This window comes from Salvelinus alpinus, chromosome 6 (assembly GCF_045679555.1).
Source record: "Salvelinus alpinus chromosome 6, SLU_Salpinus.1, whole genome shotgun sequence".
Lineage (NCBI taxonomy): Eukaryota > Metazoa > Chordata > Actinopteri > Salmoniformes > Salmonidae > Salvelinus > Salvelinus alpinus.
The window spans coordinates 83,294,561-83,366,649 of record NC_092091.1 but is presented as its reverse complement, the minus strand read 5'-3'; the positions used below and the strand labels follow the sequence as shown (position 1 = coordinate 83,366,649).

General features: G+C 44.1%; 1 protein-coding gene across 4 annotated transcripts; it reads left to right on the top strand.

Annotated features, from left to right (window-relative positions):
• The first annotated feature begins 32,097 nt into the window (after positions 1-32,097).
• LOC139579508 (N-alpha-acetyltransferase 15, NatA auxiliary subunit-like) lies at positions 32,098-55,294 on the top strand. 4 transcript variants are annotated; one of them, XM_071408223.1, is made up of 6 exons: positions 32,098-32,361; positions 42,160-42,294; positions 46,190-46,343; positions 46,519-46,627; positions 52,035-52,139; positions 53,015-53,038. In XM_071408223.1, the coding sequence occupies exons 1-5, from the start codon at positions 32,308-32,310 to the stop codon at positions 52,078-52,080; spliced, it is 498 nt and encodes a 165-aa protein (XP_071264324.1). In that variant the 5' UTR covers positions 32,098-32,307; the 3' UTR covers positions 52,081-52,139; positions 53,015-53,038. The 4 variants fall into 4 exon arrangements, with proteins under 4 accessions (XP_071264324.1, XP_071264323.1, XP_071264326.1 ...); XM_071408222.1 differs by lacking the exon at positions 53,015-53,038 and adding an exon at positions 54,702-55,294 and having other exon boundaries at positions 32,102-32,361; positions 52,035-52,144; XM_071408225.1 differs by having other exon boundaries at positions 32,107-32,361; positions 52,031-52,139.
• Positions 55,295-72,089: the final 16,795 nt, after the last annotated feature.

The window sequence follows — 72,089 nt, the reverse complement described above, 5'->3', positions numbered from 1 at the left end:
CACCTTCCTCTTCCTCTCTATACAGTATATTCACCTTCCTCTTCCTCTCTATACAGTATATTCACCTTCCTCTTCCTCTCTATACAGTATATTAACCTTCCTCTTCTTCTCTATACAGTATATTCACCTTCCTCTTCCCCTCTATACAGTATATTCACCTTCCTCTTCCTCTCTATACAGTATATTCACCTTCCTCTTCCTCTCTATACAGTATATTCACCTTCCTCTTCCTCTCTATACAGTATATTCACCTTCCTCTTCCTCTCTATACAGTATATTCACCTTCCTCTTCCTCTCTATACAGTATATTCACCTTCCTCTTCCCCTCTATACAGTATATTCACCTTCCTCTTCCTCTCTATAGAGTATATTCACCTTCCTCTCCCTCTCTATACAGTATATTAACCTTCCTCTTCCTCTCTATACAGTATATTCACCTTCCTCTTCCTCTCTATACAGTATATTCACCTTCCTCTTCCTCTCTATACAGTATATTCACCTTCCTCTTCCTCTCTACAGTATATTCCTCTTCCTCTTCCTCTCTATACAGTATATTCACCTTCCTCTTCCTCTCTATACAGTATATTCGCCTTCCTCTTCCTCTCTATACAGTATATTCACCTTCCTCTTCCTTTCTATACGGTATATTCACCTTCCTCTTCCTCTCTATACAGTATATTCACCTTCCTCTTCCTCTCTATACAGTTTATTCACCTTCCTCTTCCTCTCTATACAGTATATTCACCTTCCTCTTCCTCTCTACAGTATATTCACCTTCCTCTACCTCTCTACAGTATATTCACCTTCCTCTTCCTCTCTCTACAGTATATTCACCTTCCTCTTTCTCTCTATACAGTATATTCACCTTCCTCTTCCTCTCTCTACAGTATATTCACCTTCCTCTTCCTCTCTATACTGTATATTCACCTTCCTCTTCCTCTCTCTACAGTATATTCACCTTCCTCTTCCTCTCTACAGTATATTCACCTTCCTCTTCCTCTCGATACAGTATATTCACCTTCCTCTTCCTCTCTCTACAGTATATTCACCTTCCTCTTCCACTCTATACAGTATATTCACCTTCCTCTCCCTCTCTATACAGTATATTCACCTTCCTCTTCCTCTCTATACAGTATATTAACCTTCCTCTCCCTCTCTATACAGTATATTCACCTTCCTCTTCCTCTACAGTATATTCACCTTCCTCTTCCTCTCTTTACAGTATATTCACCTTCCTCTTCCTCTCTATACAGTATATTCACCTTCCTCTTCCTCTCTATACAGTATATCCACCTTCCTCTTCCTCTCTATACAGTATATTCACTGTCCCTTCCTCTTCCTCTCTATACAGTATATTCACCTTCCTCTCCCTCTCTATACAGTATATTCACCTTCGTCTTCCTCTCTATACAGTATATTCACCTTCCTCTTCCTCTCTATACAGTATATTCACCTTCCTCTTCCTCTATACAGTATATTCACTGTCCCTTCCTCTTCCTCTCTATAGAGTATATTCACCTTCCTCTTCCTCTCTTTACAGTATATTCACCTTCCTCTTCCTCTCTATACAGTATATTCACCTTCCTCTTCCTCTCTATACAGTATATCCACCTTCCTCTTCCTCTCTATACAGTATATTCACCTTCCTCTTCCTCTCTATACAGTATATTCACCTTCCTCTTCCTCTCTTTACAGTATATTCACCTTCCTCTTCCCCTCTATACAGTATATTCACCTTCCTCTTCCTCTCTATACAGTATATTCACCTTCCTCTTCCTCTCTATACAGTATATTCACCTTCCTCTTCCCATCTCTACAGTATATTCACCTTCCTCTTCCTCTCTATACAGTATATTAACCTTCCTCTTCCTCTCTATACAGTATATTCACCCTCCTCTTCCTCTCTATACAGTATATTCAGCTTCCTCTTCCTCTCTATACAGTATATTCACCTTCCTCTTCCTCTCTATACAGTATATTCACCTTCCTCTTCCTCTCTATACAGTATATTCACCTTCCTCTTCCTCTCTATACAGTATATTCACCTTCCTCTTCCTCTCTCAACAGTATATTCACCTTCCTCTTCCTCTCTATACAGTATATTCACCTTCCTCTTCCTCTCTATACAGTATATTCACCTTCCTCTTCCTCTATACAGTATATTCACTGTCCCTTCCTCTTCCTCTCTATACAGTATATTCACCTTCCTCTTCCTCTCTATACAGTATATTCACCTTCCTCTTCCTCTCTCTACAGTATATTCACCTTCCTCTTCCTCTCTATAGAGTATACTCACCTTCCTCTTCCTCTCTTTACAGTATATTCACCTTCCTCTTCCTCTCTATACAGTATATTCACTGTCCCTTCCTCTTCCTCTCTATACAGTATATTCACCTTCCTCTCCCTCTCTATACAGTATATTCACCTTCGTCTTCCTCTCTATACAGTATATTCACCTTCCTCTTCCTCTCTATACAGTATATTCACCTTCCTCTTCCTCTCTATACAGTATATTCACCTTCCTCTTCCTCTCTATACAGTATATTAACCTTCCTCTTCTTCTCTATACAGTATATTCACCTTCCTCTTCCCCTCTATACAGTATATTCACCTTCCTCTTCCTCTCTATACAGTATATTCACCTTCCTCTTCCTCTCTATACAGTATATTCACCTTCCTCTTCCTCTCTATACAGTATATTCACCTTCCTCTTCCTCTCTATACAGTATATTCACCTTCCTCTTCCCCTCTATACAGTATATTCACCTTCCTCTTCCTCTCTATAGAGTATATTCACCTTCCTCTCCCTCTCTATACAGTATATTAACCTTCCTCTTCCTCTCTATACAGTATATTCACCTTCCTCTTCCTCTCTATACAGTATATTCACCTTCCTCTTCCTCTCTATACAGTATATTCACCTTCCTCTTCCTCTCTACAGTATATTCCTCTTCCTCTTCCTCTCTATACAGTATATTCACCTTCCTCTTCCTCTCTATACAGTATATTCGCCTTCCTCTTCCTCTCTATACAGTATATTCACCTTCCTCTTCCTTTCTATACGGTATATTCACCTTCCTCTTCCTCTCTATACAGTATATTCACCTTCCTCTTCCTCTCTATACAGTTTATTCACCTTCCTCTTCCTCTCTATACAGTATATTCACCTTCCTCTTCCTCTCTACAGTATATTCACCTTCCTCTACCTCTCTACAGTATATTCACCTTCCTCTTCCTCTCTCTACAGTATATTCACCTTCCTCTTTCTCTCTATACAGTATATTCACCTTCCTCTTCCTCTCTCTACAGTATATTCACCTTCCTCTTCCTCTCTATACTGTATATTCACCTTCCTCTTCCTCTCTCTACAGTATATTCACCTTCCTCTTCCTCTCTACAGTATATTCACCTTCCTCTTCCTCTCGATACAGTATATTCACCTTCCTCTTCCTCTCTCTACAGTATATTCACCTTCCTCTTCCACTCTATACAGTATATTCACCTTCCTCTCCCTCTCTATACAGTATATTCACCTTCCTCTTCCTCTCTATACAGTATATTAACCTTCCTCTCCCTCTCTATACAGTATATTCACCTTCCTCTTCCTCTACAGTATATTCACCTTCCTCTTCCTCTCTTTACAGTATATTCACCTTCCTCTTCCTCTCTATACAGTATATTCACCTTCCTCTTCCTCTCTATACAGTATATCCACCTTCCTCTTCCTCTCTATACAGTATATTCACCTTCCTCTTCCTCTCTATACAGTATATTCACCTTCTTCTTCCTCTCTTTACAGTATATTCACCTTCCTCTTCCCCTCTATACAGTATATTCACCTTCCTCTTCCTCTCTATACAGTATATTCACCTTCCTCTTCCTCTCTATACAGTATATTCACCTTCCTCTTCCTCTCTATACAGTATATTCACCTTCCTCTTCCTCTCTATACAGTATATTCACCTTCCTCTTCCTCTCTCAACAGTATATTCACCTTCCTCTTCCTCTCTATACAGTATATTCACCTTCCTCTTCCTCTCTATACAGTATATTCACCTTCCTCTTCCTCTATACAGTATATTCACTGTCCCTTCCTCTTCCTCTCTATACAGTATATTCACCTTCCTCTTCCTCTCTATACAGTATATTCACCTTCCTCTTCCTCTCTCTACAGTATATTCACCTTCCTCTTCCTCTCTATAGAGTATATTCACCTTCCTCTTCCTCTCTTTACAGTATATTCACCTTCCTCTTCCTCTCTATACAGTATATTCACTGTCCCTTCCTCTTCCTCTCTATACAGTATATTCACCTTCCTCTCCCTCTCTATACAGTATATTCACCTTCGTCTTCCTCTCTATACAGTATATTCACCTTCCTCTTCCTCTCTATACAGTATATTCACCTTCCTCTTCCTCTCTATACAGTATATTCACCTTCCTCTTCCTCTCTATACAGTATATTAACCTTCCTCTTCTTCTCTATACAGTATATTCACCTTCCTCTTCCCCTCTATACAGTATATTCACCTTCCTCTTCCTATCTATACAGTATATTAACCTTCCTCTTCCTCTCTATACAGTATATTCACCTTCCTCTTCCTCTCTATACAGTATATTCACCTTCCTCTTCCTCTCTATACAGTATATTCACCTTCCTCTTCCTCTCTATACAGTATATTCATCTTCCTCTTCCTCTCTATACAGTATATTCACCTTCCTCTTCCTCTCTCTACAGTATATTCACTGTCCCTTCCTCTTCCTCTCTATACAGTATATTCACCTTCCTCTCCCTCTCTATACAGTATATTCACCTTCGTCTTCCTCTCTATACAGTATATTCACCTTCCTCTTCCTCTCTATACAGTATATTCACCTTCCTCTTCCTCTCTATACAGTATATTCACCTTCCTCTTCCTCTCTATACAGTATATTAACCTTCCTCTTCTTCTCTATACAGTATATTCACCTTCCTCTTCCCCTCTATACAGTATATTCACCTTCCTCTTCCTCTCTATACAGTATATTCACCTTCCTCTTCCTCTCTATACAGTATATTCACCTTCCTCTTCCTCTCTATACAGTATATTCACCTTCCTCTTCCTCTCTATACAGTATATTCACCTTCCTCTTCCCCTCTATACAGTATATTCACCTTCCTCTTCCTCTCTATAGAGTATATTCACCTTCCTCTCCCTCTCTATACAGTATATTAACCTTCCTCTTCCTCTCTATACAGTATATTCACCTTCCTCTTCCTCTCTATACAGTATATTCACCTTCCTCTTCCTCTCTATACAGTATATTCACCTTCCTCTTCCTCTCTACAGTATATTCCTCTTCCTCTTCCTCTCTATACAGTATATTCACCTTCCTCTTCCTCTCTATACAGTATATTCGCCTTCCTCTTCCTCTCTATACAGTATATTCACCTTCCTCTTCCTTTCTATACAGTATATTCACCTTCCTCTTCCTCTCTATACAGTATATTCACCTTCCTCTTCCTCTCTATACAGTTTATTCACCTTCCTCTTCCTCTCTATACAGTATATTCACCTTCCTCTTCCTCTCTACAGTATATTCACCTTCCTCTACCTCTCTACAGTATATTCACCTTCCTCTTCCTCTCTCTACAGTATATTCACCTTCCTCTTTCTCTCTATACAGTATATTCACCTTCCTCTTCCTCTCTCTACAGTATATTCACCTTCCTCTTCCTCTCTATACTGTATATTCACCTTCCTCTTCCTCTCTCTACAGTATATTCACCTTCCTCTTCCTCTCTACAGTATATTCACCTTCCTCTTCCTCTCGATACAGTATATTCACCTTCCTCTTCCTCTCTCTACAGTATATTCACCTTCCTCTTCCACTCTATACAGTATATTCACCTTCCTCTCCCTCTCTATACAGTATATTCACCTTCCTCTTCCTCTCTATACAGTATATTAACCTTCCTCTCCCTCTCTATACAGTATATTCACCTTCCTCTTCCTCTACAGTATATTCACCTTCCTCTTCCTCTCTTTACAGTATATTCACCTTCCTCTTCCTCTCTATACAGTATATTCACCTTCCTCTTCCTCTCTATACAGTATATCCACCTTCCTCTTCCTCTCTATACAGTATATTCACCTTCCTCTTCCTCTCTATACAGTATATTCACCTTCTTCTTCCTCTCTTTACAGTATATTCACCTTCCTCTTCCCCTCTATACAGTATATTCACCTTCCTCTTCCTCTCTATACAGTATATTCACCTTCCTCTTCCTCTCTATACAGTATATTCACCTTCCTCTTCCTCTCTATACAGTATATTCACCTTCCTCTTCCTCTCTATACAGTATATTCACCTTCCTCTTCCTCTCTCAACAGTATATTCACCTTCCTCTTCCTCTCTATACAGTATATTCACCTTCCTCTTCCTCTCTATACAGTATATTCACCTTCCTCTTCCTCTATACAGTATATTCACTGTCCCTTCCTCTTCCTCTCTATACAGTATATTCACCTTCCTCTTCCTCTCTATACAGTATATTCACCTTCCTCTTCCTCTCTCTACAGTATATTCACCTTCCTCTTCCTCTCTATAGAGTATATTCACCTTCCTCTTCCTCTCTTTACAGTATATTCACCTTCCTCTTCCTCTCTATACAGTATATTCACTGTCCCTTCCTCTTCCTCTCTATACAGTATATTCACCTTCCTCTTCCTCTCTATACAGTATATTCACCTTCCTCTTCCTCTCTATACAGTATATTCACCTTCCTCTTCCTCTCTATACAGTATATTAACCTTCCTCTTCTTCTCTATACAGTATATTCACCTTCCTCTTCCCCTCTATACAGTATATTCACCTTCCTCTTCCTATCTATACAGTATATTAACCTTCCTCTTCCTCTCTATACAGTATATTCACCTTCCTCTTCCTCTCTATACAGTATATTCACCTTCCTCTTCCTCTCTATACAGTATATTCACCTTCCTCTTCCTCTCTATACAGTATATTCATCTTCCTCTTCCTCTCTATACAGTATATTCACCTTCCTCTTCCTCTCTCTACAGTATATTCACCTTCCTCTTCCTCTCTCAACAGTATATTCACCTTCCTCTTCCTCTCTCTACAGTATATTCACCTTCCTCTTCCTCTATACAGTATATTCACTGGCCCTTCCTCTTCCTCTCTATACAGTATATTCACCTTCTTCTTCCTCTCTATACAGTATATTCACCTTCCTCTTACTCTGTATACAGTATATTCACCTTCCTCTTCCTCTCTCTACAGTATATTCACCTTCCTCTTCCTCTCTCTACAGTATATTCACCTTCCTCTTCCTCTCTATACAGTATATTCACTGTCCCTTCCTCTTCCTCTCTATACAGTATATTCATATTCCACTTCCTCTCTATACAGTATATTCACCTTCCTCTTCCTCTCTCTACAGTATATTCAACTTCCTCTTCCTCTCTGTACAGTATATTCACCTTCCTCTTCCTTTCTATACAGTATATTCACCTTCCTCTTCCTCTCTCTACAGTATATTCACCTTCCTCTTCCTCTCCATACAGTATATTCACCTTCCTCTTCCTCTCCATACAGTATATTCACCTTCCTCTTCCTCTCTATACAGTATATTCACCTTCCTCTTCCTCTCTCTACAGTATATTAACCTTCCTCTTTTTCTCTATACAGTATATTCACCTTCCTCTTCCTCTCTTTACAGTATATTCACCTTCCTCTTCCTCTCTATACAGTATATTCACCTTCCTTTTCCTCTCTTTACAGTATATTCACCTTCCTCTTCCTCTCTATACAGTATATTAACCTTCCTCTTCCTCTCTATACAGTATATTCACCTTCCTCTTCCTCTCTATACAGTATATTCACCTTCCTCTCCCTCTCTATACAGTATATTCACCTTCCTCTTCCTCTCTATACAGTATATTAACCTTCCTCTTCCTCTCTATACAGTATATTCACTGTCCCTTCCTCTTCCTCTCTATACAGTATATTCACCTTCCTCTTCCTCTCTATACAGTATATTCACCTTCCTCTTCCTCTCTATACAGTATATTCACCTTCCTCTTCCTCTCTCTACAGTATATTCACCTTCCTCTTCCTCTCTCAACAGTATATTCACCTTCCTCTTCCTCTCTACAGTATATTAACCTTCCTCTTCCTCTCTCTCCAGTATATCCACCTTCCTCTTCCTCTCAACAGTATATTCACCTTCCTCTTCCTCTCTACAGTATATTCACCTTCCTCTTCCTCTCTATACAGTATATTCACCTTCCTCTTCCTCTCTCTACAGTATATTCACCTTCCTCTTCCTCTCTATACAGTATATTCACCTTCCTCTTCCTCTCTATACAGTATATTCACCTTCCTCTTCCTCTCTATACAGTATATTCACCTTCCTCTTCCTCTCTACAGTATATTCCTCTTCCTCTTCCTCTCTATACAGTATATTCACCTTCCTCTTCCTCTCTATACGGTATATTCACCTTCCTCTTCCTCTCTATACAGTATATTCACCTTCCTCTTCCTTTCTATACAGTATATTCACCTTCCTCTTCCTCTCTATACAGTATATTCACCTTCCTCTTCCTCTCTATACAGTTTATTCACCTTCCTCTTCCTCTCTATACAGTATATTCACCTTCCTCTTCCTCTCTACAGTATATTCACCTTCCTCTACCTCTCTACAGTATATTCACCTTCCTCTTCCTCTCTCTACAGTATATTCACCTTCCTCTTTCTCTCTATACAGTATATTCACCTTCCTCTTCCTCTCTCTACAGTATATTCACCTTCCTCTTCCTCTCTATACTGTATATTCACCTTCCTCTTCCTCTCTCTACAGTATATTCACCTTCCTCTTCCTCTCTACAGTATATTCACCTTCCTCTTCCTCTCGATACAGTATATTCACCTTCCTCTTCCTCTCTCTACAGTATATTCACCTTCCTCTTCCACTCTATACAGTATATTCACCTTCCTCTCCCTCTCTATACAGTATATTCACCTTCCTCTTCCTCTCTATACAGTATATTAACCTTCCTCTCCCTCTCTATACAGTATATTCACCTTCCTCTTCCTCTACAGTATATTCACCTTCCTCTTCCTCTCTTTACAGTATATTCATCTTCCTCTTCCTCTCTATACAGTATATTCACCTTCCTCTTCCTCTCTATACAGTATATCCACCTTCCTCTTCCTCTCTATACAGTATATTCACCTTCCTTTTCCTCTCTATACAGTATATTCACCTTCTTCTTCCTCTCTTTACAGTATATTCACCTTCCTCTTCCCCTCTATACAGTATATTCACCTTCCTCTTCCTCTCTATACAGTATATTCACCTTCCTCTTCCTCTCTATACAGTATATTCACCTTCCTCTTCCTCTCTATACAGTATATTCACCTTCCTCTTCCTCTCTATACAGTATATTCACCTTCCTCTTCCTCTCTCAACAGTATATTCACCTTCCTCTTCCTCTCTATACAGTATATTCACCTTCCTCTTCCTCTCTATACAGTATATTCACCTTCCTCTTCCTCTATACAGTATATTCACTGTCCCTTCCTCTTCCTCTCTATACAGTATATTCACCTTCCTCTTCCTCTCTATACAGTATATTCACCTTCCTCTTCCTCTCTATACAGTATATTCACCTTCCTCTTCCTCTCTCTACAGTATATTCACCTTCCTCTTCCTCTCTCAACAGTATATTCACCTTCCTCTTCCTCTCTCTACAGTATATTCACCTTCCTCTTCCTCTATACAGTATATTCACTGGCCCTTCCTCTTCCTCTCTATACAGTATATTCACCTTCTTCTTCCTCTCTATACAGTATATTCACCTTCCTCTTACTCTGTATACAGTATATTCACCTTCCTCTTCCTCTCTCTACAGTATATTCACCTTCCTCTTCCTCTCTCTACAGTATATTCACCTTCCTCTTCCTCTCTATACAGTATATTCACTGTCCCTTCCTCTTCCTCTCTATACAGTATATTCATATTCCACTTCCTCTCTATACAGTATATTCACCTTCCTCTTCCTCTCTCTACAGTATATTCAACTTCCTCTTCCTCTCTGTACAGTATATTCACCTTCCTCTTCCTTTCTATACAGTATATTCACCTTCCTCTTCCTCTCTCTACAGTATATTCACCTTCCTCTTCCTCTCCATACAGTATATTCACCTTCCTCTTCCTCTCCATACAGTATATTCACCTTCCTCTTCCTCTCTATACAGTATATTCACCTTCCTCTTCCTCTCTCTACAGTATATTAACCTTCCTCTTTTTCTCTATACAGTATATTCACCTTCCTCTTCCTCTCTTTACAGTATATTCACCTTCCTCTTCCTCTCTATACAGTATATTCACCTTCCTTTTCCTCTCTTTACAGTATATTCACCTTCCTCTTCCTCTCTATACAGTATATTAACCTTCCTCTTCCTCTCTATACAGTATATTCACCTTCCTCTTCCTCTCTATACAGTATATTCACCTTCCTCTCCCTCTCTATACAGTATATTCACCTTCCTCTTCCTCTCTATACAGTATATTAACCTTCCTCTTCCTCTCTATACAGTATATTCACTGTCCCTTCCTCTTCCTCTCTATACAGTATATTCACCTTCCTCTTCCTCTCTATACAGTATATTCACCTTCCTCTTCCTCTCTATACAGTATATTCACCTTCCTCTTCCTCTCTCTACAGTATATTCACCTTCCTCTTCCTCTCTCAACAGTATATTCACCTTCCTCTTCCTCTCTACAGTATATTAACCTTCCTCTTCCTCTCTCTCCAGTATATCCACCTTCCTCTTCCTCTCAACAGTATATTCACCTTCCTCTTCCTCTCTACAGTATATTCACCTTCCTCTTCCTCTCTATACAGTATATTCACCTTCCTCTTCCTCTCTCTACAGTATATTCACCTTCCTCTTCCTCTCTATACAGTATATTCACCTTCCTCTTCCTCTCTATACAGTATATTCACCTTCCTCTTCCTCTCTATACAGTATATTCACCTTCCTCTTCCTCTCTACAGTATATTCCTCTTCCTCTTCCTCTCTATACAGTATATTCACCTTCCTCTTCCTCTCTATACAGTATATTCACCTTCCTCTTCCTCTCTATACAGTATATTCACCTTCCTCTTCCTTTCTATACAGTATATTCACCTTCCTCTTCCTCTCTATACAGTATATTCACCTTCCTCTTCCTCTCTATACAGTATATCCACCTTCCTCTTCCTCTCTATACAGTATATTCACCTTCCTTTTCCTCTCTATACAGTATATTCACCTTCCTCTTCCTCTCTCTACAGTATATTAACCTTCCTCTTTTTCTCTATACAGTATATTCACCTTCCTCTTCCTCTCTTTACAGTATATTCACCTTCCTCTTCCTCTCTATACAGTATATTCACCTTCCTTTTCCTCTCTTTACAGTATATTCACCTTCCTCTTCCTCTCTATACAGTATATTAACCTTCCTCTTCCTCTCTATACAGTATATTCACCTTCCTCTTCCTCTCTATACAGTATATTCACCTTCCTCTCCCTCTCTATACAGTATATTCACCTTCCTCTTCCTCTCTATACAGTATATTAACCTTCCTCTTCCTCTCTATACAGTATATTCACTGTCCCTTCCTCTTCCTCTCTATACAGTATATTCACCTTCCTCTTCCTCTCTATACAGTATATTCACCTTCCTCTTCCTCTCTATACAGTATATTCACCTTCCTCTTCCTCTCTCTACAGTATATTCACCTTCCTCTTCCTCTCTCAACAGTATATTCACCTTCCTCTTCCTCTCTACAGTATATTAACCTTCCTCTTCCTCTCTCTCCAGTATATCCACCTTCCTCTTCCTCTCAACAGTATATTCACCTTCCTCTTCCTCTCTACAGTATATTCACCTTCCTCTTCCTCTCTATACAGTATATTCACCTTCCTCTTCCTCTCTCTACAGTATATTCACCTTCCTCTTCCTCTCTATACAGTATATTCACCTTCCTCTTCCTCTCTATACAGTATATTCACCTTCCTCTTCCTCTCTATACAGTATATTCACCTTCCTCTTCCTCTCTACAGTATATTCCTCTTCCTCTTCCTCTCTATACAGTATATTCACCTTCCTCTTCCTCTCTATACAGTATATTCACCTTCCTCTTCCTCTCTATACAGTATATTCACCTTCCTCTTCCTTTCTATACAGTATATTCACCTTCCTCTTCCTCTCTATACAGTATATTCACCTTCCTCTTCCTCTCTATACAGTTTATTCACCTTCCTCTTCCTCTCTATACAGTATATTCACCTTCCTCTTCCTCTCTACAGTATATTCACCTTCCTCTACCTCTCTACAGTATATTCACCTTCCTCTTCCTCTCTCTACAGTATATTCACCTTCCTCTTTCTCTCTATACAGTATATTCACCTTCCTCTTCCTCTCTCTACAGTATATTCACCTTCCTCTTCCTCTCTATACTGTATATTCACCTTCCTCTTCCTCTCTCTACAGTATATTCACCTTCCTCTTCCTCTCTACAGTATATTCACCTTCCTCTTCCTCTCGATACAGTATATTCACCTTCCTCTTCCTCTCTCTACAGTATATTCACCTTCCTCTTCCACTCTATACAGTATATTCACCTTCCTCTCCCTCTCTATACAGTATATTCACCTTCCTCTTCCTCTCTATACAGTATATTAACCTTCCTCTCCCTCTCTATACAGTATATTCACCTTCCTCTTCCTCTACAGTATATTCACCTTCCTCTTCCTCTCTTTACAGTATATTCATCTTCCTCTTCCTCTCTATACAGTATATTCACCTTCCTCTTCCTCTCTATACAGTATATCCACCTTCCTCTTCCTCTCTATACAGTATATTCACCTTCCTTTTCCTCTCTATACAGTATATTCACCTTCTTCTTCCTCTCTTTACAGTATATTCACCTTCCTCTTCCCCTCTATACAGTATATTCACCTTCCTCTTCCTCTCTATACAGTATATTCACCTTCCTCTTCCTCTCTATACAGTATATTCACCTTCCTCTTCCTCTCTATACAGTATATTCACCTTCCTCTTCCTCTCTATACAGTATATTCACCTTCCTCTTCCTCTCTCAACAGTATATTCACCTTCCTCTTCCTCTCTATACAGTATATTCACCTTCCTCTTCCTCTCTATACAGTATATTCACCTTCCTCTTCCTCTATACAGTATATTCACTGTCCCTTCCTCTTCCTCTCTATACAGTATATTCACCTTCCTCTTCCTCTCTATACAGTATATTCACCTTCCTCTTCCTCTCTCTACAGTATATTCACCTTCCTCTTCCTCTCTATAGAGTATATTCACCTTCCTCTTCCTCTCTTTACAGTATATTCACCTTCCTCTTCCTCTCTATACAGTATATTCACTGTCCCTTCCTCTTCCTCTCTATACAGTATATTCACCTTCCTCTCCCTCTCTATACAGTATATTCACCTTCGTCTTCCTCTCTATACAGTATATTCACCTTCCTCTTCCTCTCTATACAGTATATTCACCTTCCTCTTCCTCTCTATACAGTATATTCACCTTCCTCTTCCTCTCTATACAGTATATTAACCTTCCTCTTCTTCTCTATACAGTATATTCACCTTCCTCTTCCTCTCTATACAGTATATTAACCTTCCTCTTCCTCTCTATACAGTATATTCACTGTCCCTTCCTCTTCCTCTCTATACAGTATATTCACCTTCCTCTTCCTCTCTATACAGTATATTCACCTTCCTCTTCCTCTCTATACAGTATATTCACCTTCCTCTTCCTCTCTCTACAGTATATTCACCTTCCTCTTCCTCTCTCAACAGTATATTCACCTTCCTCTTCCTCTCTACAGTATATTAACCTTCCTCTTCCTCTCTCTCCAGTATATCCACCTTCCTCTTCCTCTCAACAGTATATTCACCTTCCTCTTCCTCTCTACAGTATATTCACCTTCCTCTTCCTCTCTATACAGTATATTCACCTTCCTCTTCCTCTCTCTACAGTATATTCACCTTCCTCTTCCTCTCTATACAGTATATTCACCTTCCTCTTCCTCTCTATACAGTATATTCACCTTCCTCTTCCTCTCTATACAGTATATTCACCTTCCTCTTCCTCTCTACAGTATATTCCTCTTCCTCTTCCTCTCTATACAGTATATTCACCTTCCTCTTCCTCTCTATACAGTATATTCACCTTCCTCTTCCTCTCTATACAGTATATTCACCTTCCTCTTCCTTTCTATACAGTATATTCACCTTCCTCTTCCTCTCTATACAGTATATTCACCTTCCTCTTCCTCTCTATACAGTTTATTCACCTTCCTCTTCCTCTCTATACAGTATATTCACCTTCCTCTTCCTCTCTACAGTATATTCACCTTCCTCTACCTCTCTACAGTATATTCACCTTCCTCTTCCTCTCTCTACAGTATATTCACCTTCCTCTTTCTCTCTATACAGTATATTCACCTTCCTCTTCCTCTCTCTACAGTATATTCACCTTCCTCTTCCTCTCTATACTGTATATTCACCTTCCTCTTCCTCTCTCTACAGTATATTCACCTTCCTCTTCCTCTCTACAGTATATTCACCTTCCTCTTCCTCTCGATACAGTATATTCACCTTCCTCTTCCTCTCTCTACAGTATATTCACCTTCCTCTTCCACTCTATACAGTATATTCACCTTCCTCTCCCTCTCTATACAGTATATTCACCTTCCTCTTCCTCTCTATACAGTATATTAACCTTCCTCTCCCTCTCTATACAGTATATTCACCTTCCTCTTCCTCTACAGTATATTCACCTTCCTCTTCCTCTCTTTACAGTATATTCATCTTCCTCTTCCTCTCTATACAGTATATTCACCTTCCTCTTCCTCTCTATACAGTATATCCACCTTCCTCTTCCTCTCTATACAGTATATTCACCTTCCTTTTCCTCTCTATACAGTATATTCACCTTCTTCTTCCTCTCTTTACAGTATATTCACCTTCCTCTTCCCCTCTATACAGTATATTCACCTTCCTCTTCCTCTCTATACAGTATATTCACCTTCCTCTTCCTCTCTATACAGTATATTCACCTTCCTCTTCCTCTCTATACAGTATATTCACCTTCCTCTTCCTCTCTATACAGTATATTCACCTTCCTCTTCCTCTCTCAACAGTATATTCACCTTCCTCTTCCTCTCTATACAGTATATTCACCTTCCTCTTCCTCTCTATACAGTATATTCACCTTCCTCTTCCTCTATACAGTATATTCACTGTCCCTTCCTCTTCCTCTCTATACAGTATATTCACCTTCCTCTTCCTCTCTATACAGTATATTCACCTTCCTCTTCCTCTCTCTACAGTATATTCACCTTCCTCTTCCTCTCTATAGAGTATATTCACCTTCCTCTTCCTCTCTTTACAGTATATTCACCTTCCTCTTCCTCTCTATACAGTATATTCACTGTCCCTTCCTCTTCCTCTCTATACAGTATATTCACCTTCCTCTCCCTCTCTATACAGTATATTCACCTTCGTCTTCCTCTCTATACAGTATATTCACCTTCCTCTTCCTCTCTATACAGTATATTCACCTTCCTCTTCCTCTCTATACAGTATATTCACCTTCCTCTTCCTCTCTATACAGTATATTAACCTTCCTCTTCTTCTCTATACAGTATATTCACCTTCCTCTTCCCCTCTATACAGTATATTCACCTTCCTCTTCCTCTCTATACAGTATATTAACCTTCCTCTTCCTCTCTATACAGTATATTCACCTTCCTCTTCCTCTCTATACAGTATATTCACCTTCCTCTTCCTCTCTATACAGTATATTCACCTTCCTCTTCCTCTCTATACAGTATATTCATCTTCCTCTTCCTCTCTATACAGTATATTCACCTTCCTCTTCCTCTCTCTACAGTATATTAACCTTCCTCTTCCTCTCTCAACAGTATATTCACCTTCCTCTTCCTCTCTCTACAGTATATTCACCTTCCTCTTCCTCTATACAGTATATTCACTGGCCCTTCCTCTTCCTCTCTATACAGTATATTCACCTTCTTCTTCCTCTCTATACAGTATATTCACCTTCCTCTTACTCTGTATACAGTATATTCACCTTCCTCTTCCTCTCTCTACAGTATATTCACCTTCCTCTTCCTCTCTCTACAGTATATTCTCCTTCCTCTTCCTCTCTATACAGTATATTCACTGTCCCTTCCTCTTCCCCTCTATACAGTATATTCATATTCCACTTCCTCTCTATACAGTATATTCACCTTCCTCTTCCTCTCTCTACAGTATATTCACCTTCCTCTTCCTCTCTTTACAGTATAGTCACCTTCCTCTTCCTCTCTATACAGTATATTCACCTTCCTTTTCCTCTCTTTACAGTATATTCACCTTCCTCTTCCTCTCTATACAGTATATTAACCTTCCTCTTCCTCTCTATACAGTATATTCACCTTCCTCTTCCTCTCTATACAGTATATTCACCTTCCTCTCCCTCTCTATACAGTATATTCACCTTCCTCTTCCTCTCTATACAGTATATTAACCTTCCTCTTCCTCTCTATACAGTATATTCACTGTCCCTTCCTCTTCCTCTCTATACAGTATATTCACCTTCCTCTTCCTCTCTATACAGTATATTCACCTTCCTCTTCCTCTCTATACAGTATATTCACCTTCCTCTTCCTCTCTCTACAGTATATTCACCTTCCTCTTCCTCTCTCAACAGTATATTCACCTTCCTCTTCCTCTCTACAGTATATTAACCTTCCTCTTCCTCTCTCTACAGTATATCCACCTTCCTCTTCCTCTCAACAGTATATTCACCTTCCTCTTCCTCTCTACAGTATATTCACCTTCCTCTTCCTCTCTACAGTATATTCACCTTCCTCTTCTTCTCTATACAGTATATTCACCTTCCTCTTCCTCTCTCTACAGTATATTCACCTTCCTCTTCCTCTCTATACAGTATATTCACCTTCCTCTTCCTCTCTTTACAGTATATTCTCCTTCCTCTTCCTCTCTACAGTATATTAACCTTCCTCTTCCTCTCTCTACAGTATATTCACCTTCCTCTTACTCTCTATACAGTATATTCACCGTCCTCTTCCTCTCTATACAGTATATTCACCTTCCTCTTCATCTCTATACAGTATATTCACCTTCCTCTTCCTCTCTACAGTATATTCACTGTCCCTTCCTCTTCCTCTCTATACAGTATATTCACCTTCCTCTTCCTCTCTATACAGTATATTCACCTTCCTCTTCCTCTCTATACAGTATATTCACCTTCCTCTTCCTCTCTCTACAGTATATTAACCTTCCTCTTTTTCTCTATACAGTATATTCACCTTCCTCTTCCTCTCTTTACAGTATATTCACCTTCCTCTTCCTCTCTATACAGTATATTCACCTTCCTCTTCCTCTCTTTACAGTATATTCACCTTCCTCTTCCTCTCTATACAGTATATTAACCTTCCTCTTCCTCTCTATACAGTATATTCACCTTCCTCTTCCTCTCTATACAGTATATTCACCTTCCTCTCCCTCTCTATACAGTATATTCACCTTCCTCTTCCTCTCTATACAGTATATTCACCTTCCTCTTCCTCTCTATACAGTATATTCACTGTCCCTTCCTCTTCCTCTCTATACAGTATATTCACCTTCCTCTTCCTCTCTATACAGTATATTCACCTTCCTCTTCCTCTCTATACAGTATATCCACCTTCCTCTTCCTCTCTCTACAGTATATTCACCTTCCTCTTCCTCTCTCAACAGTATATTCACCTTCTTCCTCTTCCTCTCTCAACAGTATATTCACCTTCCTCTTCCTCTCTACAGTATATTAACCTTCCTCTTCCTCTCTCTACAGTATATCCACCTTCCTCTTCCTCTCAACAGTATATTCACCTTCCTCTTCCTCTCTACAGTATATTCACCTTCCTCTTCCTCTCTATACAGTATATTCACCTTCCTCTTCCTCTCTCTACAGTATATTCACCTTCCTCTTCCTCTCTATACAGTATATTCACCTTCCTCTTCCTCTCTTTACAGTATATTCTCCTTCCTCTTCCTCTCTACAGTATATTAACCTTCCTCTTCCTCTCTATACAGTATATTCACCTTCCTCTTCCTCTCTATACAGTATATTCACCTTCCTCTTCATCTCTATACAGTATATTCACCTTCCTCTTCCTCTCTACAGTATATTCACTGTCCCTTCCACTTCCTCTCTATACAGTATTTTCACCTTCCTCTCTCTCTCTTTACAGTATACCCCCCCTCTCTCTCTCTCTCTCTTTACAGTATACCCACTCTCTCCCTCTCTTTACAGTATACCCCCCTCTCTCTCTCTTTACAGTATACCCCCTCTCTCTCCCTCTCTTTACAGTATACCCCCTCTCTCTCCCTCTCTTTACAGTATACCCCTCTCTCTCCCTCTCTTTACAGTATACCCCTCTCTCCCTCTCTTTACAGTATACCCCCCTATCTCTCTCTTTACAGTATACCCCCTCTCTCTCTCTCTTTACAGTATACCCCCTCTCTCCCTCTCTTTCCAGTATACCCCCCTCTCTCTCTCTTTACAGTATACCCACTCTCTCCCTCTCTTTACAGTATACCCCCTCTCTCCCTCTCTTTACAGTATACCCCTCTCTCTCTCTCTTTACAGTATACCCCCTCTCTCTCCCTCTCTTTACAGTATACCCCCTCTCTCTCTCTCTTTACAGTATACCCCCCTCTCTCCCTCTCTTTACAGTATACCCCCCTCTCTCTCTCTTTACAGTATACCCCCTCTCTCCCTCTCTTTACAGTATACCCCCTCTCTCTCTCTCCCTCTCTTTACAGTATACCCCCTCTCTCTCTCTCCCTCTCTTTACAGTATACCCCCTCTCTCTCTCTCTCTACAGTATACCCCCTCTCTCTCTCTTTACAGTATACCCCCTCTCTCCCTCTCTTTACAGTATACCCCCCCTCTCTCTCTTTACAGTATACCCACTCTCTCCCTCTCTTTACAGTATACCCCCCCTCTCTCCCTCTCTTTACAGTATACCCCCTCTCTCTCCCTCTCTTTACAGTATACCCCTCTCTCTCTCTCTTTACAGTATACCCCCTCTCTCCCTCTCTTTACATTATACCCCCACTCTCTCTCTCTCTCTTTACAGTATACCCCCCCTCTCTCTCTCTCTCTCTCTCTCTCTTTACAGTATACCCCCCCTCTCTCTCTTTACAGTATACCCCCTCTCTCTCCCTCTCTTTACAGTATACCCCTCTCTATCTCTCTCTCTTTACAGTATACCCCTCTCTCTCTCTCTCTTTACAGTATACCCACTCTCTCCCTCTCTCTTTACAGTATACCCCCCCTCTCTCCCTCTCTTTACAGTATACCCCCTCTCTCTCCTCTCTCTTTACAGTATACCCCCTCTCTCTCTCTCTGTACAGTATACCCCCTCTCTCTCCCTCTCTTTACAGTATACCCTCCCTCTCTCTCTCTTTAGAGTATACCCCTCTCTCCCTCTCTTTACAGTATACCCCCCTCTCTCTCTTTACAGTATACCCACTCTCTCCCTCTCTTTACAGTATACCCCCCCTCTCTCTCTCTTTACAGTATACCCCTCTCTCCCTCTCTTTACAGTATACCCACTCTCTCCCTCTCTATACAGTATATTCACCTTCCTCTTCCTCTCTATACAGTATATTCACCTTCCTCTTCCTCTCTATACAGAATATTCACCTTCCTCTTCCTCTCTATACAGTATATTCACCTTCCTCTTCCTCTCTATACAGTATATTCACCTTCCTCTTCCTCTCTCTACAGTATATTCACCTTCCTCTTCCTCTCTCAACAGTATATTCACCTTCCTCTTCCTCTCTCTACAGTATATTCACCTTCCTCTTCCTCTCTCTACAGTATATTCACCTCCCTCTTCCTCTCTCTACAGTATATTCACCTTCCTCTTCCTCTCTATACAGTATATTCACTGTCCCTTCCTCTTCCTCTCTATACAGTATATTCAACTTCCTCTTCCTCTCTATACAGTATATTCACCTTCCTCTTCCTCTCTCTACAGTATATTCAACTTCCTCTTCCTCTCTATACAGTATATACACCTTCCTCTTCCTCTCTATACAGTATATTCACCTTCCTCTTCCTCTCTCTACAGTATATTCACCTTCCTCTTCCTCTCCATACAGTATATTCACCTTCCTCTTCCTCTCTATACAGTATATTCCTCTTCCTCTCTCTACAGTATATTAACCTTCCTCTTCCTCTCTATACAGTATATTCACCTTCCTCTTCCTCTCTTTACAGTATATTCACCTTCCTCTTCCTCTCTATACAGTATATTCACCTTCCTCTTCCTCTCTATACAGTATATTCACTGTCCCTTCCTCTTCCTCTCTATACAGTATATTCACCTTCCTCTTCCTCTCTATACAGTATATTCACCTTCCTCTTCCTCTCTATTCAGTATATTCACCTTCCTCTTCCTCTCTATACAGTATACCCCCTCCCTCTCTCCCTCTCTTTACAGTATACCCCCTCTCTCTCCCTCTCTTTACAGTATACCCCCTCTCTCTCTCTCTGTGCAGTATACCCCCTCTCTCCCTCTCTTTACAGTATACCCCCTCTCTCTCCCTCTCTTTACAGTATACCCCCCCTCTCTCCCTCTCTTTACAGTATACCCCCTCTCTCTCCCTCTCTTTACAGTATACCCCTCTCTCTCTCTCTCTCTCTTTACAGTATACCCCTCTCTCTCTCTCTCTTTACAGTATACCCTCTCTCTCTCTCTCTTTACAGTATACCCACTCTCTCCCTCTCTCTTTACAGTATACCCCCCCTCTCTCCCTCTCTTTACAGTATACCCCCTCTCTCTCCCTCTCTTTACAGTATACCCCCTCTCTCTCCCTCTCTTTACAGTATACCCCCTCTCTCTCCCTCTCTTTACAGTATACCCCTCTCTCTCTCTCTCTCTTTACAGTATACCCCTCTCTCTCTCTCTCTCTTTACAGTATACCCACTCTCTCCCTCTCTCTTTACAGTATACCCCCCCTCTCTACCTCTCTTTACAGTATACCCCCTCTCTCTCCCTCTCTTTACAGTATACCCCCTCTCTCTCTCTCTGTACAGTATACCCCCTCTCTCTCCCTCTCTTTACAGTATACCCCCCCTCTCTCTCTTTACAGTATACCCCCCCTCTCTCTCTCTTTACAGTATACCCCTCTCTCCCTCTCTTTACAGTATACCCACTCTCTCCCTCTCTATACAGTATATTCACCTTCCTCATCCTCTCTATACAGTATATTCACCTTCCTCTTCCTCTCTATACAGTATATTCACCTTCCTCTTCCTCTCTATACAGAATATTCACCTTCCTCTTCCTCTCTATACAGTATATTCACCTTCCTCTTCCTCTCTATACAGTATATTCACCTTCCTCTTCCTCTCTCTACAGTATATTCACTTTCCTCTTCCTCTCTCAACAGTATATTCACCTTCCTCTTCCTCTCTCTACAGTATATTCACCTTCCTCTTCCTCTCTCTACAGTATATTCACCTTCCTCTTCCTCTCTCTACAGTATATTCACCTTCCTCTTCCTCTATACAGTATATTCACTGTCCCTTCCCTTCCTCTTCCTCTCTATACAGTATATTCACCTTCCTCTTCCTCTCTATACAGTATATCCACCTTCCTCTCCCTCTCTATACAGTATATTCACCTTCCTCTTCCTCTCTATACAGTATATTCCTCTTCCTCTCTCTACAGTATATTCACCTTCCTCTTCCTCTCTATACAGTATAGTCACTGTCCCTTCCTCTTCCTCTCTCTACAGTATATTCACCTTCCTCTTCCTCTCTATACAGTGTATTCACCTTCCTCTTCCTCTCTCTACAGTATATTCACCTTCCTCTTCCTCTCTATACAGTATATTCACCTTCCTCTTCCTCTCTCTACAGTATATTCACCTTCCTCTTCCTCTCTATACAGTATATTCACCTTCCTCTTCCTCTCTTTACAGTATATTCACCTTCCTCTTCCTCTCTATAGAGTATATTCACCTTCCTCTCCCTCTCTATACAGTATATTCACCTTCCTCTTCCTCTCTATACAGTATATTCACCTTCCTCTTCCTCTCTATATAGTATATTCACCTTCCTCTTCCTCTCTATACAGTATATTCACCTTCCTCTTCCTCTCTCTACAGTATATTTACCTTCCTCTTCCTCTCTATACGGTATATTAACCTTCCTCTTCCTCTCTCTACAGTATATTCACCTTCCTCTTCCTCTCTCAACAGTATTTTCACCTTCCTCTTCCTCTCTCTACAGTATATTCACCTTCCTCTTCCTCTCTCTACAGTATATTCACCTTCCTCTTCCTCTCTATACAGTATATTCACCTTCCTCTTCCTCTATACAGTATATTCACTGGCCCTTCCTCTTCCTCTCTATACAGTATATTCACCTTCCTCTTCCTCTCTATACAGTATATTCACCTTCTTCTTCCTCTCTATACAGTATATTCACCTTCCTCTTACTCTCTATACAGTATATTCACCTTCCTCTTCCTCTCTCTACAGTATATTTACCTTCCTCTTCCTCTCTCTACAGTATAATCACCTTCCTCTTCCTCTCTATACAGTATATTCACTGTCCCTTCCTCTTCCTCTCTATACAGTATATTCAACTTCCTCTTCCTCTCTATACAGTATATTCACCTTCCTCTTCCTCTCTATACAGTATATTCACCTTCCTCTTCCTCTCTCTACAGTATATTCACCTTCCTCTTCCTCTCCATACAGTATATTCACCTTCCTCTTCCTCTCTATACAGTATATTCACCTTCCTCTTCCTCTCTCTACAGTATATTAACCTTCCTCTTCCTCTCTATACAGTATATTCACCTTCCTCTTCCTCTCTTTACAGTATATTCACCTTCCTCTTCCTCTCTATACAGTATATTCACCTTCCTCTTCCTCTCTATACAGTATATTCTCTGTCCCTTCCTCTTCCTCTCTATACAGTATATTCACCTTCCTCTTCCTCTCTATACAGTATATTCACCTTCCTCTTCCTCTCTATACAGTATATTCACCTTCCTCTCCCTCTCTATACAGTATATTCACCTTCCTCTTCCTCTCTATACAGTATACCCCCCCTCTCTCCCTCTCTTTACAGTATACCCCCTCTCTCTCCCTCTCTTTACAGTATACCCCCTCTCTCTCTCTCTGTACAGTATACCCCCTCTCTCCCTCTCTTTACAGTATAACCCCTCTCTCTCCCTCTCTTTACAGTATACCCCTCTCTCTCTCTTTACAGTATACCCCTCTCTCTCTCTCTCTTTACAGTATACCCTCTCTCTCTCTCTATTTACAGTATACCCACTCTCTCCCTCTCTCTTTACAGTATACCCCCCCTCTCTCCCTCTCTTTACAGTATACCCCCCCTCTCTCCCTCTCTTTACAGTATACCCCCTCTCTCTCTCTCTGTACAGTATACCCCCTCTCTCCCTCTCTTTACAGTATACCCCCTCTCTCTCCCTCTCTTTACAGTATACCCCCTCCCTCTCTCTCTCTTTACAGTATACCCCCCCTCTCTCTCTCTTTACAGTATACCCCTCTCTCCCTCTCTTTACAGTATACCCACTCTCTCCCTCTCTCTTTACAGTATACCCCCCCTCTCTCTCTCTCTTTACAGTATACCCCCTCTCTCTCTCTCTCTTACAGTATACCCCCTCTCTCCCTCTCTTTACAGTATACCCACTCTCTCCCTCTCTCTTTACAGTATACCCCCTCTCTCTCTCTCTTTACAGTATACCCCCTCTCTCTCTCTCTCTTTACAGTATACCCCCTCTCTCTCTCTCTTTACAGTATACCCCCTCTCTCCCTCTCTTTACAGTATACCCACTCTCTCCCTCTCTCTTTACAGTATACCCCTCTCTCCCTCTCTTTACAGTATACCCACTCTCTCCCTCTCTCTTTACAGTATACCCCCCCTCTCTCTCTCTCTTTACAGTATACCCCCTCTCTCTCTCTCTTTACAGTATACCCCCTCTCTCCCTCTCTTTACAGTATACCCACTCTCTCCCTCTCTCTTTACAGCATACCCCCTCTCTCTCTCTCTTTACAGTATACCCCCTCTCTCTCTCTCTTTACAGTATACCCCCCCTCTCTCTCTCTCTTTACAGTATACCCACTCTCTCCCTCTCTCTTTACAGTATACCCCTCTCTCCCTCTCTTTACAGTATACCCACTCTCTCCCTCTCTCTTTACAGTATACCCCCCCTCTCTCTCTCTCTTTACAGTATACCCCCTCTCTCTCTCTCTTTACAGTATACCCCCTCTCTCCCTCTCTTTACAGTATACCCACTCTCTCCCTCTCTCTTTACAGTATACCCCCTCTCTCTCTCTCTTTACAGTATACCCCCTCTCTCTCTCTCTTTACAGTATACCCCCCCTCTCTCTCTCTCTTTACAGTATACCCACTCTCTCCCTCTCTCTTTACAGTATACCCCCCCTCTCTCTCTCTCTTTACAGTATACCCCCTCTCTCTCTCTCTTTACAGTATACCCCCTCTCTCCCTCTCTTTACAGTATACCCCCTCTCTCTCTCTCTTTACAGTATACCCCCCCTCTCTCTCTTTACAGTATACCCCCTCTCTCTCTCTCTTTACAGTATACCCCCCCTCTCCCTCTCTCTTTACAGTATACCCCCTCTCTCCCTCTCTTTACAGTATACCCCCTCTCTCTCTCTCTTTACAGTATACCCCCTCTCTCCCTCTCTTTACAGTATACCCCCTCTCTCTCTCTCTTTACAGTATACCCCTCTCTCCCTCTCTTTACAGTATACCCACTCTCTCCCTCTCTCTTTACAGTATACCCCCCCTCTCTCTCTCTCTTTACAGTATACCCCCTCTCTCCCTCTCTTTACAGTATACCCACTCTCTCCCTCTCTTTACAGTATACCCACTCTCTCCCTCTCTTTACAGTATACCCCTCTCTCCCTCTCTTTACAGTATACCCACTCTCTCCCTCTCTCTTTACAGTATACCCCCCCTCTCTCTCTCTCTTTACAGTATACCCCCTCTCTCTCTCTCTTTACAGTATACCCCCTCTCTCCCTCTCTTTACAGTATACCCACTCTCTCCCTCTCTCTTCACAGTATACCCCCTCTCTCTCTCTCTTTACAGTATACCCCCTCTCTCTCTCTCTTTACAGTATACCCCCCCTCTCTCTCTCTCTTTACAGTATACCCACTCTCTCCCTCTCTCTTTACAGTATACCCCTCTCTCCCTCTCTTTACAGTATACCCACTCTCTCCCTCTCTCTTTACAGTATACCCCCCCTCTCTCTCTCTCTTTACAGTATACCCCCTCTCTCTCTCTCTTTACAGTATACCCCCTCTCTCCCTCTCTTTACAGTATACCCACTCTCTCCCTCTCTCTTTACAGTATACCCCCTCTCTCTCTCTCTTTACAGTATACCCCCTCTCTCTCTCTCTTTACAGTATACCCCCCCTCTCTCTCTCTCTTTACAGTATACCCACTCTCTCCCTCTCTCTTTACAGTATACCCCCCCTCTCTCTCTCTCTTTACAGTATACCCCCTCTCTCTCTCTCTTTACAGTATACCCCCTCTCTCCCTCTCTTTACAGTATACCCCCTCTCTCTCTCTCTTTACAGTATACCCCCCCTCTCTCTCTTTACAGTATACCCCCTCTCTCTCTCTCTTTACAGTATACCCCCCCTCTCCCTCTCTCTTTACAGTATACCCCCTCTCTCCCTCTCTTTACAGTATACCCCCTCTCTCTCTCTCTTTACAGTATACCCCCCCTCTCTCTCTCTCTTTACAGTATACCCCCTCTCTCTCTCTCTTTACAGTATACCCCCTCTCTCCGTCTCTTTACAGTATACCCCCTCTCTCTCTCTCTTTACAGTATACCCCTCTCTCCCTCTCTTTACAGTATACCCACTCTCTCCCTCTCTCTTTACAGTATACCCCCCCTCTCTCTCTCTCTTTACAGTATACCCCCTCTCTCCCTCTCTTTACAGTATACCCCTCTCTCCCTCTCTTTACAGTATACCCACTCTCTCCCTCTCTCTTTACAGTATACCCCTCTCTCCCTCTCTTTACAGTATACCCACTCTCTCCCTCTCTCTTTACAGTATACCCCCCCTCTCTCTCTCTCTTTACAGTATACCCCCTCTCTCCCTCTCTTTACAGTATACCCCTCTCTCCCTCTCTTTACAGTATACCCACTCTCTCCCTCTCTCTTTACAGTATACCCCCCCTCTCTCTCTCTCTTTACAGTATACCCCCTCTCTCTCTCTCTTTACAGTATACCCCCTCTCTCTCTCTCTTTACAGTATACCCCCTCTCTCTCTCTCTTTACAGTATACCCCCTCTCTCTCTCTCTTTACAGTATACCCCCTCTCTCTCTCTCTTTACAGTATACCCCCTCTCTCCCTCTCTTTACAGTATACCCCTCTCTCCCTCTCTTTACAGTATACCCCCTCTCTCTCTCTCTTTACAGTATACCCCCTCTCTCTCTCTCTTTACAGTATACCCCCTCTCTCTCTCTTTACAGTATACCCCCTCTCTCTCTCTCTTTACAGTATACCCCCTCTCTCTCTCTCTTTACAGTATACCCCCTCTCTCTCTCTCTTTACAGTATACCCCCTCTCTCTCTCTCTTTACAGTATACCCCCTCTCTCTCTCTTTACAGTATACCCCCTCTCTCTCTCTCTTTACAGTATACCCCCTCTCTCTCTCTCTTTACAGTATACCCCTCTCTCCCTCTCTTTACAGTATACCCACTCTCTCCCTCTCTCTTTACAGTATACCCCCCCCTCTCTCTCTCTTTACAGTATACCCCCTCTCTCCCTCTCTTTACAGTATACCCCCTCTCTCCCTCTCTTTACAGTATACCCCCCTCTCTCTCTCTTTACAGTATACCCCCCTCTCTCTCTCTTTACAGTATACCCCTCTCTCCCTCTCTTGACAGTATACCCCCTCTCTGTACAGTATACCCCCTCTCTGCCTCTCTTTACAGTATACCCCCCTCTCTCTCTCTTTACAGTATACCCCCCTCTCTCTCTCTTTACAGTATACCCCCTCTCTGCCTCTCTTTACAGTATACCCCCTCCCTCTCCCTCTCTTTACAGTATACCCCCTCTCTCCGTCTCTTTACAGTATACCCCCTCTCTCTCTCTCTTTACAGTATACCCCTCTCTCCCTCTCTTTACAGTATACCCACTCTCTCCCTCTCTCTTTACAGTATACCCCCCCTCTCTCTCTCTCTTTACAGTATACCCCCTCTCTCCCTCTCTTTACAGTATACCCCTCTCTCCCTCTCTTTACAGTATACCCACTCTCTCCCTCTCTCTTTACAGTATACCCCTCTCTCCCTCTCTTTACAGTATACCCACTCTCTCCCTCTCTCTTTACAGTATACCCCCCTCTCTCTCTCTCTTTACAGTATACCCCCTCTCTCCCTCTCTTTACAGTATACCCCTCTCTCCCTCTCTTTACAGTATACCCACTCTCTCCCTCTCTCTTTACAGTATACCCCCCCTCTCTCTCTCTCTTTACAGTATACCCCCTCTCTCTCTCTCTTTACAGTATACCCCCTCTCTCTCTCTCTTTACAGTATACCCCCTCTCTCTCTCTCTTTACAGTATACCCCCTCTCTCTCTCTCTTTACAGTATACCCCCTCTCTCTCTCTCTTTACAGTATACCCCCTCTCTCCCTCTCTTTACAGTATACCCCTCTCTCCCTCTCTTTACAGTATACCCCCTCTCTCTCTCTCTTTACAGTATACCCCCTCTCTCTCTCTCTTTACAGTATACCCCCTCTCTCTCTCTTTACAGTATACCCCCTCTCTCTCTCTCTTTACAGTATACCCCCTCTCTCTCTCTCTTTACAGTATACCCCCTCTCTCTCTCTCTTTACAGTATACCCCCTCTCTCTCTCTCTTTACAGTATACCCCCTCTCTCTCTCTCTTTACAGTATACCCCCTCTCTCTCTCTCTTTACAGTATACCCCCTCTCTCCCTCTCTTTACAGTATACCCCTCTCTCTCTCCCTCTCTTTACAGTATACCCCCTCTCTCCCTCTCTCTTTACAGTATACCCCCCTCTCTCTCTCTCTTTACAGTATACCCCCTCTCTCTCTCTCTTTACAGTATACCCACTCTCTCCCTCTCTTTACAGTATACCCCCCCTCTCTCTCTCTCTTTACAGTATACCCCCTCTCTCCCTCTCTTTACAGTATACCCCTCTCTCCCTCTCTTTACAGTATACCCACTCTCTCCCTCTCTCTTTACAGTATACCCCCCCTCTCTCTCTCTCTTTACAGTATACCCCCTCTCTCTCTCTCTTTACAGTATACCCCCTCTCTCTCTCTCTTTACAGTATACCCCCTCTCTCTCTCTCTTTACAGTATACCCCCTCTCTCTCTCTCTTTACAGTATACCCCCTCTCTCTCTCTCTTTACAGTATACCCCCTCTCTCCCTCTCTTTACAGTATACCCCTCTCTCCCTCTCTTTACAGTATACCCCCTCTCTCTCTCTCTTTACAGTATACCCCCTCTCTCTCTCTCTTTACAGTATACCCCCTCTCTCTCTCTTTACAGTATACCCCCTCTCTCTCTCTCTTTACAGTATACCCCCTCTCTCTCTCTCTTTACAGTATACCCCCTCTCTCTCTCTCTTTACAGTATACCCCCTCTCTCTCTCTCTTTACAGTATACCCCCTCTCTCTCTCTCTTTACAGTATACCCCCTCTCTCTCTCTCTTTACAGTATACCCCTCTCTCCCTCTCTTTACAGTATACCCACTCTCTCCCTCTCTCTTTACAGTATACCCCCCCCTCTCTCTCTCTTTACAGTATACCCCCTCTCTCCCTCTCTTTACAGTATACCCCCTCTCTCCCTCTCTTTACAGTATACCCCCCTCTCTCTCTCTTTACAGTATACCCCCCTCTCTCTCTCTTTACAGTATACCCCTCTCTCCCTCTCTTGACAGTATACCCCCTCTCTGTACAGTATACCCCCTCTCTGCCTCTCTTTACAGTATACCCCCCTCTCTCTCTCTTTACAGTATACCCCCCTCTCTCTCTCTTTACAGTATACCCCCTCTCTGCCTCTCTTTACAGTATACCCCCTCCCTCTCCCTCTCTTTACAGTATACCCCCTCTCTCTCTCTCTGTACAGTATACCCCCTCTCTCCCTCTCTACAGTATACCCCCTCTCTCTCTCTCTTTACAGTATACCCACTCTCTCTCTCTCTTTACAGTATACCCCTCTCTCTCTCTCTTTACAGTATACCCCCTCTCTCTCCCTCTCTTTACAGTATACCCCCTCTCTCCCTCTCTTTACAGTATACCCTCTCTTTACAGTATACCCCCTCTCTCCCTCTCTTTACAGTATACCCACTCTCTCGCTCTCTTTACAGTATACCCTCTCTCCCTCTCTTTACAGTATACCCCCTCTCTCCCTCTCTTTACAGTATACCCCCCTCTCTCCCTCTCTTTACAGTATACCCCCCTCTCTCCCTCTCTTTACAGTATACCCCCTCTCTCCCTCTCTTTACAGTATACCCCCTCTCTCCCTCTCTTTACAGTATACCCCCTCTCTCCCTCTCTTTACAGTATACCCACTCTCTCCCTCTCTTTACAGTATACCCACTCTGTCCCTCTCTTTACAGTATACCCACTCTCTCCCTCTCTTTACAGTATACCCTCTCTCTCTCTCTCTCTTTACAGTATACCCCCCTCTCTCTCTCTCTTTACAGTATACCCACTCTCTCCCTCTCTTTACAGTATACCCACTCTCTCCCTCTCTTTACAGTATACCCCCTCTCTCCCTCTCTTTACAGTATACCCCCCTCTCTCTCTCTCTTTACAGTATACCCCCTCTCTCTCTCTCTTTACAGTATACCCCCTCTCTCCCTCTCTTTACAGTATACCCCCTCTCTCTCTCTCTCTTTACAGTATACCCCCCTCTCTCTCTCTTTACAGTATACCCCCTCTCTCTCTCTCTTTACAGTATACCCACTCTCTCTCTCTCTTTACAGTATACCCACTCTCTCTCTCTCTTTACAGTATACCCACTCTCTCCCTCTCTTTACAGTATACCCCCCCTCTCTCCCTCTCTTTACAGTATACCCACTCTCTCTCTCTCTTTACAGTATACCCACTCTCTCCCTCTCTTTACAGTATACCCCCCCTCTCTCCCTCTCTTTACAGTATACCCACTCTCTCCCTCTCTTTACAGTATACCCCCTCTCTCTCTCTCTTTACAGTATACCCCCCCTCTCTCCCTCTCTTTACAGTATACCCCCCTCTCTCCCTCTCTTTACAGTATACCCCCCTCTCTCTCCCTCTCTTTACAGTATACCCCTCTCTCCCTCTCTTTACAGTATACCCCCCTCTCTCTCTCTCTCTTTACAGTATACCCCCTCTCTCCCTCTCTTTACAGTATACCCCCTCTCTCTCTCTCTCTTTACAGTATACCCCCCCTCTCTCTCTTTACAGTATACCCCCTCTCTCTCTCTCTTTACAGTATACCCACTCTTTCCCTCTCTTTACAGTATACCCCCCCTGGAGACTGGAGGGGGAGGGACAGAGGAGACTGCTTAGACTGCATGTGGTACAAGAGAACGTAAGATGAGAGGGGGAGAAAATATGGAATTTATATATTATATATTACTATATATTATAATATTGATATTTGATTGCTATATTATTATTATATTACTATACATTATATTACATATCATTATATATTCAGAGAGGGGGGGATAATAGGGAAGAAAGAGAGAAGAGAGAGAAAGAGCTCTTCAGGAGAGAAGAGAGGGTGAGAGAAGAGGGACAGTAGAGAAAGACTAAAGGAGGAGGAAGAGAGAGCTCTTCAGGAGAGAGAAGAGGGACAGTAGAGAAAGACTAAAGGAGGAGGAAGAGAGAGCTCTTCAGGAGAGAGAAGAGGGACAGTAGAGAAAGACTAAAGGAGGAGGAAGAGACAGCTCTTCAGGAGAGAGAAGAGGGACAGTAGAGAAAGACTATAGGAGGAGGAAGAGAGAGCGAGTGTAGAGTCCTGTCTGTATAAGTAGCCGTGTGATTAATGCAGAAGCCTCTGTGTGAGCTGTAGAGGAGGATGAGGCCACCAGATAACACTACGCAACACGGGAGATGTGACTAGCCCTCTGCACAGCACAATAAATAACACACAAACACACAGTATCACTTTCATTTCATTTTCAAGCACACAGACACACACACACGGACATAAGTACTCACTCACACACACACATATAGGCTACTCAATCAGCTGAGCATTCACACACACTTCTTCTATCGCTCTTTGTTTTTTGTCAGTCTTTCTCTCTTTTCCACTTCCTCTTCTCTCCTCGTCAAGTAGCTCGGTCAGTGCTCATGCACTCAGTACAGTCTGATGGTTTCTCCCGTCAGTTCACGGGTGCAGAGGTAAGGTTTTTTCTGGGTTTGTACTGCTATGGCGCCCTCTTGTGTCTAGTTATTGAAAATGTCAGTTAGGCAAACAGTTTAGTCTGTCTGAACCGGTCGGAATATTGATATACAGCCTATTTAACAAATATCAAATGTGTTGATTGTTGGCTACATTTTTTGGGACAGTGAATTTTTTTAAATTATTTTTTTTACATCCTACATCAAAATAGACCTACTTGATAATGGTTTGTTGTGCATGTTTAAATGGTTAGTATTATGAAAGTAGGCCTATTCTTCGATTTAGGATGGAATAACAGCTTGTGTTGTGTTGCATTGAGTGCGGGTACATTAGTCTACTTGCCCGGGACCCATTTAAAACACAACAAACCCTCACCAGCTAGTAGACCTATATGGCTGCTGCACATAATCAGACAACAACCCAAACATTTACAGTTGCATTGTTGACATTATCAATATGAGTGTATATTTAGCCCTCTGAAATGCACGCTCGTCCTCGTACGAACATGCACACAGACGCACCGGCCTCGTTCGACCCTGAGGAGAAGCTAGTCTACCATTTTGGGTTGTGAGGGAGGTCTACCCTTTCCTTCCTGTCTGCGATCACGTGAGAGAGGAGAACCCGAAAACAGAGCAATCGAGCGGAGGGTGACTCGGAGAGAACAAGAGGGAGAGAGAGAATTATTTAGCTAAACCTCTCTTTGTTTACATGTGCTGAATACGAGAGGAATTTAAATCGCATCCGCAACATGCCGATAATAACCCCACCGCCGAAAGAGAACACACTCTTCAAAATACTTTTTGTGAGTTAATTGTTGTTTTATTTTTTTTTTTGCAACTGTAGCTATCAATTGTTTTTAAAGAGCCACCGGTTCATATTCCTTGCCCGGTGCTTGGTTCCTCCATCCGCACGAATACACACTGCAATCGTCCTCGCCTGTTTAGTAAGCCGGATATCTAGCTGCAATCTTTGATTGAATAAAGGCAGCGCTCAAACAAACGCTGTCAGTCAGACCTTTTGTTGGGCTGTTTGTTATGTGGATTGTGGTGTTTCTAAAGCACGGTGTACATTATGTGTTGTCGGCGCTCTCCGTTGTTACTAGCCAGCTACAGTAGTTAGACAGAGCAGTTTAAGCAATTGCTATTTAGCAGCACTAACGCGTTAGTTAACTAACTACCAGGAAGCCAAGGTCTGGTTAACAGCTTGTCGTTAGCGTCATGAAATGTTCCCAAGACCCGTTTCTTCGTTCAACAACTGTTTGGTAACGTTTGTCTGCCGTTTGTATTGGTTTGATTTGTTATATTATTTTTGGATGACAAGTGGAGTGAGTTGTGGCCCGGTAAAACGTCACATTTTACGACACCTATCCAGTGTATGTGACAATAAAACATAACGTTAAATTAACTAATATCAGGGGTACATAAGTTTACTAGCTAGTTAGCTAGTAAAACTGTCAACTTCAAATTGGGTATAGTTAGTTAGCAAGCTAGTAGCAAGTTGTCTTAGCTACTGTAACTACGTTAGCTAACTTAGTTAACTGGAGATATCTAGCTAACTAAGTAGGTAACTAAGTAAAACAAAATCTGAGCTGTTTTATCTATATGGCTAGTTATATTTGTTGTCTAAATAGTCATAGGCTTTCCATACAAACAATAAAGCATTGTCCTGTGTCAGCAATTCTAGCTAGCCAGCTAACGTCAGCTACTTGTGCTAGCGTAGCTGGATAGACTGTTTGGCGCTTGCTTTTGTGGTTGCTAGCTAACTTAGCTGTGTTTGTAAAGTTGTGACAACTAGTGTTGTTACTAGTTAGAGAATCTAGCTAGCTATCTTGCAGAATGACAGCTGAGAGTTAGCTGCTCATCTAGCTAGCCTGGCCTGTTATGTTCTGAACTAAACTCTTCCTGGGAAAACTTTCAAAGCAGAAATTAGCTTTTGTTTTTTGACACACCAGTCTTTGTTGTGATGCATTTGACACACCAGTCTTTGTTGTGATGCATATGATCTGTTTTATGTGACACGTTTAATCCCTGTCACTACCTGATGTATGGTAGTACATATTGATCAGCCCTTGTATGTAATGGTGTGGTCAGTTTGTCTTTCTCAGTATAGATCCTGGAAGAGGGGCTTGCTTTTCAGCTACTTATCTTGTAGCTACTGCTTCTGTTTTTAGGGAACTCAGTCAGGGGCCTCAACTTACTGTTGCCAGGTAGAATAGGAGAATACACAAGGTGTAATTTCTAAATGTGGCTGTGTATCAGCAGTTTCTCTTGTAATGTCAGTCCCTGGTAGTCAGTCAATTAGCCCTTGTAAGCAAACAAATGTAGGTTGGTGAATGTGTTTAGTGGCCAGCTAGCTAAACGTGTTATCATGGTCGAATTACTGGCCGGGGTGGGGGGTCCCCATTGATTGTGTTAGTCAGTCTCAATATGATATCATATTAACAACCACAAACATTTCTCTCCACCCTGTGGCAAAATGTGTAATATTGTGTGAAATGAGTAAAAGATAGCAAAATCTTCTCTCTGCCCCATCGCAAAATGTGTAGAATTGCACCAAACTTGCTTTAAAACAGCAACATTTTCTCTACACCCCCATGGCAAAATGTGTAGATTTGTAAATAATGTCTCTCCACTGTCAAGAGGCTGGGGGTTGGATGTGGGTACTAGTACCCATGAGCAACTGCCCTCATGATGAGTTAAGGTTTTTTGTGACCCCCATCAAGTTGCCCCTCCCTGCACTAGAGGGTGGTTTACTGTGAAACGCACACAAGTCAAAGAAGTACTTCCTGGTCTGAGCCTGGTGACTTCCTGCTGTGATTAACACCTGTCTGGTGTCACCAGGGGATTCAACTCATCACCATGTGCTAGACTGTCAACTTAAAATTGGGTATAGTTAGTTAGCAAGCTAGTAGCAAGTTATCTTAGCTACTGTAACTCAAAACTGTTCGCTGCTCTGGCACCCCAATGGTGGAACAAACTCCCTCACGACGCCAGATCAGCGGAGTCAATCACCACCTTCCGGAGACACCTGAAACCCCACCTCTTTAAGGAATACCTAGGATAGGATAAAGTAATCCTTCTAATCCCCCCCCCCCCTTAAAAGAGTTAGATGCACTATTGTAAAGTGGTTGTTCCACTGGATATCATAAGGTGAATGCACCAATTTGTAAGTCGCTCTGGATAAGAGCGTCTGCTAAATGACTTAAATGTAAATGTAACTACGTTAGCTAACTTAGTTAACTGGAGATATCTAGCTAACTAAGTAGGTAACTAAGTAAAACTAAATCTGAGCTGTTTTATCTAGATGGCTAGTTATATTTGTTCTCTAAATAGTCATACATAGGCTTTCCATACAAACAATAAAGTATTGTCCTGTGTCAGCAATTCTAGCTAGCCAGCTAACGTCAGCTACCAGAGATGTCTGGCTAACCCACCGTACATTCTGATTCTATTTCTTTGGCCAAATCCTCCCTCTCGGAGAGCTACTGGGTTGGCACAGTGCAGGTCTTTGTTACAGCCCAGCACTGTACTAAAACACACCTGATGCATCGAGGACTATTCATGGTCCTGATCAGCAGCTGATTAGCTTAATCAGGTGTGTATTAGAATAGGCCTGGAGAAAAATCCTCAAGACTTGGAGAGAGAGAGAACTAGGACTGTATGGAGGGAGAAGACTAGGACTGTATGGAGGGAGAAGACTAGGACTGTATGGAGGGAGAAGACTAGGACTGTATGGAGGGAGAAGACTAGGACTGAATGGAGGGAGAAGACTAGGACTGAATGGAGGGAGAAGACTAGGACTGTATGGAGGGAGAAGACTAGGACTGTATGGAGGGAGAAGACTAGGACTGTATGGAGGGAGAAGACTAGGACTGTATGGAGGGAGAAGACTAGGACTGTATGGAGGGAGAAGACTAGGACTGTATGGAGGGAGAAGACTAGGACTGTATGGAGGGAGAAGACTAGGACTGTATGGAGGGAGAAGACTAGGACTGTATGGAGGGAGAAGACTAGGACTCTATGGAGGGAGAAGACTAGGACTGTATGGAGGGAGAAGACTAGGACTGTATGGAGGGAGAAGACTAGGACTGTATGGAGGAAGAAGACTAGGACTGTATGGAGGGAGAAGACTAGGACTGTATGGAGGGAGAAGACTAGGACTGTATGGAGGGAGAAGACTAGGACTGAATGGAGGGAGAAGACTAGGACTGTATGGAGGGAGAAGACTAGGACTGTATGGAGGGAGAAGACTAGGACTGTATGGAGGGAGAAGACTAGGACTGTATGGAGGGAGAAGACTAGGACTGTATGGAGGGAGAAGACTAGGACTGTATGTGGGTAGAAGACTAGGACTCTATGGAGGGAGAAGACTAGGACTGTATGGAGGGAGAAGACTAGGACTCTATGGAGGGAGAAGACTAGGACTGTATGGAGGGAGAAGACTAGGACTCTATGGAGGGAGAAGACTAGGACTGTATGGAGGGAGAAGACTAGGACTGTATGGAGGGAGAAGACTAGGACTGAATGGAGGGAGAAGACTAGGACTGAATGGAGGGAGAAGACTAGGACTGTATGGGGGGAGAAGACTAGGACTGTACGGAGGGATAAGACTAGGACTGAATGGAGGGAGGAGACTAGGACTGTATGGAGGGAGAAGACTAGGACTGTATGGAGGGAGAAGACTAGGACTGTATGGAGGGAGAAGACTAGGACTGAATGGAGGGAGAAGACTAGGACTGAATGGAGGGAGAAGACTAGGACTGTATGGAGGGAGAAGACTAGGACTGTAACGAGGGAGAAGACTAGGACTGTATGGAGGGAGGAGACTAGGACTGAATGGAGGGAGAAGACTAGGACTGTATGGAGGGAGAAGACTAGGACTGTATGTGGGTAGAAGACTAGGACTCTATGGAGGGAGAAGACTAGGACTGAATGGAGGGAGAAGACTAGGACTGAATGGAGGGAGAAGACTAGGACTGAATGGAGGGAGAAGACTAGGACTGAAGGGAGGGGAGAGGAGGGTTCTGTGTAGGGATATGTGGTTGAACAGTGTTGCAGTAAACCATCCAGGAGTTGAAGCTAGTAGTTTGTGGGTATATTGTGAGTGTGTGGAGTGTTCCCCAGCCACAGCGCCGTGTTGTCTCTGCCTGTCTCTCACCCTGCTCTGTACCGTCACAGCACCGTGGGCAGAGTGATTTTAGGGATTAGGCAGGCTAAGTGTTAAAGACGTCAGATAAGCGTTGCCTGGGGGTTACTAACGTTACGTTCAAGCTACAAGGGAAGTCTGGATCCAAATGTGTCTTGACACATCATGGTGTCTGTCTCACTCTGTGTTACTATAGACTACTACTACTACTAGGCCCAGAGACGTGTCTAGCTAGCCTGGTCCCTGATTGGTTTGTGCTTTTGCCTACTCCCTATTGTCATTGTGGAGCTACAGAGAGCAGAATCTGACTGGCACCCAGGCTAAGGCCTGGCTACAACATGCTGTAATCCACTGACTGAGACGTGATATATGACAGAACACGTTGGTTGCTGTTAGATGTTAAGCCCGCTATAAGACCTGACAGACAGCATCGTTCTGGAATGTCGTCTCAACAGATTTTTAGGACCTCAAATTGGATAATCAGTTCACTGACTGACTGGTTCCAACAGTCGACTACTTCATCTCAACTCCAGGTCTGACGACGGAGGTGGCCTGTCGTTCCTCATCTCCAGGTCTGACGACGGAGGTGGCCTGTCGTTCCTCAACTCCAGGTCTGACGACGGAGGTGGCCCGTCGTTCCTCAACTCCAGGTCTGACGACGGAGGTGGCCCGTCGTTCCTCAACTCCAGGTCTGACGACGGAGGTGGCCCGTCGTTCCTCAACTCCAGGTCTGACGACGGAGGTGGCCCGTCGTTCCTCAACTCCAGGTCTGACGACGGAGGTGGCCCGTCGTTCCTCAACTCCAGGTCTGACGACGGAGGTGGCCCGTCGTTCCTCAACTCCAGGTCTGACGACGGAGGTGGCCCGTCGTTCCTCAACTCCAGGTCTGACGACGGAGGTGGCCCGTCGTTCCTCAACTCCAGGTCTGACGACGGAGGTGGCCCGTCGTTCCTCAACTCCAGGTCTGACGACGGAGGTGGCCCGTCGTTCCTCAACTCCAGGTCTGACGACGGAGGTGGCCCGTCGTTCCTCAACTCCAGGTCTGACGACGGAGGTGGCCCGTCGTTCCTCAACTCCAGGTCTGACGACGGAGGTGGCCCGTCGTTCCTCAACTCCAGGTCTGACGACGGAGGTGGCCCGTCGTTCCTCAACTCCAGGTCTGACGACGGAGGTGGCCCGTCGTTCCTCAACTCCAGGTCTGACGACGGAGGTGGCCCGTCGTTCCTCAACTCCAGGTCTGACGACGGAGGTGGCCCGTCGTTCCTCAACTCCAGGTCTGACGACGGAGGTGGCCCGTCGTTCCTCAACTCCAGGTCTGACGACGGAGGTGGCCCGTCGTTCCTCAACTCCAGGTCTGACGACGGAGGTGGCCCGTCGTTCCTCAACTCCAGGTCTGACGACGGAGGTGGCCCGTCGTTCCTCAACTCCAGGTCTGACGACGGAGGTGTCCCGTCGTTCCTCAACTCCAGGTCTGACGACGGAGGTGGCCTGTCGTTCCTCAACTCCAGGTCTGACGACGGAGGTGGCCTGTCGTTCCTCAACTCCAGGTCTGACGACGGAGGTGGCCTGTCGTTCCTCATCTCCAGGTCTGACGACGGAGGTGGCCCGTCGTTCCTCAACTCCAGGTCTGACGACGGAGGTGTCCCGTCGTTCCTCAACTCCAGGTCTGACGATGGAGGTGTCCCGTCGTTCCTCAACTCCAGGTCTGACGACGGAGGTGGCCTGTCGTTCCTCAACTCCAGGTCTGACGACGGAGGTGGCCCGTCGTTCCTCATCTCCAGGTCTGACGACGGAGGTGGCCTGTCGTTCCTCATCTCCAGGTCTGACGACGGAGGTGGCCTGTCGTTCCTCAACTCCAGGTCTGACGACGGAGGTGGCCCGTCGTTCCTCAACTCCAGGTCTGACGACGGAGGTGGCCTGTCGTTCCTCAACTCCAGGTCTGACGACGGAGGTGGCCCGTCGTTCCTCAACTCCAGGTCTGACGACGGAGGTGGCCCGTCGTTCCTCAACTCCAGGTCTGACGACGGAGGTGGCCCGTCGTTCCTCAACTCCAGGTCTGACGACGGAGGTGGCCCGTCGTTCCTCAACTCCAGGTCTGACGACGGAGGTGGCCCGTCGTTCCTCAACTCCAGGTCTGACGACGGAGGTGGCCCGTCGTTCCTCAACTCCAGGTCTGACGACGGAGGTGGCCCGTCGTTCCTCAACTCCAGGTCTGACGACGGAGGTGGCCCGTCGTTCCTCAACTCCAGGTCTGACGACGGAGGTGGCCCGTCGTTCCTCAACTCCAGGTCTGACGACGGAGGTGGCCCGTCGTTCCTCAACTCCAGGTCTGACGACGGAGGTGGCCCGTCGTTCCTCAACTCCAGGTCTGACGACGGAGGTGGCCCGTCGTTCCTCAACTCCGGGTCTGACGACGGAGGTGTCCCGTCGTTCCTCAACTCCAGGTCTGACGACGGAGGTGGCCCGTCGTTCCTCAACTCCAGGTCTGACGACGGAGGTGGCCCGTCGTTCCTCAACTCCAGGTCTGACGACGGAGGTGTCCCGTCGTTCCTCATCTCCAGGTCTGACGACGGAGGTGTCCCGTCGTTCCTCATCTCCAGGTCTGACGACGGAGGTGTCCCGTCGTTCCTCAACTCCAGGTCTGACGACGGAGGTGTCCCGTCGTTCCTCAACTCCAGGTCTGACGACGGAGGTGGCCCGTCGTTCCTCAACTCCAGGTCTGACGACGGAGGTGGCCCGTCGTTCCTCAACTCCAGGTCTGACGACGGAGGTGGCCCGTCGTTCGCTGCTCAATGTGCTGTCTACAGTTTCTTGGTAGAACCCTGTCTCTTAGCTTGTATTAGGTGATTGGTTTAGATTTAAGTCAATCAAAGAGTCTACTTTGGCCTAAAGAGTGTGACTTCTCAGTGAAGCGTGTGTGTGGTCTCTTCTACTTTGGCCTAAAGAGTGTGACTTCTCAGTGAAGCGTGTGTGTGGTCTCTTCTACTTTGGCCTAAAGAGTGCGACTTCTCAGTGAAGCGTGTGTGTGTGTGTGGCCTCTTCTACTTTGATCTTAGCTAATGTGAGCAGAATATGTGAAAGGTTTCAGTATCGTCACCATTAGTGATTAAGAGGACATCCACAGAAGTGCCATCTGTTAACCCCCCTCTCTCTCCTCCCTGCCTCCCTCGTTCTTCCACCCTCTCTCTCTCTCTGCTAGTAGCTCACAGTTTGCTCTCCCTCCCTCTCTCCCCCTCTCCTCTGTAGCGATTAAGGAACACAGCGTGATGCTAAATATAGCTTCTATTTGAGAGGAAAGCGGTGGTAATTTAGCTGTGTTTTAGACTCTGACACACACACACACACACACGCACACACACACACATGAGAGTGGCCAGTCCGCAGTAGCAGCATAATGGATTAGATTAGAGTGTAATAGTCACATGTACAGGGTTAAAGGTGTCATTACAGGGTACGGAGAAATCCTTACGCTCCAAAAAAAGTGAACGAAAACAATATATATATATATATATACAGTGGGGAGAACAAGTATTTGACACACTGCCGATTTTGCAGGTTTTCCTACTTACAAAGCATGTAGAGGTCTGTAATTTTTATCATAGGTACACTTCAATTGTGAGAGACGGAATCTAAAACAAAAATCCAGAAAATCACATTGTATGATTTTTAAGTAATTCATTAGCATAATAGAATAATAGTGAAGACATTAAAACTATGAAATAACACATGGAATCATGTAGTAACCAATCTCTCTCCGCTCTCTGTCTCTGTATCTCTCTCCTCTCTGTGTCTCTGTCTCTCTCTCCGCTCTCTCTCTCTCTCTCTCTGTCTCTGTTTCTCTCTCTCCTCTCTCTGTCTCTCTCTCCTCTCTGTCTCTCTCTCCTCTCTGTCTCGCTCTCTCTCTCTGTCTCTCTCTCCTCTCTCTGTCTCTCTCTCTGTGTCTCTGTCTCTCCCTCTCCTCCCATCGCACTGGACCAGAACCTTTCCAGAATTTTCATGAACCCCGTTTGATGACCAGAAATTAGCTTTTACTGGGCAACTACTCACAAACTAACAAGGGAAATAAACAAATGTGCTCGTCTCACGTCCGCAGGGGATTGATAGAAGACAGCTGGTGCCTGTCAACAGGGCCGAGTCACTGTACCTCAGCAAGCGTTTCCCCCGGCTGCAGAGGCTTCAGGCGGGAGGCTGCCACTCTGTTCTGCCGCTGCCACAGAGGGTCCAGCTCCTGGTTGCTGGACAGAACTGGGTCGAGGTGCCGGGCTAAGAGGGGGCTCTAAGAGCATAAATTGGGAGGAAAGTGTGCAAAATAAATGGCATCCAGAGAGCACTGATCCGTTTGTGATCAGAGTAACTGTTTGATGTTGTGATTTTTCATCTATATTCTGCCTGACTATTTATTTTTACTTGTTTACTAAGCGTTAATGTCGTGCCCTGCACATAGTGTGTGTGTGTGTGTGAGAGAAGGACGGTGTAGACTTAGAGGCATTAGGGGTGGTTCTGTTTCACACACACACTCTCTCACCCGTTTGACATTAAGTAGCAGAGCTCTGCTCTTGTCTCTCTAAAACAGGGCCGTGACTGGCTCTCACACACACACACACACACACACACACACGCATGAGTGAAATCTGTGCTGACATTTCCAGCAGATAAGGCCCTGCACTGATATGTGTTATCTCAGGCCCAGTTTCCAGTCAGCACACACGGAGAGGGGTGATGTACAGAGACCTGGAGGACTACAGGGTGAGGACGGTGGGAGGAGGGTGAGGACGGTGGGAGGAGGGTGAGGCCGGTGGGAGGAGGGTGAGGTGGAGAGGGGTGATGTTCAGGGAGGAGGGTGAGGACGGTGGGAGGAGGGTGAGAGACCTGGAGGACTACAGGGTGAGGAGGGTGGGAGGAGGGTGAGGACGGTGGGAGGAGGGTGAGGTGGAGAGGGGTGATGTACAGAGACCTGGAGGACTACAGGGTGAGGAGGGTGGGAGGAGGGTGAGGGAAGGAGAAACCTGTCCCTACTGCCCCAGGCCATCCATTCAGAAAGAAAACACTATCACTAACATCAGGACCTAGTTAACTACCTTGATTTACACCAGCTCTCTTGGAAGGCAACGGAGATATTTAGTTGTCCATGGGACATATAAAATACTCAGAAAGCACAGAGCAGAAGTGTGTCAGCATATTCTAGCATTGTCAACATGACTCAGCAGAAACAAGAATCTACTTCCTCCTCTGCCAACTACTCTTTCTTTCTCTCTTTTTGCTGCCTTTGTTTTCTCATTGGTGAGATCAGGTTACTTCACGGAAGGGAGGAAAGAAGAATACATTTTAAGTTAAAGGAACAGGAACTTGATGCTAAGCTAACCGCTAACTTGCTAGCCCCTCTCTCATTGTTTCCCTATGGGAGACTAGCGCAGTATGCTAAGCTAATGGCTAACTTCGCCTTGTCCCCCTGTAGGAGACGAGGTACCAGCTGCTGCAGCTGCGGCCAGCCCAGAGGGCTTCATGGATCGGCTACGCCATCGCCTATCACCTCCTAGAGGACTACGAGATGGCTGCCAAGATAGTAGAGAAGTTCAGGAAAACACAACAGGTATGTCCAGAGACAACCTATGGGCTGAATCTGTCTGTCCTTGGTACACACTGTGTTCACCGGTCACACCACTAATCCAAAATGGCTTCCTCTCCTTGTTTTTGAAAACCATTTATTTATTCATTTAGGCTTTATTTTAACCAGGTAAGTCATTGAGAAAGCATTATATTTTACAACAACGACGTGAACGTAGTAAAAGGTGGAAGTAATATGCTGCATGTCTATACCAGGTACAGTGTTTGATTGATCAGTTCTATCTTATCAATAGAGAGGAAGGAAAGGAGACGAGGAGAGGAAGCCACTGCTCTCAACAGTAGGAGCATTGAGAACATAATGTATGACTACCACTCACAACAAAGTGTTTTCCCTCATCAGTTCAGGGTCTGAGTTACAGTAAAGCTAGGTGACGGTGCGACACGGTAAAGCTAGGTGACGGTGCGACACAGTGAAGCTAGGTGACGGTACGACACAGTGAAGCTAGGTGACGGTACGACACAGTAAAGCTAGGTGACGGTGCAGCACAGTGAAGCTAGGTGACGGTACGACACAGTGAAGCTAGGTGACGGTGCAGCACAGTAAAGCTAGGTGACGGTACGACACAGTAAAGCTAGGTGACGGTACGACACAGTAAAGCTAGGTGACGGTACGACACAGTAAAGCTAGGTGACGGTACGACACAGTAAAGCTAGGTGACGGTACGACACAGTAAAGCTAGGTGACGGTACGACACAGTAAAGCTAGGTGACGGTACGACACAGTAAAGCTAGGTGACGGTACGACACAGTAAAGCTAGGTGACGGTGCAGCACGGTAAAGCTAGGTGACGGTGCTGCACGGTAAAGCTAGGTGACGGTGCGGCACGGTAAAGCTAGGTGACGGTGCGGCACGGTAAAGCTAGGTGACGGTACGACACTGTAAAGCTAGGTGACGGTACGACACAGTAAAGCTAGGTGACGGTACGACACAGTAAAGCTAGGTGACGGTACGACACAGTAAAGCTAGGTGACGGTACGACACAGTAAAGCTAGGTGACGGTACGACCCAGTAAAGCTAGGTGACGGTACGACACAGTAAAGCTAGGTGACGGTACGACACAGTAAAGCTAGGTGACGGTACGACACAGTAAAGCTAGGTGACGGTACGACACAGTAAAGCTAGGTGACGGTACGACACAGTAAAGCTAGGTGACGGTACGACACAGTAAGGCTAGGTGACGGTACGACACGGTAAAGCTAGGTGACGGTACGGCACGGTAAAGCTAGGTGACGGTACGACACTGTAAAGCTAGGTGACGGTACGACACTGTAAAGCTAGGTGACGGTACGACACAGTAAAGCTAGGTGACGGTACGACACAGTAAAGCTAGGTGACGGTACGACACGGTAAAGCTAGGTGACGGTACGACACGGTAAAGCTAGGTGACGGTACGACACGGTAAAGCTAGGTGACGGTACGACACGGTAAAGCTAGGTGACGGTGCGACACGGTAAAGCTAGGTGACGGTGCGACACGGTAAAGCTAGGTGACGGTGCGACACAGTAAAGCTAGGTGACGGTGCGACACAGTAAAGCTAGGTGACGGTGCAGCACAGTAAAGCTAGGTGACGGTGCGACACGGTAAAGCTAGGTGACGGTGCGACACGGTAAAGCTAGGTGACGGTACGACACGGTAAAGCTAGGTGACGGTACGACACGGTAAAGCTAGGTGACGGTGCGACACGGTAAAGCTAGGTGACGGTGCGACACAGTAAAGCTAGGTGACGGTACGACACAGTAAAGCTAGGTGACGGTACGACACAGTAAAGCTAGGTGACGGTACGACACAGTAAAGCTAGGTGACGGTGCGACACAGTAAAGCTAGGTGACGGTGCGACACGGTAAAGCTAGGTGACGGTGCGACACGGTAAAGTTAGGTGACGGTAAGACACGGTGTAGTCAGTCAGCCGGTGCCTCTAAGGTGATGTAAATCTGTGGCGTGTCTGTCACGGCCACAGTAGAGCGTGCTCACTGGGCCTCCTGATAAGACCAACCTGCTTCCTGCCTTTGTCCCAGCATGTATTTCTACTGAACTGGTGCCCTATGTGAAGATGTACAATGTGTAGCCTGTGATGTTGAAGGATTTTATACTTGTCTCTCGCCTCTCCTCCCCTCTCTTTCTCCATCTCTCTCACTTTCACCCCCCCATGAGTACAGTAAGCTGCTGCTCTATCTGAACCATAGACACTACACAACATTACGTAACCCTGTTATTACCCTGTTATAACCTCTCTCTCCTAGACGTCGCCAGACAAGGTGGACTATGAGTACTGTGAGCTGCTGCTGTACCAGAACCATAGACACTACATAATACTACATAACCATGTTATAACCTCTCTCTCCTAGACGTCTCCAGACAAGGTGGACTATGAGTACAGTGAGCTGCTGCTGTACCAGAACCATAGACACTACATAATACTACATAACCCTGTTATAACCTCTCTCTCCTAGACGTCGCCAGACAAGGTGGACTATGAGTACAGTGAGCTGCTGCTGTACCAGAACCATAGACACTACATAATACTACATAACCCTGTTATAACCTCTCTCTTCTAGACGTCTCCAGACATGCTGGACTATGAGTACAGTGAGCTGCTGCTGTACCAGAACCATAGACACTACATAATACTACATAACCATGTTATAACCTCTCTCTCCTAGACGTCTCCAGACAAGGTGGACTATGAGTACAGTGAGCTGCTGCTGTACCAGAACCATAGACACTACATAATACTACATAACCCTGTTATAACCTCTCTCTCCTAGACGTCGCCAGACAAGGTGGACTATGAGTACAGTGAGCTGCTGCTGTACCAGAACCATAGACACTACATAATACTACATAACCCTGTTATAACCTCTCTCTTCTAGACGTCTCCAGACATGCTGGACTATGAGTACAGTGAGCTGCTGCTGTACCAGAACCATAGACACTACATAATACTACATAACCCTGTTATAACCTCTCTCTTCTAGACGTCTCCAGACAAGGTGGACTATAAATACAGTGAGCTGCTGCTGTACCAGAACCATAGACACTACATAACCCTGTTATAACCTCTCTCTCCTAGACGTCTCCAGACAAGGTGGACTATAAATACAGTGAGCTGCTGCTGTACCAGAACCATAGACACTATATAATACTACATAACCCTGTTATAACCTTTCTCTCCTAGACGTCTCCAGACAAGGTGGACTATGAGTACAGTGAGCTGCTGCTGTACCAGAACCATAGACACTACATAACCCTGTTATAACCTCTCTCTCCTAGACGTCTCCAGACAAGCTGGACTATGAGTACAGTGAGCTGCTGCTGTACCAGAACCATAGACACTACATAGCCCTGTTATAACCTCTCTCTCCTAGACGTCTCCAGACAAGGTGGACTATGAATACAGTGAGCTGCTGCTGTACCAGAACCATAGACACTACATAACCCTGTTATAACCTCTCTCTCCTAGACGTCTCCAGACAAGCTGGACTATGAATACAGTGAGCTGCTGCTGTACCAGAACCATAGACACTACATAACCCTGTTATAACCTCTCTCTCCTAGACGTCTCCAGACATGCTGGACTATGAATACAGTGAGCTGCTGCTGTACCAGAACCATAGACACTACATAATACTACATAACCCTGTTATAACCTCTCTCTTCTAGACGTCTCCAGACAAGGTGGACTATGAATACAGTGAGCTGCTGCTGTACCAGAACCATAGACACTACATAATACTACATAACCCTTATATAACCTCTCTCTCCTAGACGTCTCCAGACATGCTGGACTATGAATACAGTGAGCTGCTGCTGTACCAGAACCATAGACACTACATAACCCTGTTATAACCTCTCTCTCCTAGACGTCGCCAGACAAGCTGGACTATGAATACAGTGAGCTGCTGCTCTACCAGAACCAGGTTCTGAGGGAGGCTGGACTCTACAGGGAGGTTCGGGACCACCTCACCACCTACGAGAAACAGATCTGTGACAAACTGGCCGTCGAGGAGACACGAGGTGTGTGTGTGTGTGTGTGTGTGTGTGTGTGTGTGTGTGTGTTTGCAACCATCACACACATTTCATTTCTTTATTTGGATCCACAAAGAAACCAAGACTGAAGCCTCTCACCGTCTCTCTGTCTGTCACACCTGGAACACACACAGAGATCACTAACAGTGTATTCCCCCTGTAGGAGAGTTGTTTTTGAACCTGGATCGTCTGGATGAAGCTACAGAAGTCTACCGCCGTCTACAGGAGAGAAACCCTGAGAACTGGTCCTACTACCACAGCCCTGAAGCCTGGTACGCTACATATACCCTACATAACACTGTTGTAACTGGTCCTACTACGGCCTGGAGAAGGTCCTGAAGCCTAGTACGCTACATATACCCTACATAACACTGTTGTAACTGGTCCTACTACGGCCTGGAGAAGGTCCTGAAGCCTAGTACGCTACATATACCCTACATAACACTGTTGTAACTGGTCCTACTACGGCCTGGAGAAGGTCCTGAAGCCTGGTACGCTACATATACCCTACATAACACTGTTGTAACTGGTCCTACTACCACAGCCTTGAGAAGGCCCTGAAGCCTAGTACGCTACATATACCCTACATAAGGTCCTGTACTCCCTGTTCACCCACGACTGCGTGGCCATGCACGCCTCCAACTCAATCATCAAGTTTGCGGATGACACTACAGTGGTAGGCTTGATTACCAACAACGACGAGACGGCCTACAGGGAGGAGGTGAGGGCCCTCGGAGTGTGGTGTCAGGAAAATAACCTCACACTCAACGTCAACAAAACAAAGGAGATGATTGTGGACTTCAGGAAACAGCAGAGGGAGCACCCCCCTATCCACATCGACGGGTCAGTAGTGGAGAAGGTGGAAAGTTTTAAGTTCCTCGGTGTACACATCACGGACAAACTGAATTGGTCCACCCACACAGACAGCGTTGTGAAGAAGGCGCAGCAGCGCCTCTTCAACCTCAGGAGGCTGAAGAAATTCGGCTTGTCACCAAAAGCACTCACAAACTTCTACAGATGCACAATCGAGAGCATCCTGTCGGGCTGTATCACCGCCTGGTACGGCAACTGCTCCGCCCACAACCGTAAGGCTCTCCAGAGGGTAGTGAGGTCTGCAGAACGCATCACCAGGGGCAAACTACCTGCCCTCCAGGACACCTACACCACCCGATGTCACAGGAAGGCCATAAAGATCATCAAGGACAACAACCACCCAAGCCACTGCCTGTTCACCCCGCTATCATCCAGAAGGCGAGGTCAGTACAGGTGCATCAAAGCAGGGACCGAGAGACTGAAAAACAGCTTCTATCTCAAGGCCATCAGACTGTTAAACAGCCACCACTAACATTTAGCGGCCGCTGCCAACATACTGACTCAACTCCAGCCACTTTAAAAATGGGAATTGATGGAAATTATGTAAAAATGTACCACTAGCCACTTTAAACAATGCCACTTAATATAATGTTTACATACCCTACATTACCCATCTCATATGTATATACTGTACTCTATATCATCTACTGCATCTTGCCATCTTTATGTAATACATGTACCACTAGCCACTTTAAACTATGCCACTTTATGTTTACATACCCTACAGTACTCATCTCATATGTATATACCGTACTCTATACCATCTACTGCATCTGCCATGCCGTTCTGTACCACCACTCATTCATATATCTTTATGTACATATTCTTTATCCCTTTACACTTGTGTGTGTGTATAAGGTAGTAGTTGTGGAATTGTTAGGTTAGATTACTTGTTGGTTATTACTGCATTGTCGGAACTAGAAGCACAAGCATTTCGCTACACTCGCATTAACATCTGCTAACCATGTGTATGTGACTAATAAAATTTGATTTGATTTGATTTGATTTGATAACACTGTTGTAACTGGTCCTACTACCACGGCCTGGAGAAGGCCCTGAAGCCTAGTACGCTACATATACCCTACATAACACTGTTGTAACTGGTCCTACTACAGCCTGGAGAAGGCGCTGAAGCCTGGTACGCTACATATACCCTACATAACACTGTTGTAACTGGTCCTACTACGGCCTGGAGAAGGCGCTGAAGCCTGGTACGCTACATATACCCTACATAACACTGTTGTAACTGGTCCTACTACGGCCTGGAGAAGGCCCTGAAGCCTGGTACGCTACATATACCCTACATAACACTGTTGTAACTGGTCCTACTACCACGGCCTGGAGAAGGCCCTGAAGCCTGGTACGCTACATATACCCTACATAACACTGTTGTAACTGGTCCTACTACGGCCTGGAGAAGGTCCTGAAGCCTGGTACGCTACATATACCCTACATAACACTGTTGTAACTGGTCCTACTACGGCCTGGAGAAGGCCCTGAAGCCTGGTACGCTACATATACCCTACATAACACTGTTGTAACTGGTCCTACTACCACGGCCTGGAGAAGGCCCTGAAGCCTGGTACGCTACATATACCCTACATAACACTGTTGTAACTGGTCCTACTACGGCCTGGAGAAGGCCCTGAAGCCTGGTACGCTACATATACCCTACATAACACTGTTGTAACTGGTCCTACTACGGCCTGGAGAAGGCCCTGAAGCCTGGTACGCTACATATACCCTACATAACACTGTTGTAACTGGTCCTACTACGGCCTGGAGAAGGCCCTGAAGCCTAGTACGCTACATATACCCTACATAACACTGTTGTAACTGGTCCTACTACGGCCTGGAGAAGGCCCTGAAGCCTGGTACGCTACATATACCCTACATAACACTGTTGTAACTGGTCCTACTACGGCCTGGAGAAGGCCCTGAAGCCTGGTACGCTACATATACCCTACATAACACTGTTGTAACTGGTCCTACTACGGCCTGGAGAAGGCCCTGAAGCCTGGTACGCTACATATACCCTACATAACACTGTTGTAACTGGTCCTACTACGGCCTGGAGAAGGCCCTGAAGCCTGGTACGCTACATATACCCTACATAACACTGTTGTAACTGGTCCTACTACGGCCTGGAGAAGGCCCTGAAGCCTGGTACGCTACATATACCCTACATAACACTGTTGTAACTGGTCCTACTACGGCCTGGAGAAGGCCCTGAAGCCTGGTACGCTACATATACCCTACATAACACTGTTGTAACTGGTCCTACTACGGCCTGGAGAAGGCCCTGAAGCCTGGTACGCTACATATACCCTACATAACACTGTTGTAACTGGTCCTACTACGGCCTGGAGAAGGCCCTGAAGCCTGGTACGCTACATATACCCTACATAACACTGTTGTAACTGGTCCTACTACGGCCTGGAGAAGGCCCTGAAGCCTGGTACGCTACATATACCCTACATAACACTGTTGTAACTGGTCCTACTACGGCCTGGAGAAGGCCCTGAAGCCTGGTACGCTACATATACCCTACATAACACTGTTGTAACTGGTCCTACTACGGCCTGGAGAAGGCCCTGAAGCCTGGTACGCTACATATACCCTACATAACACTGTTGTAACTGGTCCTACTACGGCCTGGAGAAGGTCCTGAAGCCTGGTACGCTACATATACCCTACATAACACTGTTGTAACTGGTCCTACTACGGCCTGGAGAAGGTCCTGAAGCCTGGTACGCTACATATACCCTACATAACACTGTTGTAACTGGTCCTACTACGGCCTGGAGAAGGCCCTGAAGCCTAGTACGCTACATATACCCTACATAACACTGTTGTAACTGGTCCTACTACGGCCTGGAGAAGGCCCTGAAGCCTAGTACGCTACATATACCCTTCATAACACTGTTGTAACTGGTCCTACTACGGCCTGGAGAAGGCCCTGAAGCCTGGTACACTACATATACCCTACATAACACTGTTGTAACTGGTCCTACTACGGCCTGGAGAAGGCCCTGAAGCCTAGTACGCTACATATACCCTTCATAACACTGTTGTAACTGGTCCTACTACGGCCTGGAGAAGGCCCTGAAGCCTAGTACGCTACATATACCCTTCATAACACTGTTGTAACTGGTCCTACTACGGCCTGGAGAAGGCCCTGAAGCCTAGTACGCTACATATACCCTTCATAACACTGTTGTAACTGGTCCTACTACGGCCTGGAGAAGGCCCTGAAGCCTAGTACGCTACATATACCCTACATAACACTGTTGTAACTGGTCCTACTACGGCCTGGAGAAGGCCCTGAAGCCTAGTACGCTACATATACCCTACATAACACTGTTGTAACTGGTCCTACTACCACAGCCTGGAGAAGGCCCTGAAGCCTAGTACGCTACATATACCCTACATAACACTGTTGTAACTGGTCCTACTACCACGGCCTGGAGAAGGCCCTGAAGCCTGGTACGCTACATATACCCTACATAACACTGTTGTAACTGGTCCTACTACGGCCTGGAGAAGGCCCTGAAGCCTGGTACGCTACATATACCCTACATAACACTGTTGTAACTGGTCCTACTACGGCCTGGAGAAGGCCCTGAAGCCTAGTACGCTACATATACCCTACATAACACTGTTGTAACTGGTCCTACTACCACGGCCTGGAGAAGGCCCTGAAGCCTAGTACGCTACATATACCCTACATAACACTGTTGTAACTGGTCCTACTACGGCCTGGAGAAGGCCCTGAAGCCTGGTACGCTACATATACCCTACATAACACTGTTGTAACTGGTCCTACTACGGCCTGGAGAAGGCCCTGAAGCCTGGTACGCTACATATACCCTACATAACACTGTTGTAACTGGTCCTACTACCACGGCCTGGAGAAGGCCCTGAAGCCTGGTACGCTACATATACCCTACATAACACTGTTGTAACTGGTCCTCCTACTAAGGAGTTCTACTATGACATCAGCAGTGCCAGATGAGTCTCGTCCCTGGAGCCTGGTACGCTACATATACCCTACATAACACTGTTGTAACTGGTACGCTGGGAAGGACCAGTTTAAACATCTCCTGAAAGCGGAGAGAACATTTAGCAGTTTTCATGCACATTTCCTGCAATTCTACACATTTTGCCATTAGGGCAGAGAGAGAACTTAGCGGTTTTAAAGCTTAAATTACAGTAGATAGATTTATGTTAATTTTGGGGGAATACAAGAACTATTGATTTGAAAAATGTATAATTGGTGGAGTACTGTGGATACCAATATCCCCGTGAGCCTCCCAGGCCCATGTTGTCCAGGGTTAAGAACAGACGTTGTAGAATTATATTGTATTACACCCTCGTAACTTATTCCACGGATTCCTTGGTCAAAATTATTTTAATCCGATAGAAATATTAATTAAGTTATTTTTTATTTACATTGTTTTTAATATATTTTGAGATCTGGCCGCAGTCACCCGCAATCCATGCCCTACATAACACTGTTATAACCAGTGATGGGCTACATAACACTGTTATAACCAGTGATGGGCTACATAACACTGTTATAACCAGTGATGGGCTACATAACACTGTTATAACCAGTGATGGGCTACATAACACTGTTATAACCAGTGATGGGCTACATAACACTGTTATAACCAGTGATGGGCTACATAATTCAGCCTAATAATGCGGTCTTTGTTTAAGACTGGGATCATATTAAATAGTCAAACCACTTTCCCCTGTTTTCCTGATGATCATAATAGTTGATTTTCTCTGTGTTCCAGGCAGTGTGGAGGAGCGACAGAAAATCTATGAGGATTACTGGGTATCCTAACGGACTGGTGTATCCTTAAGGAAAGGACTGGTGCCCAGACGACTACCCCTCACCTTCCTCTCTGGTACCAACAATCACAACACCTCAGAAAGTCTGAAATACACTTCAGCCTCAACTTATCAATAATGACCACTGGAGCAGGTTTAATATTGACCACTGGATCTAACACAGCAGCAGGTTTAATAATGACCCTGGATCTAACACAGCAGCAGGTTTAATATTGACCCCTGGATCTAACACAGCAGCAGGTTTAATAATGACCCCTGGATCTAACACAGCAGCAGGTTTAATAATGACCACTGGATCTAACACAGCAGCAGGTTTAATAATGACCACTGGATCTAACACAGCAGCAGGTTTAATAATGACCACTGGATCTAACACAGCAGCAGGTTTAATAATGACCACTGGATCTAACACAGCAGCAGGTTTAATAATGACCACTGGAGCTAACACAACAGCAGGGTTAATAATGACCACTGGATCTAACACAACAGCAGCAGGTTTAATAATGACCACTGGATCTAACACAGCAGCAGGTTTAATAATGACCACTGGATCTAACACAGCAGCAGGTTTAATAATGACCACTGGATCTAACACAGCAGCAGGTTTAATAATGACCACTGGATCTAACACAACAGCAGGTTTAATAATGACCACTGGATCTAACACAGCAGCAGGTTTAATAATGACCACTGGATCTAACACAGCAGCAGGTTTAATAATGACTACTGGATCTAACACAGCAGCAGGTTTAATAATGACCACTGGATCTAACACAGCAGCAGGTTTAATAATGACCACTGGATCTAACACAGCAGCAGGTTTAATAATGACCACTGGATCTAACACAGCAGGTTTAATAATGACCACTGGATCTAACACAGCAGCAGGTTTAATAATGACCACTGAATCTAACACAGCAGCAGGTTTAATAATGACCACTGGATCCCACACAGCAGCAGGTTTAATAATGACCACTGGATCCCACACAGCAGCCGGTTTAATAATGACCACTGGATCTAACACAGCAGCAGGTTTAATATTGACCACTGGATCCCACACAGCAGCAGGTTTAATAATGACCACTGGATCTAACACAGCAGCAGGTTTAATAATGACCACTGGATCTAACACAGCAGCAGGTTTAATAATGACCACTGGATCTAACACAGCAGCAGGTTTAATAATGACCACTGGATCTAACACAACAGCAGGTTTAATAATGACCACTGGATCTAACACAACAGCAGCAGGTTTAATAATGACCACTGGATCTAACACAGCAGCAGGTTTAATAATGACCACTGGATCTAACACAGCAGCAGGTTTAATAATGACCACTGGATCTAACACAGCAGCAGGTTTAATAATGACCACTGGATCTAACACAACAGCAGGTTTAATAATGACCACTGGATCTAACACAGCAGCAGGTTTAATAATGACCACTGGATCTAACACAGCAGCAGGTTTAATAATGACTACTGGATCTAACACAGCAGCAGGTTTAATAATGACCACTGGATCTAACACAGCAGCAGGTTTAATAATGACCACTGGATCTAACACAGCAGCAGGTTTAATAATGACCACTGGATCTAACACAGCAGGTTTAATAATGACCACTGGATCTAACACAGCAGCAGGTTTAATAATGACCACTGAATCTAACACAGCAGCAGGTTTAATAATGACCACTGGATCCCACACAGCAGCAGGTTTAATAATGACCACTGGATCCCACACAGCAGCCGGTTTAATAATGACCACTGGATCTAACACAGCAGCAGGTTTAATATTGACCACTGGATCCCACACAGCAGCAGGTTTAATAATGACCACTGGATCTAACACAGCAGCAGGTTTAATAATGACCACTGGATCTAACACAGCAGCAGGTTTAATAATGACCACTGGATCTAACACAGCAGCAGGTTTAATAATGATTCAATGTTGTTACGTTGCTGTCATCTAGTGGGTCGGGTTGTTACGTTGCTGTCGTCTAGTGGGTCGGGTTGCTACGTTGCTGTCGTCTAGTGGGTCGGGTTGTTACGTTGCTGTCGTCTAGTGGGTCGGGTTGTTACGTTGCTGTCGTCTAGTGGGTCGGGTTGTTACGTTGCTGTCGTCTAGTGGGTCGGGTTGTTACGTTGCTGTCGTCTAGTGGGTCGGGTTGCTACGTTGCTGTCGTCTAGTGGGTCGGGTTGCTACGTTGCTGTCGTCTAGTGGGTCGGGTTGTTACGTTGCTGTCGTCTAGTGGGTCGGGTCGTTACGTTGCTGTCGTCTAGTGGGTCGGGTTGTTACGTTGCTGTCGTCTAGTGGGTCGGGGTTGTTACGTTGCTGTCGTCTAGTGGGTTGGGTTGTTACGTTGCTGTCGGGTCGTTACGTTGCTGTCGTCTAGTGGGTTGGGTTGTTACGTTGCTGCCGAACAACCAGACGTTTTCATGTCCTGTTTAACAAGGCAGAGTTTTTCTGTCGTGAATCCTTCTTTTGATGACATTATTTGTTATTCCATTTTCTGACACTTTCAATATAAAAACAGCAGAACAGAAATGCAGAAACGATAATTAAAACTTGATTACATAATTTACCTATAATGCCTTTCTCGTTCCTATCAGATCTGCACAGAGGTACTAGAGGCGCTTCGGAATGGAGGATTGGGCGAGTCAAAGGAGCGGGCGGGGCGGAGTCTTACCGTGCGGAGTGTCACAGGCTCTTCCCGTACGCGCTAGCCTTCATGCCCGTGGGGTACGAGGAGAACACCAAGATCGCCAATGGCGACGTCTCCACAGAGACCGAGGAGCTGGCCAATGACATGTGAGCTGCGCTACGGTTGGAGAAACCTTACGTGCCAAGCACCGAGCCTTGGGGGACACCAAGTCGACTGGACGCCATTTTGTAGCACCTGTTGAAACGTTGAAGTGGAGGAGACAGAGGGTTTGTTTCTCCTTTGCTTGGGCTTTGGCGCAGTTCGGTTCATCTGTCTCCGACGTGGCAAACTAGGACTGTGTGTGGAGGAGGAAGAAGAGGAGGAGGAAGAGGGGAATAAAATAGGAAGTGAATGAAATGGGAATTGTATTTTTTCATCTTGCTGACGGACTCTAACTGAAAATACAACGTCAACAAACACTATCATCAACTGTAATCAAAGAGTTTATTAAAAACACAACCAACAGGCAGATGAGATTAAACTATTTATGTCATGAACAACTACACTTGGTATTTTTTCTGAGAGGAGATGGAGAACTGTGTTCTCCGTTACTTTGTGTTTTCTCCGTTACTTTGTGATCTACGTGTATTCTGGTTCTTTCTCCTGTGTTCTCCGTTACTTTGTGTTTTCTCCGTGTATTCTGGTTCGTTCTCCTGTGTTCTCCGTTACTTTGTGTTTTCTCCGTGTATTCTGGTTTGTTCTCCTGTGTTCTCCTTTACTTTGTGTTTTCTCCGTGTATTCTGGTTCGTTCTCCTGTGTTCTCCGTTACTTTGTGTTTTCTCCGTGTATTCTGGTTCGTTCTCCTGTGTTCTCCGTTACTTTGTGTTCTCTGTGTATTCTGGTTCTTTCTCTTGTGTTCTCCGTGTATTCTGATTCGTTCTCCTGTGTTGGTCAGACCTTATCCTCACTCACTCAAACTCCCAAATGATCAGCCAGAAACATGTTGTCTTCTACTTTAATAAGAATCCATGTTGTCACAACACCCAACAATTCAGCATTTTGGGCAAGGTACCAGACCTTTGCCACTCTAAATACAACATTTATTTACTTAACTTATTGACTGATTGGTTGGTTGTATGATTTAATTATTTCATATGCACACAGCATACACACACAATCTATTGTATATCAGACCTGCACGGAGTTCTTCCTGTGTAACACACAGATCATAAGAGAATAACATCAGTATCTCTATACTATTAACATCATCATAACAATAATCTACTTCATAATCAATATCATAACATTTATAATCAATAACATCGTTATCTATATACTACTAACAACATCATAACAATAATCTACATCATAATCAATGTAACGTTTATAATCTATAACATCATGAGAGAAACTAAACTAGAAAATAAACCCCACCAACTATAATGAATTGTGAAAAATACAGTGTAGGAAACATTAAGTACACCTTCCTAATATTGAGTTGCACCCTCCCCCCCTGGTGGTGGTGGCTGCATCATGTTATGGGTATGCTTGTAATCGTTAAGGACTGGGGAGTTCTTCAGGATAAAAATATTCACGGATTAGAGCAAAGCACAGGCAAAATCCTAGAGGGAAACATGGTTCAGTCTGCTTTCCACCAACACTGGGTTACGAATTCAACTTTCGGCAGGACAATAACCTAAAACACAAGGACAAGTCTACACAAGGTGCTTACCAAGAAAACAGTGAATGTTCCTGAGTGGCCGAGTTACAGTTTTGACTTAAATCTGCTCGAAAATCTATAGCAAGACCTGAAAATGGTTGTCTAGTAATGATCAATAACTAATTAGATAGAGTTTGAAGAATTTAGGTTAAATGTTGTTATAAATGGGCAAATGTTGCACAATCCAGATGTGGAAAGCTCTTCTAGACTTACCCAGAAGAACTCACAGCTGTAATCACTGCCAAATCTGATCCAAACACGTATTGACTCAGGAGGTTGAGTATTTTGTGTAGATCGTTGACAAAAAAATGACAAATCAATTTTTATCCCATTTTGTAAGTAAAGGGGTGTGAATATTTTCTGAAGGCACAACATCATAACAATAATCTGCATCGTAATCAATATCAACATCATAATCAATATCAACATCATGACAATAATCTGCATCGTAATCAATATCAACATCATGACAATAATCTGCATCGTAATCAATATCAACATCATGACAATAATCTGCATCGTAATCAATATCAACATCATGACAATAATCTGCATCGTAATCAATATCAACATCATGACAATAACCCTAACCCTAATCAATATCAACATCATGACAATAATCTGCATCCTAATCAATATCAACATCATGACAATAATCTGCATCGTAATCAATAACATCATGACAATAACCCTAATCAATAACAACACCATAATCAATAACCCTAATCAATATCAACATCATGACAATAACCCTAATCAATATCAACATCATGACAATAACCCTAATCAATACCAACACCATAATCAATAACCCTAATCAATAACAACACCATAATCAATAACCCTAATCAATAACAACACCATAATCAATAACCCTAATCAATAACAACACCATAATCAATAACCCTAATCAATATCAACATCATGACAATAACCCTAATCAATATCAACATCATGACAATAACCCTAATCAATACCAACACCATAATCAATAACCCTAATCAATAACAACACCATAATCAATAACCCTAATCAATACCAACATCATGACAATAACCCTAATCAATACCAACATCATGACAATAACCCTAATCAATATCAACATCATGACAATAACCCTAACCCTAATCAATATCAACATCATGACAATAACCCTAATCAATATCAACATCATGACAATAACCCTAATCAATATCAACACCATAATCAATAACCCTAATCAATAACAACACCATAATCAATAACCCTAATCAATAACAACACCATAATCAATAACCCTAATCAATATCAACACCATAATCAATAACCCTAATCAATATCAACACGATAATCAATAACCCTAATCAATAACAACACCATAATCAATAACCCTAATCAATAACAACACCATAATCAATAACCCTAATCAATAACAACACCATAATCAATAACCCTAATCAATAACAACACCATAATCAATAACCCTAATCAATAACAACACCATAATCAATAACCCTAATCAATATCAACATCATAATCAATAACCCTAATCAATATCAACATCATGACAATAACCCTAATCAATATCAACATCATGACAATAACCCTAACCCTAATCAATATCAACATCATGACAATAACCCTAATCAATATCAACATCATGACAATAACCCTAATCAATATCAACATCATGACAATAACCCTAATCAATATCAACATCATGACAATAACCCTAATCAATATCAACATCATGACAATAACCCTAATCAATATCAACATCATGACAATAACCCTAATCAATATCAACATCATGACAATAACCCTAATCAATATCAACATCATGACAATAACCCTAATCAATAACAACACCATAATCAATAACCCTAATCAATATCAACATCATGACAATAACCCTAATCAATATCAACACCATGACAATAACCCTAATCAATATCAACACCATAATCAATAACCCTAATCAATACCAACACCATAATCAATAACCCTAATCAATAACAACACCATAATCAATAACCCTAATCAATACCAACACCATAATCAATAACCCTAATCAATAACAACACCATAATCAATAACCCTAATCAATATCAACACCATAATCAATAACCCTAATCAATAACAACACCATAATCAATAACCCTAATCAATATCAACACCATAATCAATAACCCTAATCAATATCAACACCATAATCAATAACCCTAATCAATACCAACACCATAATCAATAACCCTAATCAATAACAACACCATAATCAATAACCCTAATCAATAACAACACCATAATCAATAACCCTAATCAATATCAACACCATAATCAATAACCCTAATCAATATCAACACCATAATCAATAACCCTAATCAATATCAACACCATAATCAATAACCCTAATCAATATCAACACCATAATCAATAACCCTAATCAATATCAACACCATAATCAATAACCCTAATCAATATCAACATCATAATCAATAACCCTAATCAATATCAACACCATAATCAATAACCCTAATCAATACCAACACCATAATCAATAACCCTAATCAATAACAACACCATAATCAATAACCCTAATCAATATCAACACCATAATCAATAACCCTAATCAATAGCAACACCATAATCAATAACCCTAATCAATATCAACACCATAATCAATAACCCTAATCAATACCAACACCATAATCAATAACCCTAATCAATATCAACATCATAATCAATAACCCTAATCAATATCAACACCATAATCAATAACCCTAATCAATATCAACACCATAATCAATAACCCTAATCAATACCAACACCATAATCAATAACCCTAATCAATAACAACACCATAATCAATAACCCTAATCAATATCAACACCATAATCAATAACCCTAATCAATATCAACACCATAATCAATAACCCTAATCAATACCAACACCATAATCAATAACCCTAATCAATAACAACACCATAATCAATAACCCTAATCAATACCAACACCATAATCAATAACCCTAATCAATACCAACACCATAATCAATAACCCTAATCAATATCAACACCATAATCAATAACCCTAATCAATACCAACACCATAATCAATAACCCTAATCAATATCAACACCATAATCAATAACCCTAATCAATATCAACACCATAATCAATAACCCTAATCAATATCAACACCATAATCAATAACCCTAATCAATATCAACACCATAATCAATAACCCTAATCAATATCAACACCATAATCAATAACCCTAATCAATACCAACACCATAATCAATAACCCTAATCAATATCAACACCATAATCAATAACCCTAATCAATATCAACACCATAATCAATAACCCTAATCAATATCAACACCATAATCAATAACCCTAATCAATACCAACACCATAATCAATAACCCTAATCAATATCAACACCATAATCAATAACCCTAATCAATATCAACACCATAATCAATAACCCTAATCAATATCAACACCATAATCAATAACCCTAATCAATACCAACACCATAATCAATAACCCTAATCAATACCAACACCATAATCAATAACCCTAATCAATACCAACACCATAATCAATAACCCTAATCAATACCAACACCATAATCAATAACCCTAATCAATATCAACACCATAATCAATAACCCTAATCAATATCAACACCATAATCAATAACCCTAATCAATATCAACACCATAATCAATAACCCTAATCAATATCAACACCATAATCAATAACCCTAATCAATAACAACACCATAATCAATAACCCTAATCAATATCAACATCATAATCAATAACCCTAATCAATAACAACACCATAATCAATAACCCTAATCAATATCAACACCATAATCAATAACCCTAATCAATATCAACACCATAATCAATAACCCTAATCAATATCAACATCATAATCAATAACCCTAATCAATAACAACACCATAATCAATAACCCTAATCAATATCAACACCATAATCAATAACCCTAATCAATATCAACACCATAATCAATAACCCTAATCAATACCAACACCATAATCAATAACCCTAATCAATACCAACACCATAATCAATAACCCTAATCAATACCAACACCATAATCAATAACCCTAATCAATATCAACACCATAATCAATAACCCTAATCAATATCAACACCATAATCAATAACCCTAATCAATATCAACACCATAATCAATAACCCTAATCAATATCAACACCATAATCAATAACCCTAATCAATATCAACACCATAATCAATAACCCTAATCAATATCAACACCATAATCAATAACCCTAATCAATAACAACACCATAATCAATAACCCTAATCAATATCAACACCATAATCAATAACCCTAATCAATATCAACACCATAATCAATAACCCTAATCAATACCAACACCATAATCAATAACCCTAATCAATACCAACACCATAATCAATAACCCTAATCAATATCAACACCATAATCAATAACCCTAATCAATATCAACATCGTGAGAGATTTAAACATCTAAAAGAAAACAAACTACAACAATAAAGAATCTAACAGTAGGCTACACTAAATAATATAAAGACATGAAGACGAAAGCAAAAACTACAATAAATTAATGTATACAATGCAGTGGAGGCTGGTAGGAGGAGCTATAGGAGGACTGGCTCATTGTATTGGCTGTAAGGGAATGTTACCCAAAACCCCATGTTACCCAAACCCCATGTTACCAAAACCCCATGTTACCCAAAGTTACCCAAAACACCATGTTACCCAAAACCCATGTTACCCAGAACCCCATGTTACCCAAACCCCATGTTACCAAAACCCCATGTTACCCAAAACACCATGTTACCCAAAACCCATGTTACCCAAAACACCATGTTACCCAAAACCCATGTTACCCAAAACCCCATGTTACCAAAACGCCATGTCACCCAAAACACCATGTTACCCAAACCCCATGTTACCCAAAACACCATGTTACCCAAAACACCATGTTACCCAGAACCCCATCCAAAACCCCATCTTACCCAAACCCCATGTTACCCAGAACCCCATCCAAAACCCCATGTTACCCAAAACCCCATGTTACCCAAAACCCCATGTTACCCAAAACCCCATGTTACCCAAAACCCCATGTTACCCAAAACCCCATGTTACCCAGAACCCCAATGTTACCAAAACCCCATGTTACCAAAACCACCTGTTACCAGAACCCCATATTACCCAAAACCCCATATTACCCAAAACCCCATGTTACCCAAACCCCATGCTACCAGAACCCCATGTTACCCAGAACCCCATGTTACCCAAAACCCCATGTTACCCAAAACCCCATGTTACCCAGAACCCCATGTTAACCAAAACCCCATGTTACCAAAACCACCTGTTACCAGAACCCCATATTACCCAAAACCCCATATTACCCAAACCCCATGCTACCAGAACCCCATGTTACCCAAAACCCCATGTTACCCAGAACCCCATGTTACCCAGAACCCCATGTTACCCAGAACCCCATGTTACCCAAAACCCCATGTTACCCAAAACCCCATGTTACCCAAAACCCCATGTTACCCAGAACCCCATGTTACCCAGAACCCCATGTTACCCAGAACCCCATGTTACCCAAACCCCATGTTACCCAGAACCCCATGTTTCCCTGGTAGTAAAAACCAAACTAAAAGGAATAATGGTGGTTGCAGTCACTCCTTTTAGATTTCTTCCAAGGTTCTAGAAAGATAAACTAATTCTGAACTTGTTATTAAAATTAGAACCACTTCAGGTTTGTCACCACATTTTAAACACCAGTCCACTGCTGACCATCGATTTAAAACACAAAACTGACCTAAGATCAGCATGTAGGGTCAGCTTCATTCTACTCCTACTCCGTCCCCTGGGCTGCTCTCTCCTCTCCCGGTCCAGCTTCAGCTCTGGAGCTCAGAGAGACCATCTCCATGGCATTGACATCAAGATCCATGCTGCTCACCCTGTTCACTCTCTTCTGCCTCCTGGTGGGCTAGGGAGACACAGCACCAACAGTCAGACATTTACTCTCTAGTATCTCCATTCTCTCTCCCTCCCTCTCCTCCTCACCCTCTCCCTCTAGTTTAAATGACTTGTAACGTCTGAGTAAATGTCTTTACCTTGTAGTACAGGTAGGAGGTGGTGATGGCTGTCAGTAGGAGCAGCAGCACTACAACGTGTCTGATGATGAAGGCTGGCAGAGGAGAGGCTGCAAACAGAAACACCTTTGATGAGGGGACTGATCATCATCACATAGATCTGTGGGAAATCTGTCAATGACAAAGTTATAAGTCTGGTTCATGTTCAGTTACCTGTGATGGTGAGGGAGAGGAGCTCACTCTCAGAGGAGAAGTTATGAGAGAAAACATAATTGTCATAAACACAGCTGTAGTTCCCTTGGTGGGAGTCATCTGCAGCAGGGAAGAGGAAGGCAGCAGAGTGATTGACAGCTGGCTGGGTCTGGGTTCTGTTGGAGCCGGTGAACGTGAGGAGGAAGGAGCCTCCTGGGTACTGTGGCTGAGTGGAGCAGGTGATGGTGAAGCTGTAGCCCCTGAACACCTCGGGCCCCTGGTGGCCCCTGAAGACCCCTCCCATTGAGTCAGTCAGGGAGATGTCAGGCTGGACCAGGAGATCTGTAACAATAAAAGAGAAGAAGTAAAACCTCTTCAACTAGTTTCCTATAGATATGACAATAACATCAGCATGTAACAGTGCCAGCCACCCTCCCTCACAGGGCAACATGAGTAGTGGGCCTACAGTCACTGAGACAACATATGTTGATATCAGGCTTAAGCAGGACATCTGGAACAAGAGGAGAAAAAAAGAAAACGTAGCTCCTCAACTACTTTCCTCATTTAGATATGACAATAACATGACATGTGACAGTGGTAGTGAGTAGAGACGTTCACTGAGATAACACTCAAATACAAAAGCATTCTGGGATATTTAACTTGTATTTGATTCCTACTTGACTGAGTGATCTATTTAGTAAAGCAGACTGACAAGCTAAACAGTCATCATGAGAGGTGCAGAGGAAGTTGTATGAATGAAGGAAATCAGTTGAATATAATTATAATATCTTGTTATTACCTGAGCAGATCACTGTGAGTCCAGGACGGAGATCATATCTTCTCCTACATTCCCTCAGTGAAGACTCAGACCCATAACAGATGAATCCAAACCCTCCAGTGGTGTTTCCTGGTAGTACTGAAACAGTGGAGCCACAACCCAGCTGTCTACACACGACTGCAGCTAAAAACATCCTGGCCCTGTCAGCAGCTCCCACAGTCCTCCACTCTCCCTGGTCGTACCGCTCCACTCCACCAGCACAGCGACTGCCTCCTCCCACCAGCCTCACATCATCAGGCTCTGAGAAAAGAAAAGAGAGAGACAGTAATCTTACTATTTTCTCACTAAAACACACCTATATTGTCTCTCATATTCTTCACTCCAGGTGAGAAACAATGTTGATTGAGTTACAAACTGTTTCTTACCTGAGCAGGTGAGTCCAACAGCATTACCAGGTAGGCAGGTGTTGTGTTTTCTGTCTGAGGTGTCACAGTCCTGGAGAAGGGACTCTTTGCCTTTATACTGGAACTCTTTATCCCAGGTGTGACCCTCACCTACTCCATAGAGCCCCCCCTGTAGAGCTGCAGGAGCCCCACAGCCAAGCTCCCCACAGACTACCTCTGCATCCTGCCGGTCAAAGTCAGCTTCACACACTGAGGCCCAGGACTGATTGGACTTCACCTCCACTCTCCCAGAGCAGAGACCAGCTCCATCCACAAGCCGCACAGACTCTGGAGAAAAAGAGTTGGTTGAACATTCAATCAGTTTTGTTGATGACACTGTCAAGGACTAAACACAAATATGTTGGATAAAAGATTGTAGTTTTCTATGTTTGATACTGTAAGAGGTAGAAATGGGTTCTTAGTCACTCAGGATCGGGTTGGGAATAATGCAGGCAGGAGACAGGAAAGTTCACTTCACTTTATAGAAAATAAACAGCTGGACATCCATCAGGCAGCTTCACTTCAGTACCATCTGAACTACAATGATCTGCCCATGAACATCTCCCATAAACCAATATGACAAACACAAATATAATGTTTAAATACATCTGACATCTCTCCCTCTCTTTAAATGAAATAAAAACACATAAAACATGATACATGGTAATATTGTATAATGTATAAATAAATCTCTCAATATGACTAGTCTCTTACCTGAACAGGTCACATGATGATAATATCCATCATCACAGACATCAGGATTTCCTTCACTGATGATTTTGCCACACTGTCTAACAGAAGACTCATCTCCATCACAACTTAGTGTGAATCCTCTTCTTCCATCTTCAAACAGACGTCCTCTAGATTCAGCTACAACATTCCCACAGTCCAGCTCTCTACACACAACCTTAATCTCTTTCATACTCCACCAATCAGTACATAGACCTGACCACTCTCCTCTGTAGAAGACTTCTAATGTCCCAGAACAGGAAGTGGTTCCATTCACCAGTCTGACTGAGTATTCAGCTGTAAACAGCAGAGAGGAAAACACAGTGGTGAGGACAGATGATGACAGTGATTCTGTTATTCTAACAGCAGTAATGCTTTGTGGTTGACAAGTATTAGTAGTTCCATAAAACACTACTTGTTATTGGGGTTTAGAATGGTTTGTATGGACACATGACTTTCTCCATGTGGGATAATAAAGTTGACTAATATTGAACTGCTATAATCACTGTAGATTTATACTCTACCTACCTGGTGGACTGACGCTTTGAGCCTGGAGATCTGAGGAGAAAGAGAGAGACAGAGGAGAAAGAGAGAGAAAGAGACAGAGAGTTAGAGAGAAAGGGAGGAGTCAGAGGAAGAGAGAGACAGAGGAGAAAGGGAGGAGTCAGAGGAGAAAGGGAGGAGTCAGAGGAAGAGAGAGACCGAGGAGAAAGGGAGGAGTCAGAGGAAGAGAGAGACAGAGGAGAAAGGGAGGAGTCAGAGGAAGAGAGAGACAGAGGAGAAAGGGAGGAGTCAGAGGAAGAGAGAGACAGAGGAGAAAGGGAGGAGTCAGAGGAAGAGAGAGACAGAGGAGAAAAGGAGGAGTCAGAGGAAGAGAGAGACAGAGGAGAAAGGGAGGAGTCAGAGGAAGAGAGAGACAGAGGAGAAAGGGAGGAGTCAGAGGAAGAGAGAGACAGAGGAGAAAGGGAGGAGTCAGAGGAAGAGAGAGACAGAGGAGAAAGGGAGGAGTCAGAGGAAGAGAGAGACAGAGGAGAAAGGGAGGAGTCAGAGGAAGAGAGAGACAGAGGAGAAAGGGAGGAGTCAGAGGAAGAGAGAGACAGAGGAGAAAGGGAGGAGTCAGAGGAAGAGAGAGACAGAGGAGAAAGGGAGGAGTCAGAGGAAGAGAGAGTCAGAGGAAGAGAGAGACAGAGGAGAAAGGGAGGAGTCAGAGGAAGAGAGAAACAGAGGAGAAAGGGAGGAGTCAGAGGAAGAGAGAGACAGAGGAGAAAGGGAGGAGTCAGAGGAAGAGAGAAACAGAGGTTAAATGAACATCAACATGACCTTTCATGATGTGATGGGAAGACAGGTTTATCATGAGGTTTCACATGTGTTTGGTTACATAGTGTCCAATGTTCTTCTGAGTGATAAAACAGCAAACATTAAGAGTGTTTACTTATCAGACCCACATATATAATAAATATACTATAATATACTATATTCATATGCTTTTAGTACTCACACATGAATCATATCATGTATGCAGGGCATGTGTTGTTTTGAGCCAGCAGTAAAAACACACTGACAGGACAGTTCCTCTTATGGCCACTAGGTGATAATCTGGTGTCACAGACGCAGGACTGAAGACTAAAGAGAACCATTGTCCCAATTATCTCTCCTTTCTCCTAAAGTGTGCACTTGTTCCCTTCACTGAAATGACTGGTACACTAAATATAGTGGAAACGCCCACTTGATAACAGAAGGTAGAGTCCTCTGAGTGGAACGGTGTGAGACAAACAGTACCTCCTCTCCCCTCTCTCCTCTCCCCCCCTTCTCCTCTTCTCCCATATTCTCCTCCTCTTCTCCCCCTCATCTTCTCCCCCTCTCGCCTTCTCCCCCTCTCCTCTCCTTTCCCATCTACTCCCCTCCCTCTCTCCTCTCCTCTCCTCCCCCTTCTCCTCTCCTCTCCTCTCCCATTCCCTCTCCTCCCCCCTTCCCCTCCCCTTCCCCCTCTCCTCTCCTCCCCCTTCTCCTATCCTCTCCTCTCCCATTCCCTCTTCTCCCCTCTGCTCCCCTCTCCTACCCCCTCTCCTCTCCTCTCCTCTCCTCTCCTCTCCTCTCCTCTCCTCTCCACTCCTCTCCCCTCTGCTCCCCTCCCCTTCCCCCTCTCCTCTCCTCCCCTACCCCCTCTCCTCTCCTACACCCTCTCCTCTCCCACTCCTCTCCCCTCTGCTCCCCTCCACTTCCCCCTCTCCTCTCCTCTCCTACCCCCTCTCCTCTCCTACCCCCTCTCCTCTCCACTCCTCTCCCCTCTGCTCCCCTCCCCTCTCTCCTCTCCTCTCCTACCCCCTCTCCTCTCCTACCCCCTCTCCTCTCCTCTCCCATTCCCTCGTCTCCCCTCTCCTCTCCTCTCCTCTCCACTCCTCTCCCCTCTGCTCCCATCCCCTTCCCCCTCTCCTCTCCTCCCCTACCCCCTCTCCTCTCCTACCCCCTCTCCTCTCCACTCCTCTCCCCTCTGCTCCCCTCCCCTTCCCCCTCTCCTCTCCTCTCCTACCCCCTCTCCTCTCCTACCCCCTCTCCTCTCCCCTCTGCTCCCCTCCCCTTCCCCCTCTCCTCTCCTCTCCTTTCCTCTGCCTTTCTCCTCTTCTCCCCCTCTCTCTTCTCCTAATCTCATCTCCCCTCTCTTCTCATCTCCCCCTCTCTCTTCTCCTAATCTCATCTCCTCTTCGCCCCCCTCTCTCTTCTCCTAATCTCATCTCCTCTTCTCCCCCCTCTCTCTTCTCCTAATCTCATCTCCTCTTCTCCCCCTCTCTCTTCTCCTAATCTCATCTCCTCTTCTCCCCCCTCTCTCTTCTCCTAATCTCATCTCCTCTTCTCCCCCTCTCTCTTCTCCTAATCTCATCTCCTCTTCTCCCCCCTCTCTCTTCTCCTAATCTCATCTCCTCTTCTCGCCCTCTCTCTTCTCCTAATCTCATCTCCTCTTCTCCCCCCTCTCTCTTCTCCTAATCTCATCTCCTCTTCTCCCCCTCTCTCTTCTCCTAATCTCATCTCCTCTTCTCCCCCCTCTCTCTTCTCCTAATCTCATCTCCTCTTCTCCCCCTCTCTCTTCTCCTAATCTCATCTCCTCTTCTCCCCCCTCTCTCTTCTCCTAATCTCATCTCCTCTTCTCCCCCTCTCTCTTCTCCTAATCTCATCTCCTCTTCTCCCCCCTCTCTCTTCTCCTAATCTCATCTCCTCTTCTCCCCCTCTCTCTTCTCCTAATCTCATCTCCTCATCTCCCCTCTCTTCTCATCTCCCCCTCTCTCTTCTCCTAATCTCATCTCCTCTTCGCCCCCCTCTCTCTTCTCCTAATCTCATCTCCTCTTCTCCCCCCTCTCTCTTCTCCTAATCTCATCTCCTCTCCCCCCCCTCTCTTCTCCTAATCTCATCTCCTCTTCTCCCCCCTCTCTCTTCTCCTAATCTCATCTCCTCTTCTCCCCCTCTCTCTTCTCCTAATCTAATCTCCTCTTCTCCCCCCTCTCTCTTCTCCTAATCTCATCTCCTCTTCTCCCCCTCTCTCTTCTCCTAATCTCATCTCCTCTTCTCCCCCCTCTCTCTTCTCCTAATCTCATCTCCTCTTCTCCCCCCTCTCTCTTCTCCTAATCTCATCTCCTCTTCTCCCCCCTCTCTCTTCTCCTAATCTCATCTCCTCTTCTCCCCCTCTCTCTTCTCCTAATCTCATCTCCTCTTCTCCCCCCTCTCTCTTCTCCTAATCTCATCTCCTCTTCTCCCCCTCTCTCTTCTCCTAATCTCATCTCCTCATCTCCCCTCTCTTCTCATCTCCCCCTCTCTCTTCTCCTAATCTCATCTCCTCTTCTCCCCCTCTCTCTTCTCCTAATCTCATCTCCTCTTCTCCCCCTCTCTCTTCTCCTAATCTCATCTCCTCTTCTCCCCCTCTCTCTTCTCCTAATCTCATCTCCTCTTCTCCCCCTCTCTCTTCTCCTAATCTCATCTCCTCTTCTCCCCCTCTCTCTTCTCCTAATCTCATCTCCTCTTCTCCCCCTCTCTCTTCTCCTAATCTCATCTCCTCTTCTCCCCCTCTCTCTTCTCCTAATCTCATCTCCTCTCCCCTCTCTCTTCTCCTAATCTCATCTCCTCTTCTCCCCCTCTCTCTTCTCCTAATCTCCTAATCTCCTAGTCTCTCTTTAGAACATGGATCTAGTCCAATCAGACGTGTCTCACCTCAACATGGATCTAGTCCAATCAGACGTGTCTCACCTCAACATGGATCTAGTCCAATCAGACGTGTCTCACCTCAACATGGATCTAGTCCAATCAGACGTGTCTCACCTCAACATGGATCTAGTCCAATCAGACGTGTCTCACCTCAACATGGATCTAGTCCAATCAGACGTGTCTCACCTCAACATGGATCTAGTCCAATCAGACGTGTCTCACTTCAACATGGATCTAGTCCAATCAGACGTGTCTCACCTCAACATGGATCTAGTCCAATCAGACGTGTCTCACCTCAACATGGATCTAGTCCAATCAGACGTGTCTCACCTCAACATGGATCTAGTCCAATCAGACGTGTCTCACCTCAACATGGATCTAGTCCAATCAGACATGTCTCACCTCAACATGGATCTAGTCCAATCAGACGTGTCTCACCTGAACATGGATCTAGTCCAATCAGACGTGTCTCACCTCAGCATGGATCTAGTCCAATCAGACATGTCTCACCTCAACATGGATCTAGTCCAATCAGACGTGTTCACACTGATATTGATCTAATAGTCAACAGTGACTTTTTTAATGCAACAGAATAAACACTAAAAAACACATTACATTTCAATAGGTGCAATAACTTATCTCTGTACACTATTCTGATTAGATACTATTTAATGCTGAGTTTGGACACAGGTTTTTATAGGAACACTAAGGCACCTGGACCACATATTGAGATGTGCCTTTAGTTAAGTAAATCAGCTGTTACATGAGGTGACAGTTGTAGGACTGTTAACAAAGTAGCTGAATTGTCAAAGACCGTAGCCTGAGGTCACCCAAAGAAAAGTAATCCAGAACTTTCTCTTGTAAAGAATTACAAATCTACCACTTTCATATAAACACCTTGATACACAGCAGAACACTTGCTATTGAGAAAGGATTGAAACAGGCAGAGAGATGACAGGCTATGTGCCCACTACCGACAAAATGTAGGACGGCAGCGTAGCCTAGTGGTTAGACTGTTGGGCCAGTAACCAAAAGGTTGCAAGATCAAATCCCCGAGCTGACAAGGTACAAAGCTGTCGTTCTGCCCCTGAACAAGTTAACCCAGCCAGGCTGTCATTGTAAGAAAATAATGTGTTCTTAAATGACTTGCCTGGTTAAATTTTAAAAATCCATCCACCAAACATCCTGATTTGTTTTAATGAACACTTTTTATGCACTAAAATAACCTTCAACTACAGTATATATATGAAGGGATTATTGTCATTGGTACATTATATAGGCTACAGTAAGTTATATTGTTCCATTTTAAATAACAGGCTCTCCCACCATCTAGAATCATCAGGTCTGCTTGCAGATGAACAGAATGTCTTGGAAAGACAGACCTTTAGACCTCATAGGCCTGTCCAATACTTTGTTGATTTTTATTATTTATACTTTCATTACAAGTTGGGATTTAAATTGATGTACACGCCATGATGTCTCAGTGAAAATGTATTATATACACTGCTCAAAAAAATAAAGGGAACACTTAAACAACACAATGTAACTCCAAGTCAATCACACTTCTGTGAAATCAAACTGTCCACTTAGGAAGCAACACTGATTGACAATAAATTTCACATGCTGTTGTGCAAATGGAATAGACAACAGGTGGAAATTATAGGCAATTAGCAAGATACCCCCAATAAAGGAGTGGTTCTGTAGGTGGTGACCACAGACCACTTCTCAGTTCCTATGCTTCCTGGCTGATGTTTTGGTCACTTTTGAATGCTGGCGGTGCTTTCACTCTAGTGGTAGCATGAGACGGAGTCTACAACCCACACAAGTGGCTCAGGTAGTGCAGCTCATCCAGGATGGCACATCAATGCGAGCTGTGGCAAAAAGGTTTGCTGTGTCTGTCAGCATAGTGTCCAGAGCATGGAGGCGCTACCAGGAGACAGGCCAGTACATCAGGAGACGTGGAGGAGGCTGTAGGAGGGCAACAACCCAGCAGCAGGACCGCTACCTCCGCCTTTGTGCAAGGAGGAGCACTGCCAGAGCCCAGCAAAATGACCTCCAGCAGGCCACAAATGTGCATGTGTCTGCTCAAACGGTCAGAAACAGACTCCATGAGGGTGGTATGAGGGCCCGACGTCCACAGGTGGGGGTTGTGCTTACAGCCCAACACCGTGCAGGACGTTTGGCATTTGCCAGAGAACACCAAGATTGGCAAATTTGCCACTGGCGCCCTGTGCTCTTCACAGATGAAAGCAGGTTCACACTGAGCACATGAGCACATGTGACAGACGTGACAGAGTCTGGAGACGCCGTGGAGAACGTTCTGCTGCCTGCAACATCCTCCAGCATGACCGGTTTGGCGGTGGGTCAGTCATGGTGTGGGGTGGCATTTCTTTGTAGGGCCGCACAGCCCTCCATGTGCTCGCCAGATGTAGCCTGACTGCCATTAGGTACCGAGATGAGATCCTCAGACCCCTTGTGAGACCATATGCTGACACATGCACAAATGAACATCAACATGACCTTTCATGATGTGATGGGAAGACAGGCTTATCGTTGGTATGGTGCAACAACACAGGTACATACATTCCTCTTCCATGGAAAGGTGAACCTCTCTTAGCAGATTAGTTTATATCAAGTCATATTTTATTTGTCACATAAACCGAATACAACAGTGAAATACTGACTTACAAACCCTGAACCAACAATGCAGTTTAAAGAAAAAAACTAAAAAAGAGAGATAAAAGTAACAAGTAATTAAAGAGCAAAATAACAATGTGGAGGCTGAAAACAGGGGTACCAGTACAGAGTCAATGTGGAGGCTATATACAGGGGTACCGGTACAGAGTCAATGTGGAGGCTATATACAGGGGGTACCGGTACAGAGTCAATGTGGAGGCTATATACAGGGGGTACTGGTACAGAGTCAATGTGGAGGCTATATACAGGGGGTACCGGTACAGAGTCAATGTGGAGGCTATATACAGGGGGTATTGGTACAGAGTCAATGTGGAGGCTATATACAGGGGGTACCAGTACAGAGTCAATGTGGAGGCTATATACAGGGGGTATTGGTACAGAGTCAATGTGGAGGCTATATACAGGGGGTATTGGTACAGAGTCAATGTGGAGGCTATATACAGGGGGTACCAGTACAGAGTCAATGTGG

What these genes read in the sequence shown, in the direction of transcription:
- LOC139579508 (XM_071408222.1), top strand. Translation starts at nt 32,308, where the DNA reads ATGCCGATAATAACCCCACCGCCGAAAGAGAACACACTCTTCAAAATA. An exon ending in CACTCTTCAAAATACTTTTT is followed by an intron (nt 32,362 to 42,159) that starts GTGAGTTAATTG and finishes GTCCCCCTGTAG; the next exon opens with GAGACGAGGTACCAGCTGCT. An exon ending in GGCCGTCGAGGAGACACGAG is followed by an intron (nt 46,344 to 46,518) that starts GTGTGTGTGTGT and finishes TTCCCCCTGTAG; the next exon opens with GAGAGTTGTTTTTGAACCTG.